Below are 64,735 nucleotides of genomic sequence, written 5' to 3' on the forward strand. Positions count from 1 at the left end.
GTTCTTAGTTGAAAAATGGAACTCATCATGCCTGTTATTGAGAATAAAAATATTTTTTTGTTTCTCTTTTCTTTTTCAACCCATGACTCCTCAGCTTAGATGTCTACCCACTCACTGAGAAACCAGTGCCCCAATCCAACACAGCTTGCATTGTTTAACTAAACTCACAGCTTCTAGTTCCTAAAGGGAGAACGCTCAGGCAATCACACAAAAAAGAAGGTTAATGACAGACTAACGCTATCCCAAGTCAGAATGGGATAAACTCAGCTAAGGCAGGCAAAATGCTATGGGATAGGGAAAATGGAAAGTTATTGTTTAATGGGTACAGAGTTTCAGTTTGGGTTAATGAAGAAACTCTAAAGATGGTGTTAGGACTCAGGGTGGGCCACCACAAAACATGCCACAGTGGCATATTGATTATCTTGAATTGAAGTTGCTTGAAAAGCAGCCAATTCAAGAAGGAAACTCTGACCCTCCTCTGTCCAGCTAAAAAAAGCAGGAAATAAATCTCTCATATGAAGGGTGTATCCTCTACATCTGGAGGTAGGAGGATACCCGTATCACCAAAGATAGGGAATTTGGAGCCAAGAAACCTGTGTTAATAACAAACCTTTTTACTTACTTTAATTTACTACCTCAAGCCCAAACTCTATTTAGATTCTTCACTAATTAAGCACCCAAAACCTAAGTTTCTTTGTCCTGTCAAGTCCTCACAAATTAAAAAAAAAATTTTCTAAAAAGTATAAAAGCTGCCTACTTTGGCCACTTCTTAAGTCCATTTCTATGGGACTTCCATGTGCATAAATTAAAATTTGTTTCTTTTTCTCCTGCTAATCTACCTTTTGTTAATTTTATTATTAGTCCAACCACAAGAACTCAAGAGAGGTAGAGGGGGAAATTTCCCCCTCGCCGACAATGGGTAGATGATTGCACAACAATGTGAATGTACTTAATGCCATTGAACCGTACACTTACAAACGGTTAAGATGGTAATTTTTATGTTATGTCTATTTTCCCACAATAAAAAAAATGCTTTAGGATGCCTATACAAACTGTATATTTTCTGAATCTTTTGAGATTATAATATGGATTACAAATATACCATTTTGGGTTTTCTAAGCTTTATCAGAGAGAGCTGTTTTATGAGCTGATCGGCAGCCTATGACATGACTCAGCACAAAAAGATGAAATGGGACTCTCTCCTTCCCTCCCCCCTCTCTCTCCCTCTCCCTCTCCCCTCCCATCTCATTGGGAAATAGTGAAATAGGTTTTGAGGACAGCAGAAGTAGATGTTGAAAGGAAGCACACGGAGCAGCCGTGATGTAGTTAACTGTCAGGGCGACAAGGGAGGAAACAAGAGTAGAGAGGCCTTGAGGAGTCAGAACAAGCCCCAGCTATTATCATAAAATGGAAACTGTGAGCAGGCAGGTGCTATAAGGTAGAGGAGAGGTAAACAAGGGCCAAAAATAGGCTAGTTTCAAAAACAGCTAGATCCCAAGAGGAGCAGACAAGTGAGGAAGGGCAGAGTGAGGGGAGCAGGAAGCCTTGTAGAGCAGGACCCTGAAAGTCTGCTGCTCTCTCTGTGGTCTTCATGCAACCCAGAAACTCAGGTTTTCTGTGTCCACATAGTTAGGGTTAGTCCATGCACAAACATCCCTGCAGAAACAAACCCACCATACCAGGCATTACTCAGACCTCTTTTATGTTACTTATTCCATTTGTGAGGGGTTCTTCAGTTTGAGGTGTAGAAATGAAACACAAGATAAAGAAATGCAGTAAAAATGAACATTGATTGTGAATGGTAATCTATTGGGAACTTTGCTAGGAATAGGATAATTTAATTTGAAGAAAATATAGCTGAGATGATGTTAGTAAATAAGACCTATAACAATCATCACTGCTACCACATTAATAGCTACTCAATAACAGGTCTAAAGAGGAGTGCTGGAAGGTTGTTGCTAGCAGTAGAGCCTGAGACAAAGGCTTGTGTACCGTTAGCTGATGTAGAAATGTGATACCTAGGAGCACGGAGTGAGGGATGAGAGTAAAAAAGGCAAGAAGAGAAAACTAATACAGGAATGCATTATCCCTATGGGTTGGTTACTCCTAAGGGTGACCAGTTATTTTGAGAATCTTTTGAGAGTCATGAAGCGTGCCTCAAAACTATTCACTTGGGACTTCCCTGGTGGTCCAGTGGTAGAGAATCTGCCTTCCAATGCAGGGCACGTGGGTTTGCTGCCTGGTCGGGGAACTAAGATCCCACATGCTGTGGGGCAACTAAGCCCTCGCACCACAACTACTGAGTTCGAGAGCCTCAATGAGAGAGCCCGCGTGCTGCAAACTACAGAGCCCACGTGCCCTGGAGCTCGCGTGCCACAACTAGAGAGAGAAAACCCGCATGCCGTAACTAGAGAGAAGCCCGCACGCCACAAGGAAGAGCCTGCGCTGCAGCGAAAGATTCTGCATGCCTCAACGAAGATCCCGCAACTAAGACCCGGTGCAGCCAAAAAAATTAATTAAATAAATAAATTTTTTAAAAAGTTAAAAAAAAAAAAACCCTATTCACTCAGGGGAGGGAGAGGGAAGCATTTATCCGTAGGTTCTTGGCCTCTTCTGAACAAAGGTTGCCACTTGGAGAGTTAACAGCCCTTCATGGAACAAGTCCCCAGGGGTATCAGCGTCAGGGAAGCCCTGACAAAGCTGATTTAAGCTTGCAAGGCTTTGATCATGGCAGCACGGCTGTTTATATAAGACGTGTCTGATACAGCGTATCTGCTCCCCTTAGTCCAGGCAGGCCCCCTTGACCACAGTAAACCCAGAGAGATGGGTTTTTCTAAAGGAAGTTAGGGAGAGAGACCTCACGAAGGCAGATACCAAAGGCCTCCAACCCCAGCTATCCAAAACTTTCTTCTGACTTCAATTCAAATTCAATACAAATACCCTATCCATAGTTTAAACTCATTTCCTAAAGAATATTATAGTAAATGAGAAAGCAAAAAAGTCACAAGGATGGCACATTGCACATACACATTTGTATGAAAGACATTTATTGTGTCATTATCATGGATAGGAAAGAAAAACTTGCCCCCCCAAAATGTCTCTTTGGCATGCAGACTTTTTCGAGCTGAAGACAATCAGAAAATAGAAGACTCAGGAAGTCTTTCTTAGTCTTCCTTTTTGCCTCCCCCTTAGCTGCCCAAGGAATTTAAATAAAGGGCTTGTTTTCGGAATAGAGCTATCACCAGAGATATCTGCAAAGAATATGGGCTAAGTGTGTGTGGGGAAACTAGGCAGGACCTAGAGATCAAAGTCCCGCGCTGTGTCCCAGAGTCTCCACATGGCCCAGCAAACATTTATTTACCAAACATTTGCTTTTCCATCTCCATATGAATTGCTTTCCTCCCCTATGAATCCCCAAACCCCTACCCCCAACATCCTCTTTTGTCTTTAACTGAAGATGGTATTTAAGGTGAGAGTTTAGGCTATTTTGGCAAGTTACTCAGTTTTCCTGGGTCTCTCTCTTGTATACATGTTATTAAACTTTTATGTGATTTTCTTCTGTTAATTTGTATTATGTCAATTTAATTCTTAGACTAGCCAGAAGAACCTAAAAGGGTAGAGGAAAATTTCTTCCCAACACATGGAAAGGAAGGAAATCTACCCCTCTGAAAGATGTTCACATCTTTAGGATTATACCTTTTTCAGTGTAAGTGATAATATACTTATGTGGAAGTAGGAGAAGTAGTCTGGGGAAAGTTATATATAACATATGACAATGATACTTCTTTTATTAGTTTTTGATTGTTTAAATTATAAATTTAGAAACTCATTTTTAAGAGCCCTTACTAAGAAACTTGGGGCTGACTCCATTTCAAGATAATATAATAGAGACTTCCCTGGTGGCACAGTGGTTAAGAATCTACCTGCCAATGCAGGGGACATGGGTTTGAACCCTGGTCTGGGAAGATCCCACATGCTGCAGAGCAACTAAGCCTGTGCATCACAACTACTGAGCCTGTGCTCTAGAGTTGCGAGCCACAACTACTGAGCCCGCGTGCTGCAACTACTGAGCCCGCGTGCTGCAACTACTGAAGCCAACGTGCCTAGAGCCCATGCTCCACAACAAGAGAAGCCACTGCTATGAGAAGCCCGTGCACCGCAAAAAAGAGTAGCCCCCGCTCGCCACAACTAGAGGAAGCCCGTGCACAGCAACAAAGACCCAACACAGCCAAAAAAAAGAAAAAAAGATAATATAATAAATGACATGGCAGAACTTGGAGATTTCTATTATAAGAGATTCATTTCAGAGATTTCAGTCAGAAAATAGCAATATTGAGAGGTGTCTGGGAAGTGATGATTTATCCAGTGAAGTAAGCACTTGCCCTTGCCCTTTCAGTGCTTGTCCTTCCCAAGTACCTGGCATAGTCATATCAGCTTATCACTCAATAGAACAAAGTTCATGTCCTTATTTTAACTAAGTCTCTCTTCACAGTCTGTGTATTAAAACAAACACATGCACAAATGTCAGAGCTACAAAATATGTGAAGCAAAAACTGAAAGACCGGCAAAAATAAATAGATAAGTTCACAATTACAGTTGGAGATTTCAACACCCATCTCTCAACAACTGATTGAACAAGTAGACAGGAAACTAGGAAGGATACAGAAGAACTCAAGAAGACCATTAACCAGCAAGATCAAACAGACATTTACAAAACACTCCACTTAACAACAGAACACATATTCTTTTCAAATATGTATGGAACATATACCAAGATATATGCTACCTAGAGTGGTAAAGATACTACTACACACCTATTAGAATGGCCCAAATCCAAAAATCTGACAACACCAAATGCTGCTGAGCATGTGGAGTCAAGGGAATTCCTCAGGAAGTTATGCACCTGGGCCTGGAGGCGGGTAGCCTGGATTGAAATCTGGCTCTGCCGCTTAAAGAATGTGTGACCTTGACCAAATCATCAACTCTCAGAAACTCAGACCCCCCATCTGTGAATGGAAATAGTAACTATTTTCTCTTTAAGCTGTTGCAGTTTTTAAGCTACACTGAAGTTTCACAAACTTAACACACCCATGTAACCAGCACCTTGACATGAAACGGAACATTTCCCTGACTCCAGACATACTCCTGTGTTCTCTTCCTGTCATTATGTCCCAAAGTACCGACCTTTCTAATGCCTAATGGCACAGATTAGCTTTGCATGCCTTGTACCTCGTGTAAATGGAGTCATGTAACACGTACTATTTTGTATTTGGCATCTTTCCTTAACACTATGTTCAGAGATTCTTCCATTGTGTGTAATTATAAATTCTTCACGCACATTATTGTATAGTATTCCATTGTGTGACTATTCCACAGTGTATTTAAAATTCAGTTCTTGATGGGCGTTTAAGATCATAGAGATGTTTTGGGGATTAAGTGGTGTGTACTGAACTTTCACACACTGAACACACCCAAGTAACCAGAAGTCAAGTAACAGAAGTCTTCTTCCTCTTCCCTTCCAGTCACCATGCCCCAAAGGTAACTGCTATTTTTATTTCAAATACTACATAATTTTTTAAAGTAGTGCCTGACTATTATTGTTGTTGTTGAGGTCAGAAGAGATCTGATGTTATTTTTTCTCTTTAGCAACAACTGTGCCAGAAAATCACTTGTAATCAATGAAAGTAGGCTCCCACTCTAAGAGAGGGTATTAGTGCCTTGAAATCACTTATGCAAGGATGACGCTGGGGCTTTGCTGGAGAGTCCATCACTTTAGACCACTGAGCATGACTTCCTGATTCTGGGAACAGGGCCCATGGGCCTCTAAATGTAGCCAGCTGAAGAGGATTAACCTTTATTTCTGTTGTCCAAGGAAATGGGCATAACCAGATCCTCTGTGACTTTCAGGTTTAAATAGAAAAGCTGGCCAAACAGGGAGATCAGCTCGGTGCTTTGTGACCACCTAGAGGCGTGGGATAGGGAGGGTGGGAGGAGATATGGGGATATATGTATATGTATAGCTGATTCACTTTGTTATAAAGCAGAAACTAACACACCATAGTAAAGCAATTATACTCCAATAAAGATGTTGAAAAAAAAAAGAAAAGCTGGACAAAGTTTAGATCAATGTTTTTCAAACTATAGGTGTTGAACCATTAAGGGATCACAATCAGTGTTTTTTAATAGAATGATAGAGTAGAGTAAGAATGTATCAGTATGGATCATTTATACTAAGGGTAACTTTTGTGAGACTTCTGTTTCAAATTCATCTATATAAGCGTGTGTGAGTGTGTGCTTGTGTGCTCGCATGTATTGGGTTGAGTAAATGTATTTCTCACTGTGGGTTGAGACACCCAATTTATTTTATTTACTTATTTTTCTTTTTTAAAAAATTAGTTATCTATTTTATACATATTACTCTATATATGTCAATCCCAATCTCCCAATTCATCCCACCCCCCACCTCCACTTCCCCCCCTTGGTGTCCATACGTTTGTTCTCTACATCTGTGTCTCTATTTCTGCCTTGCACACTCGTTCATCTGTATCATTTTTCTAGATTCCACATATATGCATTAATACACGATATTTGTTTTTCTCTTTCTGACTTACTTCACTCTGTATGACAGTCTCAAGGTCCATCTACATCTCTACAAATGACCCAACTTCATTCCTTTTTATGGCTGAGTAATATTCCACTGTATATATGTACCACATCTTCTTTATCCATTTGTCTGTCAGTGGGCATTTGGGTAGATTACATGACCTGGCTATTGTAAATAGTGCTGCAATGAACTTCGGGGTTCATGTGTCTTTTTGAATTATGGTTTTCTCAGGGTATATGCCCAGGAGTGGGATTGCTGGGTTATGTGGTAATTCTGTTTTTAGTTTTTTAAGGAACCTCCTTACTGTTCTCCACAGTGGCTGTATCAATTTACATTCCCACCAACAGGGCAAGAGGGTTCCCTTTTCTCCATACCCTTTCCAGCATTTGTTGTTTGTGGATTTTCTGATGATGCCCATTCTAACGGGTGTGAGGTGATACCTCATTGTACTTTTGATTTACATTTCTCTAATAATTAGTGATGTTGAGCAGCTTTTCATGTGCCTCTTGGCCATCTGTATGTCTTCTTTGGAGAAATGTCTATTTAGGTCTTTGGCCACTTTTTGATTGGGTTGTTTGTTTTTTTTTTTATTGAGCTGCATGAGCTGTTTATATATTTTGGAGATTAATCTTTTGTCCATTGATTCGTTTGCAAATATTTTCTCCCATTCTGAGGGTTGTCTTTTCATCTTGTTTATGGTTTCCTTTGCTGTGCAAAAACTTTGAAGTTTCATTAGGTCCCATTTGTTTATTTTTGATTTTATTTCCATTACTGAAGGAGGTGGGTCAGAAAAGATCTTGCTTTGGTTTATGTCAAAGTGTGTTCTTCCTATATTTTCCTCTAAGAGTTTTATAGTGTCCAGTCCTACATTTAGGTCTTTAATCCATTTTGAGTTTATTTTTGTGTATGGTGTTAGGGAGTGTTCTAATTTCATTCTTTTACATGTAGCTCTCCAGTTTTCCCAGAACCACTCATTGAAGAGACTGTCTTTTCTCCATTGTATATCCTTGCCTCCTTTGTCAAAGATTAGTTAACCATAGGTGCATGGGTTTATCTCTGAGCTTTCTATCCTGTTCCATTGATCTATATTTCTGTTGTTGTGCCAGTACCATATTGTCTTGATTACTGTAGTTTTGTAGTATAGTCTGAAGTCAGGGAGTCTGATTCCTCCAGCTCTGTTTTTTTCCCCTCAATATTGCTTTGGCTGTTTGGGGTCTTTTGTGTCTCCATACAAATTTTAAGATTTTTTGTTCTAGTTCTGTAAAAAATGCCATTGGTAATTTGATAGGGATTGCATTGAACCTGTAGATTGCTTTGTGCAGTGTAGTCATTTTCACAATGTTGATCCTTCCAATCCAAGAACATGGTATATCTCTTCATCTGTTTGTGTCATCTTTAATTTCTTTCATCAGTGTCTTATACTTTTCTGAGTACAGGTCTTTTACTTCCTTAGGTAGGTTGATTCTTAGGTATTTTATTCTTTTTGTTGCAATAGTGAATGGGATTGTTTCCTTAATTTCTCTTTCTGATCTTTCATTGTTAGTGTATAGGAATGCAAGAGATTTCTGTGTGTTAATTTTGTGTCCTGCAACTTTACCAAATTCGTTGATTAGCTCTAGTAGTTTTCTGGTGACATCTTTAGGATTCTCTATGTATAGTATCATGTCATCTGCAAACAGTGACAGTTTTACTTCTTCTTTTCCAATTTGTATTCCTTTTATTTCTTTTTCTTCTCTGATTGCTGTGGCTAGGACTTCCAAAACTATGTTGAATAAAAGTGGTGAAAGTGGACATCCTTGTCTTGTTCCTGATCTTAGAGGAAATGCTTTCAGTTTTTCACCATTGAGAATGATGTTTGCTGTGGGTTTGTCATATATGGCCTTTATTATGTTAAGGTAGGTTCCCTATATGCCCACTTTCTGGAGAGTTTGTATCATAAATGGGTGTTGAATTTTCTCAGAAGCTTTTTCTGCGTCTGTTGAGATGATCATATGGTTTTTCTTCTTCAATTTGTTAATATGGTGTATCACGTTGATTTGCATTTATTGAAGAATTGTTTCATCCCTGGGAAATCCCACTTGATCATGGTGTATGATCCTCTTAATGTGTTGTTGAATTCTGTTTGCTAGTATTTTGTTGAGGATTTCTGCATCTATGTTCACCAGTCTGTAATTTTCTTTTTTTGTACTATCTTTGTCTGGGGTTGGTATCAGGGTGATGGTAGCCTTGTAGAATGAGTTTGGGAGTGCTCCTCCCTCTGCTATATTTTGGAAGAGTTTGAGAAGGATGCATGTTAGCTCTCCTCTAAGTGTTTGATAGAATTCACCTGTGAAGCCATCTGGTCCTGGACTTTTGTTTGTTGGAAGATTTTTAATCACAGTTTCAATTCCATTACTTGTGATGGGTCTGTTAATATTTTCTATTTCTTCCTGGTTCAGCCTTGGAAGGTTATACCTTTCTGAGAATTTGTCCATTTCTTCCAGGTTGTCCATATTATTGGCATAGAGTTGCTTGTAGTAGTCTCTTAGGATGCTTTGTATTTCTGTGGTGTCTATTGTAACTTCTCCTTTTTCATTTCTAATTTTATTGATTTGAGTCCTGTCCCTCTTTTTCTTGATGAGTCTGGCTCAAAGTTTATCAATCTTGTTTATCTTCTCAAAGAACTAGCTTTTTAGTTTTATTGATCTTTGCTATTGTTTTCTTTGTTTCTATTTCATTTATTTCTACTCTGATATTTATGGTTTCTTTCCTTCTACTAACTTTGTGTTTTGTTTGTTCTTCTTTCTCTATTTCCTTTAGGTGTAAGGTTAGATTGTTTATTTGAGATTTTTCTTGTTTCTTGAGGCAGGGTTGTATTGCTATAAACTTCCCTCTTAGAACTGCTTTTGCTGCATCCCATAGGTTTTGGATCATTGTGTTTTCATTGTCATTTGTCTCTAGGTATTTTTTGATTTCCTCTATGATTTCTTCAGTGATCTCTTGGTTATTTAGTAATGTATTGTTTAGCCTCAATGTATTTGTGTGTTTAACGTTTTTTTTCCCCTGTAATTGATTTCTAATCTCATAGCATTGTGGTCGGAAAAGATGCTTGATATGATTTCAATGTTCTTAAATTTACTGAGGCTTGATTTGTGACCCAAGATGTGAATTTTCCTGGAGAATGTTAGTGTGCACTTGAGAAGAATGTGTAATCTGCTGTTTTCGGATGGAATGTCCTATAAATATCAATTACATCTATCTGGTCTATTGTGTCATTTAAAGCTTGTGTTTCCTTATTAATTTTCTGTCTGGGTGATCTCTCCATTGGTGTAAGTGAGGTGTTAATATCCCCCACTATCATTGTGTTACTGTTGATTTCCTCTTTTATAGCTGTTAGTATTTGTCTAATGTATTGAGGTGCTCCTATGTTGGGTGCATATATATTTATAATTGTTATATCTTCTTCTTGGATTGATGCCTTGATCATTATGGAGTGTGTTTTTTGTCTCTTGTAACATTCTTTGTTTTAAAGTCTATTTTATTTGATAAGAGTGTTGCTACTCCAGCTTTCTTTTGATTTCCATTTGCATGGAATATCTTTTTCCATCTCCTCACTTTCAGTCTGTATGTGTCCCTAGGTCTAAAGTGGGTCTCTTGTAGACAGCATATTTATGGGTCTTGTTTTTGTATCCATTCAGTGATCCTGTGTCTTTTGGTTGGAGCATTTAATCCATTCACATTTAAGGTAATTATCAATATGTATGTTCCTATTACCATTTTCTTAATTGTTTTGGGTTTGTTTTTGTAGGTCCTTTTCTTCTCTTGTGTTTCCCACTTAGAGAAGTTCCTGTAGCATATGTTGTAGAGCTGGTTTGGTGGTGCTGAATTCTCTTAGCTTTTGCTTGTCTGTAATGCTTTTGATTTCTCCGTTGAATCTGAATGAGATCCTTGCTAGGTTGAGGAATCTTGGTTGTAGGTTCTTTCCTTTCTTCACTTTTAATATATTGTGCCACTCCCTTCTGGCTTGTAATGTTTCTGCTGAGAAATCAGCTGTTAACCTTATGGGAGTTCCCTTGTATGTTATTTGTCATTTTTCCCTTGTTACTTTTAATAACTTTTCTTTGTCTTTAATTTTTTTCAATTTGATTACTATGTGTCTCGGTATGTTTCTCCTTGGGTTTATCCTGTATGGGACTCACTGCATTTCCTGGACTTGGGTGGCTATTTTCTTTCCCATGTTAAGTAAGTTTTCCACTATAATCGCTTCAAGTATTTTCTTGGGTCCTTTTTCTCTCTCTTCTCCTTCTGGGACCCCTATAACGTGAATGTTCGTGCGTTTAATGTTGTCGCAGTGGTCTATTAGGCTGTCTTCATTTCTTTTCATTCTTTTTTTCTTTATTCTGTTCCTCAGCAGTGATTTCCACCATTCTGTTTTCCAGGTCACTTATCCGTTCTTCTGCCTCAGTTATTCTGCTGTTGATTCCTTCTAGGGTATTTTTCATTTCAGTTATTGTATTGTTCATCTCTGTTTGTTCGTTCTTTCATTCTTCTAGTTGTTTGTTCTTTTATTCTTCTAGGTCTTTGTTAAACATTTCTTGCATCTTCTTGATCTTTGCCTCCATTCTTTTTCCAAGGTCCTGGATCATCTTCACTATCATTATTCTGAATTCTTTTTCTGGAAGGTTGCCTATCTCCACTTCATTTAGTTGTTTTTCTGGTGTTTTATCTTGTTCCTTCATCTGCTACATAGTCCTCTGCCATTTCATTTTGTCTGTCTTTCTGTGAATGTGGTTTTCATGCCACAGGCTGCAGGATTGTAGTTCTTTTTGCTTCTGCTGTCTACCCTTTGGCGGATGAGGCTATCCTGAGACAACCATTTTAGATGGACCCAGAGGAAAACAAGAGATTCAGGGCTCAGACCTGACACAGCTCTTTTAGGGCTAGCTGGGACCCAGAATGTGGCTGTCCACGTAATCTGAATATGTGCTCGCTCTATGTATCTATCATCTATCATCTTCTATCTATCTATCTATCTATCTATCTATCTATCTATTATCTATCTATCTATCTATCTATCTATCTATCTATCTTTCTACTTTTCTGCCTGCTGTCTGCCTACTTACTTAACAAAATATAACAGTGAATTGTAAATACTGGCATTATAAGCAAATTTCACTTGTCTATAAAAACAGATGCTCAACACATATTTGTTGGATGAATAAATGAATGACTTTTCTTCTGTGTACTTTCCATTCAATTCTAAACTCCATGAGAACAGAGACCATGTCCGTTTTTGTTTGGTATTGCATTCCTAATGCACAAATGTAGTAGGATCTTAGAAATATTTTTGTTTTCAATGAAGTGTTTTTTTATTCTCTACATTAAACATATGTTGCTTTGTAAAATTGAAATATAGTTGACATACAATATTATATTAGTTTCAGGCGTACTACATATTGATTTGACATTTTCATATATTATGAAATGAACACCTGTAACCATCTGTCCCCACACAAAACTATTACAATAGTATTGATCATATTTCTTATGCTGTAAATTACATCCTCATGGCTTATTTTATAACTGGAGGTTTGTACCTCTTAATTGCCTTCACCTATTTCACCCCTCCACCATGGCCCTCCCCTCTGGCAACCACCCGTTTGTTCTCTGTACCTATGAGTCTCTTTTCATTTTGTTAGTTAGTTTGTTTTTTTAGATTCCGCATGTAAGTGAGATTATATGGTATTTGTCTTTCTCTGTGTGACTTATTTTACTTAGCATAATACCCTCTAGAGCCATCCATGTTGTTACAAATGGCAAGCTTTCTCTTTTGTGTGGCTGAGTAATATTCCACTGTACATATACCACATCATCTTTATCCATTCATCTATCAGTGGAGTCTTTGGCTGCTTCTATGTCTTGGCTATTGTAAATAATGTTGCTATGAACATTAGAGTGTGTATATCTTCTCAAATTAGTGTCTTTGTTTTCTTTGGGTAAATACCCAGAAGTGAAATTGTTCAATCATATGGTAATTGTATTTCTAATTTTTTGAGGAGCTTCTATACTGCTTTCCACAGTGGCTGCTATGGAATTTACAATCTCACTGACAGTGCATGAGGGTTCCCTTTTCTCCACATCCTCACCAACATTTGTTATTTGTTGTCTTTTTGCAGGTAGTCGTTCTGACAGGTGAGTGGTGGCATCTCACTGTGGTTTTAATTTGCATTTCCCTGGTGATTAGTGATGTTGACATCTTTTCATGTGTCTGTTGTCTGTCTGTATATATTCTTCAGAAAAATGTCTATTCAGGTCCTCGGCTCATATTTTAATCAGGCTGTTTGTTTTTGATGTTGAGTTGACTGAGTTTTTGGTTTATGTTGGAAATTAACCTCTTATTGGATATATCATTTGTAAATATCTTCAGTAGGCTGCCTTTTCATTTTGTTGACAGTTTCCTTTGTGCAAAAGCTTTTTAGTTTGATGTAGTTTCATTTGTTTATTTTTGCCTGAGGGCAGTCAGTACAAGCTGCCCCATTTGTCCACACTGTCAGCTGGGTGGCATTTGCCTATCAGAGGAAATGGCTTAGTTAAGAAACCGGGGGTAGGGAAAATATCTGGAGACGTTAACAGATTTTTTTGCGAAAGATACAGGAGCTGGGGATATCCTCTGTTGTTTCTGATTGACTTCTCAGTAAGGTTAGAGGAAATGGTGGTCAAATCATGGTCAGAGGCATCTGGCAGAGGATGACAGATCCAGCAGTCAGTAAAATCTAACTCACATGTAGTGGTTTGGGAGAAACTTACCAGGAGGTTTTCCTTCATGAAGAAGTCTCCAGGGGTGATTCTGAAAAACAAAGATCATTCAAATCCATCTCTGCTCTGTGTCTCTTGGGGTCTAAAGTGCTCCCAATCCCAAGTGCTGCTGTTGTCAGCCCTCCATTGCTTCAAAATTAGTGTGTCCAATTGCAGTACTGATAATTTCACCTTTTTTGCAGTTATCCCCTAATCACACCCAGACCTTCCATTCAGAAAAAAAAGGTGCAAGACTTGGACATTTTAATAAAAGTTACAAACCCATATGGCCCTCGCATTGGCCTGTGTGGACCACTGCAGGGGGATTTGGTGATAGTGTGATCAGCCAAGTGGCAATTATCCTTATGATCTAGGACAAAGTCCATCCAACTACAGAATCCAGGTGGCTGAATCAGAATTAAGTTTGAATCTCCTGGGCTCCATTTTGGCTGAGCTGCCATCTGGAGGGTGTACCAACCAGGCTGGCCTGGGATTGCTATTAGGGGAGAGAAAGACATATCATGCCCAGTAGTGGTCAGGAGAAAATCTCAGTTTTTCAAAGTGAGTCTATATCAACTCCCACCCCTTTTGTCCTGATCATTACCCAGAAAGCAGCCAAGAGGAAGTGACCCCTTTCTGAGGATAGCAGCATTCGGTGACCAAAGTGCCTTACTAAAGTGCATGGACCAGGAGAATGTGAAGGAAGTAGAATTAGAAATTTTTTGAGTCAATTTTTGAGGAGGTCATTCCAGAGCTAGTTGTCTGTGGATGGTAGGGAGCATGGAAGGTCCATCAAATATCTGTATTCTGTATGTCTTCTTTGGTGTAAAGCAATTATACTCCAATACAGATATTAAAAAATAATTTAATACCACACACACAAAAAATCTGTACTATCAGCAGCCGAGGTGAGGGTAGAGAGGGAAGAGAGGAGGAGGGGTACAGAGGGAAGGAGCCTTCTAGGCCAGTAAGGCCTTTATTTTTAGTTTCAAACAGGGTGGGGACTGTTCATGGCTCCATCAAATGAACTTGCAATGCTTTGGGCTGGTTCAACAATTTAAAGTGGGTAAAGACCCTCATGGTTGATACTGCCTACTTTGGCTTTGGGAGCTCTTTGGCTCAGCAGCCATGGTCACATTCTTTTCTGGCTGGTGTCACTGGATTTGCTTTCTTCTGCTGACTTGGGCTTGGCTCATACAGTGGCAATTTTTTTTTTTTTTTTTTAAAGAGACTACTTCAACCTGAGGTATTTGCTGCCCCATTTAAAAAAAATATCCCTTTGGCTTCATCTTCACCATTCCAATGTAAATTTTCCAGGGCTGAGAATTGACGGTAAGAATATATGTAGAATTCTTTGTGTCAGTTTCTCATTCTCCAATAGGTCACCTGCATCAGCATTAGAAACCCAATCCCAGGCAGGAAGAACTCAAATGTTAGTTAATGCCTCATCTGTGGATTCCCAAGGGAGTTTCCCCCCAAAGAGCCACAGCTCCATTATAGCAGCCAGGACCAACTGCAAAACACCCTGGGACATTTTGCTCTTATCTGAATGGGTCTAAGGTTGGCATGAGAGACTGTAGGAGTGACTGAGCCATAAAACAGTCCAGCTGTTGCCATCCAGGGTGAATATTAGTACTAATTATCACAGTGGGGGCAGACCTGAAACTGACCACCAGATTGATGAGAAAATCTCCTGCACAGAGGAGAGTTAGCAACATCCCAGGCACTGTTTCACACAGTTGACCTTCAACTTACTTCCTAGTACTCAGCCTGCAACACTTCAATTCCTCCTTATAATTGGCAAAACAAAAACAAAAACAAAAACAAAAACATTGGAGAACTATTTAATGCCTGATTGATCATAAAATTTGGTCAACATGTTCACTCCTAATTCCCAGGGACTTCCTCAAAATCAGGTGACCTATGAGGTTCTCATCCTTCCTCATTCACATCTCTCTCTACATCCCCTTTGGTCACCAAGACTGTCAAGAACTGTGAAGAGTCTGAGATTTTACCATCCTTATAATCTAAGCCAGCCTGCCACAATTTCATGGATGCTGGGAGAACACACAAGACTGGATCATAGACAAAGCATTTTGCTACTCACAGCACTAGCAGTAACCAGATCTTAGCACTTGTACCAGTTTTGCAAGCCCCAGCTCCTATGGGCAATTCAAAGAAGGCCAGGTGACACCTATACATGTGGCAGATTGTGTTACAAGAGAGAAACCCTGAGTTTACAGCACTCAGACCACTTATAATGGACAAAAGCAAACATGCACTGTCTCTATCTTCCAAAATTGTTTGTTATACAAACATCCTTAAAAAGATAATCCATAACAACAATAATCAGTCCTTGTGCTTGCAAGATGTACAGAAACATGAAAGATCCATGGAGAATTGCTTCCCAAAAATGAGCTTTAGCAAGTACTTCTCTGAGTCACAGCATTCCCCCTAAATCTCTTGTGAGACATAGTCTATTTTCCAACACTGTTTATCACAGATTGGTGATGGGATAATAGTAGATGGCATGGAGCCCACAATGGTGATGACTGGGGGAGACATTAATAGATGGAGGCAACAGGCAACACAAGATTTATTAGTTTAAAGGTTTTGGGGTTGCAAATGGCAGAAATCTACTTTGGTTAATGTAAGTAAAACGGAAATTTATTACAAAATTATGTAAAAGCTCAGAGAAATAAAGAAAAAAGTTGAATAATTGGGTCTTTGGGAGGTCAGAAAGCAGGGCAAATATAGGGATTTAGATCTAGGAACTAATGGACAGTCTCTCCAGGGTGTTTCTGTTAGGATGACCCAGCTCCAACATTTAAATTCTTGTGTCACACAGCTCAAGATTCAAATTTTCCTGTGAGAGAGTCTGACTGACCTCTATTGGATCATATACCCATGCCTTGGGCAGGTGAGAGTAGGGATTTTTTTGTTTTTTTTTTAAAGAATGTAAATATCTCAAACTTTTTTTTTTTTTTTTTTAATTTTATTTATTTATTTATTTATGGCTGTGTTGGGTCTTCGTTTCTGTGCGAGAGCTTTCTCTAGTTGTGGCAAGCGGGGGCCACTCTTCATCGCGGTGCGCGGGCCTTTCACTATCACGGCCTCTCTTGCTGCGGAGCACAGGCTCCAGACGCGCAGGCTCAGCAATTGTGGCTCACGGGCCTAGTTGCTCCGTGGCATGTGGGATCTTCCCAGACCAGGGCTCGAACCCGTGTCCCCTGCATGGGCAGGCAGATTCTCAACCACTGCGCCACCAGGGAAGCCCGAGAGTAGGGATCTTAACAGATAATTGAACCAAGACTGCATTCATCGTGAAGGGAGAGTGCCCAAAGAAAAATCAAGACATTTCCCTGCTTATAAGATTCATTTTCTCAATGTTCTCCATACTGTGGGGGACACGGTTGCTAGGAATTCTGGGATCACATCTAACATCTCCATTATGAGTGAGGGAAGAGAAAGAATCACAGGGAACAGCTCTGAATGGCCAGGCTGGGTCACTGCTCTGCATGTGGGGCTTGGGTGTGGGATAGGGCATTAGGACTGGTCCTTATACCAGAACCATACAGAGAAATAAGGAGGGAACAGTTCCCTAAAGAATGGAAGTGTCACTACCAAAAGACGGGAGCAAGAGCGATACTAGGCTGAGGAAAACAACAGATTTCCGTCATGGTCACCAACCCTGCACTATCCTTCCTTCCAGCCTCGAATTTTGTGAGTCCTGATTTGAGCATATCTGTAGGAGAAAGAAAACTAAAGATGTTGCTGGTGACTTTTCACAGGAGGAGCAGCCCAGGCCAGGGTGGATGGGTTCTCCCTTTGGCCAGCATAGGACCATAGCAGGAGGCTGTGGGATCTTGGACATTTCATCACTGGGTGCTTAAGGCCTTTCTGGGGCCACTGGAAGATGGAGTTCAAGCCTGAGGAGTCTTCCATTAAATGCCACAAGCTTCTCAACAGAGAGCTGAAGAAAATCTATGAGGTGGACAGGGTCAGGGAGCCAGGTTTGCCATTTGGCGCCTGGGGCCGAAGGCCAGAACAGGCAAGGAGCTTACTGGACTTCCTCTCATCCCAGGCCACTCTGCAAAAAAAAGTTCAGTCTAAAATGTCTAGTTCATAGGACAAGCTGGAGGTGGGAACTAGGGTGAGGTGTCACAGCAAAACTCTAAAACCAGATCCCAGCCAAGGACCCCTAAAGGCCAGGTACCTGCAGGTAGAGTCTGAAGACATTTCTTGAGACACCAAAGCCAGGGGAGGGAGTCATTTATGGAGTCTGTGAGTGGGAAGGAATAGAAAAAAAAAAAAGTAATTTTGAACAAATGATGATAACTTTGTGAACATATAATGAAATTTTTTCTTATGTAAGAATAAGAGCATGAGGTATGTAGGTAAGTGATATAATTCTATATCACATTATATAAAACAAAATTTATTATGTCACATATAATATGGTGTAAAACTTTTATTGGCACACTTCTCCTTGGATCTCCACGCAATTACTAGGGAAGTAATGTAGAAAGTCCCAACAGGAGAATGTCTTTGCTGCTACACAGTGTTCTTAGAGCCTGTCAACATAGACCCCCCCAGCCGCAGAGCTACCCACGTGGAGCATGGCTCATAGAATAAAATCTGGGAACTAGGGAACTGGAAAATCTGAGATTTGACAATCATCTGCAGGCCATGGTTCAAGATGTTAAGTTGTCATAAGAAATGCAAAGGATTTGTCTATGGACCTTGATTCATAATGACATGTAGTCAGCATTTGCATCTCATCCTTGTGTGATTGTGAAACCTCTTTCCTCAGGAGCTTAGCATTTAATCCATGCTGGCATTTAAAACAACTCAACAAACAATCCAAATATTCGTCCACTGGGAAATGGATAAACAAAGTGTGGAACATGCATACAATGAAATACCACTTGGCGATAAAAAGAAACAAACTCGTGATTCACACAGCAATATGGATGGATTTCAGAAGCATTATGTTAAATGAAAGAAGCAAGACATAAAAGAACTACATACTTTATGATTACATTTACAGGAAATTTTAGAAAAGGCAAACTTAGAGTGACAAAGAGTAGACGGTGTTTGCCATGTGGGAGGGGGATTTACTCCTAAGGGGCACAAGGAAACTTTTGGGGGTGATGAATATTTTCTATTTTTTGATTAAGATGGTGGTTAAATGACCGTATACCTTTGTCAAAACTCATCAAATTGTATACTTAAAATTGGTGACTTTTTTTTTACTGCGGTAAAATATACAGCATAAAACTTACCATTTTAACCATTAAATGTACAGTTCAGTGACATTATTTATCTTCACAGTGTTGCACAACCATCACAAAAAGTTTTTCTTTACTCCGAAAAGACACTGTCCCCATTAAGCAATAACTCCCCATTCCCTCTTCCCCCAGGGTGACTTTTATTGTACATAAATTATACTTCAATAAAGCTGATTTTAAAAATTAACTGCCTCCATCTAGTCCCCCTGCCTACTCCCTAGCTGAGGTAATTTTTGTAGCCTCATACTGTACACACCCCTGTGATTTCTCTCTGTGCTCCGGCCCTGCGTGCCCAGGCCATGGAGATGATCTTCCTCTCCAGAGTATCCACAAAGCACACAAGTGCATGGCTTCCCCAGGTTATCTGAGGACTTTACTCTTTGGCCCTCATCTTGACAGCAAGACATCTCTTCCCTCTCTCCACCTCTCCACGAATCTTTTTGCTCAGCCCAGCCTACCAGGGTCTAGCTTTGAGCAACACACACACACACACACACACACACACACACCCCAACAGCTTCTCCCTTCAATAGTGTGACACAACCTGTTAGTATGTCTCCCCCACCCGCAGGTCCCTGACCCCCTTTCCCTTAGCAATTTTTTCCTCCTTGATAGTCAGCTAAGTCCAACTTGGACTTCACACTTATATCTTAAATAGTATAGAGCTGATGTAAAGGCCACGGGAAGAGAAAGACTTCGTGTTTTCTCCTAAAAAGACAGGAATCTTTTCTATGTCATCCTTCTATAATGACCTCTGTCTAAGCTCACCCTCCCGAGGAGAGGGAGCTTACTGCCCGAAGTGTCCTGTTCTACTGTTGGAGCAAAAACTATTAGACTCTGACTGTTGGTCTTTCTATCCTTTAAAGGGACAGAGTAGAACGTTCCTCTCCCTATCCACTCGCCTTCCCCCTCTTCTCCCTAAGCCTTCCTCTCTCCTTTTCCCCAAGCTAAGGGCCAGGGTGGGCTTGGTTAAAAAACGAAATCCCATCTTTTCACAAGAGGTGCTATCAAAGCAGCTGTGGAGTGTCTGCCTAAGGGAGTAGCCATTTAGAGCCCATTTCCTATTCGTGAAGCCCGAGGGGACACAATCTGGTAACGCGAGACTAAGGAAAGAAATGAACACATTCAATCATGGGAAAATGAAGATGGGTGTGCCGCATATTCCAGGTTGGACCACCTCAAAGGAGGCTGGGCTTGGCTGCCCACCCAGACTCCTGGGTGGGGTTGGAGTATTGAACCCCGCCCCCTACAGCTCTGGGGAACTTGCAAAGGCAACAGATCACTCCCGTGGTGTATGCTGCTAGGGCCACGCTCTCCCTTCGATGTGCTGAACAAGATTTGCCGGTGGAGGTAGGGAAAGAATTCTGGGGCAAGACTGACCCTGTGGACAGGTAGCAGGGTTTCTTTGAGAAACGAGGAGAGGAATACATGGAAAAGAGGTTAGAAGAAGATTAGAAGAAAGATGCAAAGATAGGGAGTGATGTTAGAGACCAAGCATGCCCATGAGGCACTCTTTATGAATAACTTAACTTCCTAAGTGGACTCTTGGAAAAATCACCTTTAGCCCCCAGTTTTAATCCCCTTTCTCCACCACCTTGTATTATAACTCCCTTCACCTTAATGGAAATCCACCCCCCCCCCCTTCTCCTCTCTTGCCCACAAAGCACACACAGTCTGATCATCTGTACTGGCTTGTGTGATGGTATTTTAGAAAATAAAGGGAGTGTATAATAAAGTGTGGCCCGCCTCACACTCACACCTCCACCGGTGCAAGTGGAGGGACCCACTGAGGGGAGGGACTATGACTAGGAATTCCAGGCAGGGAGCAGCTGTGAGATTTCCTGAGGTCCCCAGCAGAGCTGGGAGCAGAGGGAAGCACGTGACCTTGAAGAACAAACAGCTCCTGATAGACAATTCAGGCGGAGCACAAGATAAAACCTTTCCAAATACTTGCGAAAGGAAGTAACTTTTTAAGGAGGGGAAGATGATATTTGGGCCACAGGTGGATCAGGTTGTAGACATTTTACTTTGCCCCAACTTGGGGAAGCAAGTTGCAATGGATTTGTCAAGGTCAAGGCCACATTTTCTAGAGTGGAGCTTTGGGTAAGGATATAAAACTTACAGAAAAACTATATTAAGGAAAACTTAGAAGCAACAAGCTGGGATAGATCTTCCACACCAAGTGATAAGCAAAGTGTTATGATCTCAATATAGAGAAAGTACCTCCAATTCAGTGAGAAAAGACAACATAACAAAGAACTGAAAATGATAGCATGCACAAAACAGGATAAAGTGAGGAGTGTTCATTTGTAAGGGACTACTTGTAAAGTTAGGAACAACCAGTGCAGTTATCAGATAACCCTTTCTGTGTGAAAAGTCAGAGGGAAATGTTACAGGAACCCAGACTGAGAGAGGATCAGGTTAGAAGAGCAATGAACTCTGTTTTGAAGACACAACCTGTCAGAGGCAACCTCCCAGTAGAGGGCCAAGGGAGTAAACACTTTGACTTTATTCCCTTCCCACCTCCAATCTCCTGCCAGCCTCTCCACTGGCTGAACCCAGCAGGGAGCCAAAGGGCACCAGGGCCATGTTGATGAAACCCATGGAGGTCAAATTTCTAGGGTGAGAGCAGAATGGAGAAGGGGAAGAGTGGCAAACAGAAGATATTCATCTCTGAAGGAAAGAATATGAAAATGAAATATACAGAGAAAAATATTAAGGGCCTATTGGCCACATGATGTAGGCTCAATCTCACCAGTCATTAAAAGCTCAGATACTGAAGTCAGACTTCCTGAGACTACCTGGTCTACTACTTTATTATGGAATCTTGATCAGGTCTTGTTTTCATCATTGGGGTAATAAATGGAGTAATAATAGCACCTATATCATTGAGTTACTGTAGGGATGAAATGGAAAAAGGTATGTAAAGCTCTGGGCAGGGGGTCAGCATGGGGGAAGCAATCAATACATGATATTGTTTTCCCTTTCAAATTGGTAAATGGTAAAGATCTATTAGACTTGGTATTGGCAAGGTTATGGGGCAAAGGACACACTCAGACGCATTTTATTGGGAGTATGAATTGGTGTACAACATTTTGGGGGGATAATTTGACAGTATTGTACTTCAAAATAGGAGTAAACAATTCCATGTCTAATGATTTATCCTACACAGTTACTTTCAGGAATTCATAAGACTATATATACAAAGATATTCAATGCCATATTGCAAGTGGGAAAAGTTGGAAATAACCTGAATTTATATAAGGGAATTTTATGTACCCATTTGTGCTGGTTATCTATTGCTGTGTAACAAATTATCTTCTGAAACATCAGAAATTTAGCAGCTTAAAAGCAGCAAAAATTTATCTTCTCACAGTTTGTGCAGGGCAGGAATCCCTGCATGGCTTAGCTGGGTACCCCTGGCTTAAGGTCCCTCATGAGGTTGCAGTTGTACTATTGATCAAGGCTGTGATCCATCTGAAGGCTCAAAAAGGGAAAGGGGGAGGATAAGACACAGATCAAGATAAGCCTTTTTTATTCCTGCATTGGGCTCCCCATCTGGCTTGGACGGGCATGAGTATCCTCTCTTCCTGTTGGAGTAATAAGACTCACAACAAGGGTTTGGGCTTTAGAGTGGAAGGAACCAGAGGAGGCCTTCTGTCCTGTCTTGATCTTAGCCTCTCCAGGCCAGGCTACTTTAGGTAAGAGCTCTTCTCTTTTGAGAGAAAACACCGGTGGTCTAGAGTTGAAGTCCAAGCTAACTGCAAGATTTTGTTTTTCCTTGCTTTGTTCTCAGTGACTATATTTTCTCTTGGTGTCTTAGAAGAAGGGATTGGCATCTGAAAGAGAATTAAGATATCTTGTATTCCAGCAGGTCTGAGCTAAATCCACGTCTCAATGTGTCACCCCCTTCAAATACATTCGACTACACATGTTATGAAGACATCCATCATGGTCCTTCTAAGTCTTCTCATCTTGAGGCTAACCACTCCCCATTTCTTACCATTTTCCCTCAAATGAGATAGGTTTTATATCCTTTATCATTAAGTCACTCTCTAAAGTAGTTGTACTCCATAATACTTGATGGGTGAATTCATTCATTTGGTAATAAATATTCTAATTTATCAATGTCCTTCTCAAAACATCATCATGGCATGTTAGTGTTTTAAGGACAGTGTATTAGTTAAGATGCTTTAGATTACACAAAAAAGAAAAATTGACCTCGAGCTGAGTTAAACAATAATGGAATTCATTAGTTCACAAAACAAAGAGTCCAGAAATTGTAAAGATCTGACAGGATTGGAAGGAGAGGTTTACATTGTGGTAGGGGCTCTGGCTCTGCTTGTCTATCATGCTCTCGGCTCAGCTTCAGACCTGGTCCTCAGGCAGGGGGTTCTCCTGTTAACAAAGTACCCGCAGCCATTCCACTCTTATCAAGGCAAGTCATGCCCACGCAGAGAACGGAGAGCTTCCCATTCCTTAAGCACAAAGCCGAAGGGGCTTTGGCTGGATCAGACCAACTTGGGCCACCTTCCCAGACCTGACCCAACCACTGTCTGCCCTGTTTGCTTTGTGGAGGTGCCCACTTCTGAGCCAATGACTTGTGGAGGTGCCCACTTCTGAGCCAATGACTGCTGCCAAGAGGAGGGGGCTTCCAAGCCAGTCAAATCCTCCCTTTCCTCAGCACCTAGAGGTGGGAAAATCTCACTCATATCCCATAGCTGGGACATATAGAGCGTGCTAGGGAGAGAGGAAAGGGAACTTGACTCTTCTATCAGGTATTCAGCTTGTGTTTATTCATTCAAGACTGTGTGCCAGATCTTCTTTTAGGCCCTGGCAATACTGCCAAGGACAAAATGGATAAAGTCCCTGCTGTCAGGGAGGGGAGATAGAAAATAAAGAAACACATAAATAAGTAGGTAGGGTAAGAACTCTGGAAAATGATGGGGGACTGCTATTCTATAGAGGGTAGTTGGGGAGACCTCTCAGGAAAGGTGACATTGTGGGATGGGGGCCGTGCACTGAGGTGGCTGAGCCAAAGAGGAACCCCTGCTGCCCTGTGCACACGCCGGGCCCCTCCCGCGGGCCAGCTCCTGCTGCTGTCAGCTCTCTGAGGGGCTGGTCCACCTCAACCATTCTTGAGATATCCCTCCTGTCCCACTGTTTGAAATGACACCTTTTCTTATTCTAAATTCTAAAATATCTCTGGCCTTGGGACTTTCCTGGTGGCGCAGTGGTTAAGAGTCCTCCTGCCAATGCAGGGGACACGGGTTCGAGCCCTGGTCTGGGAACATCCCACATACCGCAGGGCAACTAAGCCCATGCGCCACAACTACTGAGCCTGCGCTCTAGAGCCCGCGAGCCACAACTATTGAGCCTGTGTGCCACAACTACTGAGCCCATGTGCCATAACTACCGAAGCCCGCGAGCCTAGAGCCTGTGCTCCACAGCGAGAAGCCACTGCAATGAGAAGCCTGCGCACCACAATGTAGAGTAGCCCCTGCTCACCGCAGCTAGAGAAAGCCCCTGCGCAGCAACGGAGACCCAACACAGTCAAAAATAAATAAATAAGTAAATAAATAAATAACTTACTTTAAAAAGATTGCAGCCTTTTTTTTAAAAAATAAATAAAATAAATAAAATATCTCTGGCCTCATTTCTGTCCCTTTCTGCCCTCCTCTGTCCATCTATCCATTCAGGAGCCAAGGGCCAGGCAAGAATGCACCTGCTGAAGGCAGCCAACTGGGTGGTGGGCTGGGGAGAAGTGGAGACTGTGGCAAAGGCATCGGCCTGACAGGCGGCCTCACCCGGGCTTCAGCTGGCCGCTGCTGAGAGGCCCCAGGGCTCTGGAGGGTAGAGCCACTCGTTTCCCATCTAGAAATTTGGAATCACGTGTGAAATCTAATTTCTAATCATCAGAGGAGGCCGATTCGATTGGCGTTTTGTTTCTTTCAGTGATCACGTTGTCAGTGGGTGATATGGCCTCCAGTTTGCTTCCTCTGGAGACACAGTGATTCCGAGTTTCTGGAGGGGGGCCCAGACGCTATGCTGGGAGCCACAAAGCAGCATGTGGACTCTCCTCTCCTGGCAGCTGAGGAGTGACCCCAAGGCCTAGCCGCACTCCCGAAGCCCACCCTCAATGAAGGGACCGTCCAAAGGGGGAGCTCCCAGCCCACCCACCCGATTCACTATAGGCGTGCTTCCTTTCTTTGAGACTTATCCAAATTTCTGGAACATTCTACAGTCTGTTAGCCCCAATAACCAATAACCCTCCCATCCTGCCTGCCACCCCATCAGGCCCTCTTGCCCTCCCCCCAGCAAGGCTCCCGTGTTCCCTGCACCCGAGCTTTCCAGCCACCAGTTGCCCATTTGAGAAGTGATTTAGAAGAAATAAGGGAGGGAGCACTAAGTAAGCACAGAAAGCCTGAGGTGGGAGAGTGCTTGTCACATCCAAGGAAGCACAAGGAGTGAGGGCCAAACATGTGGGGCCTGGTGGACCACGGCAAAGACTGAGAGTGGGAAGTAGGGAGGAAATGAACCATGTCTTCAAGGCCAGGGGCCTGATTTTTTTTTTAATATTTATTTATGTAATTTATTTATTTTCCTTATTTTTTTTGCCTGCGTCAGGTCTTAGTTGCAGCACACGGGATCTTTGTTGAGGCATGTGGGATCTTTTTGTTACGGCACGGTCTGCTCAGGTTTCTCTCTAGTTGAGGCGTGTGGGCTTCTCTCTAGTTGTGGCATGTGGGGTTTATTTTTCTCTCTAGTTGTGGCATGCGGGGTTTGTTTTTCTCTCTCTAGTTGTGGCACGTGGGCTCCAGGGCACCTGGACTCTGTAGTTTGAGGCACGCAGGCTCTCTTTGAGGCGCGCAGGCTTAGTTGCCCCACGGCATGTGGGATCTTGGTTCCCCGACCAGGGATCGAACCTGTGTCCCCTGTGTTGGAAGGTGGATTTCTTTACCACTGGACCACCAGGGAAGTCCCAGGGCCTGATTTTTAAGCTATGGTTGCCAGACTGTTGGTTGCTATGTCACTGCCATCTCCACTTGTTCCTCGCTGCAGAGCTCATCTGCCATTAATGTCTGCAAATACTAGACACTTGTTTTCCCCGCCTGCCCTGAAGCTGGGACGTGAGCAAGTGATCCAAAATCTAAACTGCTTCCCTAAGTTGTAGTTTAGGATTAGGTAGATTGGAAAAGGGAGAGACTACAAGCCAAGGGCCAGTCAGGAGGCTTTTGCCCAATTCTAGGACAGAGGTAAGTTGTGTCTGAATATCAATAATGGTCATAGGACAAGAGATGAGGGGTGGACAAGACAGAGATGGAAATGACATGTTCTGGCAATGGGATGTGAACAGAAAGGGAGAGAGAAGTGGGGTGAGAAAGCAGTGGGGGGAAAGTGGCAGAGCCGGGAGCAAGAATAGTAGTGTGGCTAGAGAAACTGACTTCAGTGATGTGGTGGCAGTCCTTCTGACATGGAGTGCATCCACACGTAGGGGAAGGGAAAAGCCTCCCATCTTTGGGGAGGAGTATCTAGAAAGCAAAAATAGAAACTATTCAGACTCATTCACAGATCCGGTCTCTGTGTATGTTATTCATTCTGCCTGGGGGGCTCTTTGCCTAGCAAACTCCTATTCATCCCTCTATACCCAGATTAATTGCTACCTTCTCCAAGAAATCTTCTTGGACTACCTTAAGGCAGAATTATTTCTTTTTCTAGGTTTCTGGAGCCCTTCACTGACACCTGTATCCTATCACTTGCTACATACAATGCATTGTCATTTTTCTGTTTCCTCTTTAGTACTAGATGGCAGGTGGGCTCCTTAAGGGGCAGCTTAATAATTTTGTATCCCTGGCATTTAACACTGTGCCTGAAATATAATCATCAAATGAGTGATGAATGGTTGAATAAAATATCGATGATGGAAAAAAAGGTAGAGGCTAAAAGTGGTAGCAGAAAGGGGTGAAATGTTGAAATATTAAAGTTAGGATATTGAGACATTCATAGAGAATGGTGGAACAGATGAGGTTATCCTTGGAAGCTCTTAGAAGATTCTATATGTGGAAGGAGGAGAGCTAAATCTTTGAGCTAATACCAAAACAGAGAAGAATTACGATCATTACCTGAGAATAGCTCAAGAAGAAATGTGCAGAGAAAAACAGACGACATATTAGATTAAGTTGAAAGGTAGAGCCCAAAGAGAATCTGAAGGTCAGGAAATCATGAGAGTGTCTTCTTCAGAATTTCTGGAAACATAACAGTGACATTTTATGAGGCAGTCACACAATGCAATCATGAAAGTCTTACATACTCAAGATTGATATTTCCACAGCATGCAATGTAAGGGGGTTGGTGCATTCTCAGTCTACAGATGGTATAAACATGATAGATTTGTGGCATTTTTCTGGGGGCCGATCTTGAAGCTGGGCCAGTGGCATTTTTTTCATTGTTTCCATTCTTCTTCCCCTGCCTCAGGACCATTTGGGAAAATTAAAGTTATACCAGCTCTAATGGTGCTTTTATTTTCTCCATTTTGTATCAGCGTTTTCAGAGTGTACTCTATCTCAGTGGTTCTCAGCTCAGGAAGATTTGAGCCTTTCTGCTGCTCTCCTCCCAAAATGGAGACATTTTGACTGTTGCAACTGGTATCTATTGGGTAGAGACCAGGGATGCTGTTAAATATCTTAATGCACAGGAAAGCCCTCAACCACAAAGAATGATCAGGCCCCAAATGTCAACAGGGCTGAAGTTGGGAAGTCCTGTAGAGTCTGTCCTATATTAACAACACAGATATTATGCCAGTTCCTTGGCGGGCCAGCTTTAAAATTTTGTGGTTCTTAATAAATGCAGAAAATGTGGAGCAAGTTCCTTTATTTCCATTTCTGAGGTTAAAACGACACTTTATCAATATAGCTTATACAGCACTTCAAATTTTATCAATCTAAAGTCCATTTCAAAAGGGGAATTCCTCAGGTACTTTTTGGGCTAACACTAACATGTGTTTAGTTTAACAAGTACTTAGGTGACATTGCTAAAGGGCTATAAAAACAGTGAAGATTAAAACAGGATGACAGTAGTCACTGAAATCATGCCCAGAGTCTTAGTAGAGTTAGGGGTAGTAGGAAGTAGGAGTGAGTGGGGGCCGGCACATGCCTGTGTCTCACGTCCCAGGCCTGGCACTTACCAGTCATTGGCCTTTGGCAAAAACAATTAGAAAGCACTCAATAAGGTTACCAGAACGGTGGGCACTTCTATTTACTGGTCAGAGTGGTGCCAGCGCATGACAATGGCATGAAGATAGTTTACATTTACTTTGGCAGGCCAGCTTTAAAATTTTGTGCTTCTTAACAAATGTCAAAATGTTGGCGTGATTCCCATTATTTCCATTTTTGAAGTTAAAGCGGGACTTTGTTGGTATATCTCGTATTGCAGCTCAAATTGACACAAATTAAAAAGTGTGGCTACACTGTGTTTCTTCAGGGAATCACTGACAGTTATGACAGGAGAGCAAATATCTGCACAATTCCTGGGACAAGAGGCATTATCCCAAAGCTGTTGTTTTCCCAGTTGTGTGATGCGCCACAAGAGGGTGCCAGAGACTTCTTCTGAAAACTTAAGCGGGTTGTTTGGGTTTTGTTTATATTGTAGCCAAAATAGTCACTGGATGGTGCCCAAAGACTTCTTTTGAAAACCTACATGGCCAGTTATTCGTTTGGTGTTTAAATCATGGTAAAAATAATATACGGTTATCATATTTAATTGGACCAATACAATACATGAGGTCAAGGGCAAACATCTCAATTCAACATAGACCAAATCTGTTTTCTCAATTTTAGATCCTGGTCATAGGAAAAGTCCTGGAGAAAAATTTTCTTTTTCTATTAATCTATTAAAGTTTTAGTGAAAAAAAATTTTTAAATCACACTCCACTGGTGGTGATTTAGCAGCCCCATCGCCTAGAAAGGATGGGGTTCTTAGGATCTGCTATACGAAGCCCATTTCCCAGCTTTGCTGGATTACTGTGAAGAAAGAGCTGCGTTGGTGACTCCGGTTTCTTTTCCATTGTAAGTTTATACCTGAGCAAAGAAGCACTCTAGGAGCACAGTAGCAGGGCTTTTTGGAGTCCTGGGCTTTATTCAAAGTAAACCTCAAAATATGGTTTTAGACAGACATGCAGGGCCTTGGGTTAACAAAACCTCACATCCCCGTCCCTGTCTCCTGCCTTGGGGCCAATCCTCTGAGCCTGGGCAGGGTCTGAGGAGCTGCACCTGCAGTAGGAAGTCCCACAGGCTGGTTGGGCCCCAGGAAGTGGGGAAGAGGGACACATTCAAAATAGCACGTGTGCATAACAGCCACAGAGAAAAGGAACTCGAGGTCTTTCAGATGTCCCAATAGGACTATTCGAATAGTGATAGTTCCTTAGAGATTGCTTTCTCAACTTACTTCACTTTCTCCCTTTCATACTTATGTAAAGACTAGGCTTAAGAACAATAATGAAGTAAGAGAGAGCCCTGAAACCTGGAACCAAAGAACCTCAATTTTGTCCCATCAAAAAGGCTGAGAGGGTAGAGTAGAAGAGGGAGGAGGAGCAGCTAATGACTGATGGCCACTCTCTGCTGGCACAGTCTTAGCGCCCACCCAAGGCTGACTCACTGAATCCTCAAAAGAATTCTACCCATTTGACAGATAGGCAAACTGAGACTTTGAGAAGTTACTTTTTCAAGGCCACACAACTGGTAAGAGGTGGAACCAGGAAACAAACCAGAAAGTTAAGAAATGCCAAGTATGCGAAATTTTAATATAGGTGGACAACTAACTCTCCATAACCTTTAGTATTCACTCTGTGGTGGTTGTTCTCAGAGGAGCATATGGAAAGTGGGTTCTTTGCTATCTTTCTTTGACTGAAGGAGCAATGACCACAGAAGATATGGTTGTGACTTAGGCACTGCCCAGGGGAAGGGATTCAGTCCTCTCTAAGGAGGTCCCAGGATGCCGGGTGGTCTCCGGTTCAGAGTAGAATGAGCCACCTCGATGGGCCATGGCCTACCTAAAACTTCCCGGCTTTCTCCAAGGTGGTAGTTTCCCTCTACTGTTTATCAATATGCTATAAAAAGAAAAGTGCTTGTAAACAACTTGAGTGCATGAACAATCTAATTAAAATAATTAAAGTAATAGCTTGTGAAAAAAGTAGTAAAACTAATTATTATAGAGTAGCAGTGTGGGAAGGCGAAAACTGCTGACAGTCTGTTGGTCTAAGCTGCTTCATTTGGCACAGAAAAACACAGACAGTTAACCAGGTCCCTTCTGAGGATATGGTTCCTCCCTCCCAACCTAGATTTAAACTCTATTGCTTCTCATTTCAATGTTTGATTTTCTTCTTGGCAGCAGCCATATGCAAGTGACCTTCCAATGGTTCTAACTCCTGATTAAGGAAATTGTTCCTTAGGGTCAAATGTCTGACTTTTTTCTTTTACACTCAGAGAATCATGAAAGTTTAGAATCTGAGACCCTATGAACTGAAGGAACATATAGACTCCTAGTAAATGATCCATGGATGCATGACTCCCTTTGCCAACGTTTCCATGTGATGGCTAGCCACTCTTTCTTTGCTCGAGTACCTTGCAGAGGCAAGGAAATGCAGCTGTGGCTGATCGGACTGCTGTCAAATACCCTTTTGTTTCTGTTTTAAGCTATCCTCTATCCCTTTAATGTCCCACTACTCCTTGTTCTATCCCTCAGGGCCATAGAGAATAAGAAAAATGCTACTCCCAGGTATTTGAAGGCAGGACTATGTCAGCTCATGCCTTCCCAGTATTTAGTTCCAGCACCAAACCTGCTAGGTGTTCTACCTCCACGAGATAGAACCTGGTTGAAAGGTCCCACAGTTTACCTATGAGGGGTATTTACCTGAAACGGCCAAATACAGTCCTACAGAGGTGAGGACCATAGTCTTTGCTGGGAAGAGTAATAGTTGTATCTGAGGGGAAATGGAACACCAAGTCAGAAGGTAGAACAGGGGACAGAAGAAAGATATCAAACAGCAAATTTGTTCCCTCAGAGGGTCAGGAGTAGAGGAGAAGCAGTAAGAAGTACAGGTACAGAAAGACAATTCAGAACTAAGACCATGGAATAGTAAATTTTTACAGCAACTCCCCTTTCATTACATAGAGATTCATACGTAGCCTATGGTCATGCAGGGCCAGATTCCCTCAGTTTAACACTGGTAGTTCTTCAATTATTCATCATACGACTGCTATTGAAACACCTTTATAATCCATGCTAGAATCTTGTTGAACAGCTCATTAAATAACTGATCATTAGTTGGTAGAATCCACCTGACACTTTTGGGTAATAGTGTGTCTCAGAGACATTTAAAATGTATACCAGAGCATGGAGCAGAGTTTCTTTGCTCAGGAAAAGTCACTATAGTGGACCCTCTTAGTTATGTAAACATAGCTTGATTAAGTACATGGAAAGCACTTAGCGTAACCAATAATATCAGCACACATCACCTCCCCCCTTTAGACTAAGTGAGTCTCAGGGTTCTTGGACATTGGAGGTAAGTGAGGCAGAGGTGGCCTTCAGGAGAGAGATACAGACCATATTGCAGAATCAAGCAATTTCATTAAAATGTAAAAGTGATTACATGCACACCAATGTTCATTGCAGCACTATTTACAATAGTCAGGTCATGGAAGCAACCTAAATGCCCATCAACAGAGGAATGGATAAAGAAGATGTGGTACACATATACAATGGAATATTACTCCATCATAAAAAGGAACGAAATTGGGTCATTTGTAGAGTCGTGGCTGGACCTAGAGACTGTCATACAGAGTGAAGTAAGTCAGAAAGAGAAAAACAAATATCATATATTAACACATGTATGTGGAACCTAGAAAAATGGTACAGATGAACCGGTGTGCAAGGCAGAAATAGAGACACAGATGTAGAGAACAAACATATGGATGCCAAGGGGGGAAAGCGGGGGTGAGGGTGGGGGTGGGATGAACTGGGAGATTGGGATTGATGTATATACACTAACATGTATAAAATAGATAACTAATAAGAACCTGCTGTATAAAAAATAAAATTCCAAAAAAAAAAAAAGTAAGAGTAATAAAAGTAAAGTAATACTGTGGCAGGAAAGAACAGAGTGGTTGGGGCTAGGAGATTCCCAGGGACCACTGGATGCCTTGCCCAGGAACCTGGGGGGATAGGGAAGGGCCAAGTTCAGTATCCACATCTGTGTCTGCAGGCAGCATCTCGTCACTGGGTGCCAGAAGGGAGAGAGAGCCTGGGAGTTGGCAAGAGGTGATTGTAAATATTTCAGCTCCACATTATTTAATAGAAAGTGTGTAGAAGTGTGAGTGTGAAATAAACTCCTTTGAAATGAACTCCCTTTGGGAAAAAAATATACTTTGAGTTAACAAAGCAGGTCATCCTGGTTTCATGTGGAATACCCCACTGACAGTGTTCAATTCCCAGTTCATAGCCCCTTCCTTCTTCTAAATTTCTTAATGGTCACTAACTGGGATTTGGTGACATCATTCACAAGTTCATTGGGTAGCTGATGTAATTCATCCGGATTAGGACATGTGTGCTCCCTTAGAGCAGCAGGTTTCGTTCATTCAGCAAGTCTCACCAGCTTCTTCTTTGCAGAGCCCTGAGGTAGGTGCTGCAGGAACAGTGACAAACTCTCGGACCACCCTCCACTCCCTTTGGGCTGCAGGTCTCCCTTTACAAAGTGCATTGTGAGCTTCTGGCTTTGCACCTGCTCACTCACAGCAAGACGCCCAGTTATCCTGGAAAGTCTTCCAACTGCTGGGGCTACCTTATCCTCTAAGGTAAAAATGAAATGGGAAACCCAGCATCTCTCTCCAAATCTCTAGATAGTCCCAGAAGGTTATTCTTCTTCTAGTCGCTTCCAGGCTCCAGCTTCCTGCTTCTGCTAAATTCTCCATCCCCACTCAGCCCCTCACCTCCTGTCTGCACTGTTCCTTTTATACATCATGTTACCCCACCATGGAAACAGCTCCAATTTTTCCACTCCCCAGGCCCCATTCCCAAGGAAAACATCCCACTGTGCCAGTTCAGGTCCTCTGAGATTCAGTCACCAAGACAGAATTAGAAATGCAAGAGATTTCTTGAGGAAAATGCTTCTGAAGGATGAAGAGGAAAGAAAGAGAGAGAGAGAGAGGGCAGGAGTAGGTAGGGGAAACCTCAGACATGATCCAGGTCTGACACCTGTGAAGAGAGAAAGGGAAGGAAGGAAGACGATTGGTTGGAAGAGCCTGAGGACACAGCACAGCTCGAGAAAGTCCTGAGCAGGCAGATGGGGAGACTTAGAGCAAAGATCACCATCGGAGGAGTCCCGCAGTGGGCAGGAATAGCCCAGTCATAGCCTCTGCTCTGTTCAGTCACTGGCTGGGGCAGCCCAGGGAGGCGGTGGCCTTGGCGTGAACACTGTTGTGTGTCCCAAAGGTGCAGCAGCTGGAGGCTGATTCTCCGGAAGAGAGACCTTAGCGGCATACTCCGCCACTGCCACACCCATTGACTTAGGGCACCACATAGCAGACTTTTATTGAGCTTCTAAAATAAAGGAGAGAACGATAGGACTTACATAAAATCACAGCACAGCACAGCCAATGATGTAAAACCAAATATTGGACACCTTTGGGTTTAAAACTCACTCAGTCATTCTTAACTACTTGCCGGCTCTCTTTGTGGAGGGCCCTGACAATATTACACCCTCACTTCCCTTCCCTTAGCTCTTCTTTCTCTTCCTCTCTTTTCCTTTTTGGCTGCCGGTCTTCAATTCTTGATACTTTTCATATACAAGGCAATTCATCCTTGGGGATTTCTTCTTTCATATCCAAGGTCATTTGCTAAACAAGGGATAGTCTTCTCTCTGAACAATTCTACTTCCATCTTCAAAATTAATGTTCTTAGGCTCATTACATAATTTTTCTCCACATTTCTGTAGAATTTTAGAATTTTAATTGTAAAATTTAACTGAATTTAATTTTAATTGACAACTGAGTGCATTTGCATTTTTGCCAAAGAATTAGATATGTCTTCTAAGATCCTTGCCGTAACTGTCAATCACTTCATGAATGATTTCAACTCAGTATAATTCAGCAATATTTATGCCGTTCCACTCAGTCCTAGAAACTACACTAAACTGCTTTGGGAGATTGCAAAGAGAATTGGAATTAGCTTCTGCCCCTAAGAAATAAGCTAGCTTCTAATTTCTTGAGAGAAAAGTGGGCATATGTATACTGCCATAATGACTCAGTGGCTGATTAGATGTCTAGCCGAGCAGGCTGAAGATGACTTCTAAGATCCTCATTCAGGTGTAGTGATCAAGATGTCATTTATCCAGAGAAATGACAGGACAAAATGAAGATGGAGGTGGGGATGAAGACAGGTAATTAGATGGTTATAGACATGTTTCAGAGGCACTCAATAAATATTTGTTGAGTGGACAAATAAATGAATGAAAAGGTAATGACATGAGATTTTCAAAAGGCAATTGGAATTTCCAACTTCAGGAGAGTAGTGAAGGAATGACCTGCAAAAAAAGGTCATGGGCTTGAGTGAGGCTGCCCAGAGGAAGTATAGTATGAGAAACTGAACAAGCTAAGTCTAGAATCCTTGGAGATAATGTGCATGAACAGTTTGAGTAAAGAAAAGAAGACTGAGAAGGAACAATGAGAAAAGAGAGAAAATGCCTATGTCAGTGTAGACAATAATATGAGCACATATCACCTTCCTGGTGTAGACTGAGTGAGTCTACTTCTGAGAAGGTAAACTCAGAACCACAAGAAGCTAGAATAGAACAGGATGGAGAAAAACCTGTTAGATTCTTCTCTGGTGGCCATGAAACCAGCTGTTTAGCAGAGTAAGGGGACAAAACACAGAGGGGAATTTAGCTTCTGCAGGGAAGGAGGGCAGTGGGCGGTGCCACTCTGTACATTGGCAGAAAAGATGTACAAAGCCAGAAAAAACTTGAGTGTGGCTAGAGGCTGAGGGGAAGGAGCTGATGGAGGAGTTACTGCAGCTGGGACAGAGAAATGGGCTTATTGATGAAATGTCATCCTGCAAGAGTCCTGAGGAAATTATTGAATCCCTAGTGTAAGAGAGAGGTTAGCTTTGGAAAGGAGTGGGGTCTGTGTCCTCGAAAACAGGAGAGGAGATCAGCTGCAGAAGAAATGGACTATGTTTTGAGTGGAACCACCATTTCTTAGAGCAAGAGAGCCAAGTGGGACTGTGGTCCTTGGAGAGTGTGAAAGATTTGAAAAGGCAATAGAAAGTTAGCCAGAGATGATACGAAGGAAGTTATGCATTCTCATCCTCAGACTGACTACAATTCATTCACAGCAACAGCTATTGCTGGAGTTCTTATTTTTCACATATGACCTCACTTAGCTCTTAGAACAATCCTTAAGGTAGGTTCTATTAAAATCCCATTTTTGAGATGAGCAAACCAAAGCACATATGGGTTTACAACTATGGAGCTGGACTTCAAACCCAACTTGTCTAGAGCCCATGCTCAAAGCTGCCTTCTCTTCTAGAATACCTAATCTTGCCCATCACTCCTTACCACACTATGCTCTTACCAAGCCCTGCTCAGGATTCCTCAGGCTGATTTCCTACTCTTGACTCTGGGCCTTCTCAGAGGTTCTTTCTGTATCAGAAATACCCTGTCTGCCAAGCAAACCATTTGTTCCATCACCTCTCATCAAGGGTTTCCTCATGTACACCTTTTCTGTGATGTCTTCTCTTTTTAGATGAATCTGATATTGAGATTCCCTTGCCCACGCGTGTGCTGTACAACGCACGTGCTTTCCTATCGTTGGATGCCCAAGCTTGTGGGAAGCTTTGTGTCTCCATTGATGTCAGCTCCTTAAGAGTGTTAGAATCTCCGAGTGGGGAGGGCTTTCTTAATTTGCTCTTAATACCTTCTTACCAGTCTCTGTTCTATGATGTTAGTTAACAAATAACATTTGCAGAATATGATGGTGATGTCAATAAATGTTCATTTTACCAGCCTTCTCTCTAGACATGTCTCCAAAAACCCCTATAAGAATTTTAATTTAGGTAATTTTTCTTGAAACAACATTGTTTTATTTTCTGAACTCATATAAATCTAGGCATTTTGTAATTTCACCCTGATGCTTCATCTACACTTTACATTTTTCAGTTGCTCTTGAGTTGTGAGGGAAACGCTAGCAGTTTTCTGCTCCCTCCCCTGGTCCATTTCTAGAAATGTGCTAGATATTCTTGGCTCTGATTTCCCCGAGTACTCTATCTTTCCAAGGAGCCATCCAAGCACTGCGTTAAGGCAGCATTAATCTCTGCAGCTTTTCCTTCCCACTCAGGGGTTGCCTCTGCTTGAATCAGCTTAATTTATTGCAGGGAATTCCTAATTGCCCTTAATTTATCACTCTTCTGACACCTTTTCCATTTCTGATACATTTTACTGGCCTCAGGAAGGCAAGACAGAAAGCTAGACTAAAATAAAACTTAGTTCAATTTTTCCAAGGTCCTGAATGTTCCCCCTCACCTACGACCACTTTAAGGTATTTAAAGACTCTTTTATTGTTGTGGCTTTTTCTAAGGCCATCCTTCCATTACCCTCCACTTTAGATTTTCTCAGTTCACATTTACATCTTCTTAGTATTGTTTCGAAGCATCTCTCCCTGTTTTTGTTTTTTGGTTTTTTAAAATCTTTTTTAAGTGTGCTCGTTTTATAAAGCAAGAGCCTTCTGTTTTTTCCATGGTAACTTTTGGTCATTCTCATGTGATCCTTCTTTATTTATTAGTTTGTCTGAGCAGCTAATTCATTTCCTGAACACAGAGGATTTTTAAGAATCCTTAATTTGCCTTATTATCCACTTTGCCCCCTCAATCAGCCCTTTGTAATAGTATCTGGTTCTTCTAATCCTATTTAGCATCCTCATCTACTTTATAATAAACTCTCCTCCTTCTTTTCAATGACTCTAGCTGCTGTGGTTCATCTTTCTACTTGCCTTTCTCCCATGATTTTAACATCTTGGCTGATTAAAGTCGAGCTTTCTCTTAGCTTTCTGCCAGTCAACTTTTAGGAATGATTCAAAAACAATTTTATTTTGGCCTCACAGTAAGTCTTTTCTTCTTGTGCCAATAATCATGTGTGGTAAACACCCTGATTTAAAGCATAAGCAAATTCTTGTTTTTAGAAAGCAACTGTATCTTTTTCCTATCACTTCCTACTAGTTATAGAACATTTCATCACATTGGGTTATTTTGGTACTGATAGATATTACTTTTAAACACTTTTACATGTTTTCTTTTAAAAAAAGGATTTCGTGTAACTGATTCACTTTGCTGTACACCTGAAAATAACACAACATTGTAAATCATCTATACTCCAATAAATATTAAAAAAAAAAAAGCAGTAATGGTATATGGGGAAAAAAAGGATCTCATTAATGAATACTTTTTTCTTGGTCTTAAACCATCTACACTTGCTAATACTTGTGCTATAGATATTTCTTATGCTTTCTGATGGAAATATTTTGCTTACCAATCCAAGCTTAAACTTTTGCCCTTTTCTGGGTGGGGGACAGATTTCTCTAAATTAATCATGAAGTCATTCTTATCTGGAATTCATAATATTCATGAAGCAATCTCAAATCGCTGCATGAATAAAGAGAGCTGCCTTTGAGTTTGACACTTCGAGGTACAAAGGGGTTAAGTTATGAGCCAAAGGAACCAAACAATAAGGCCCTGACAGAACCCAAAAGGGAGCCAGCATTCCTAAGTCGTTTCTCCCGGCTCCTCTCAGGCCCCCACCCGGCCAGGCCTCTTTTGTTGCTGGCTCGTTTCCTCTGATTGTAATTCATTCTGTATTCCTTCCTCATCCTCTGTCTTGGCTAATTGTTCTTTTCCCACACTACAGGGTTTTAATTTCCTCTAGTTATCGCCTTATCACCAGTGTCTACACTTCCTCCACTCTTTCTGACCCGTCTCCAGCTCACCACTGACTTTCAGTGACCCTGGCACGACTGCTTAACTGCACCTTAGTTTGCCCATCGCTGAAATGGGATTGTTATCTCTCCCTTTCCTTCCAAGGCAGCTGCATCAAAATCCAGTCATTGGTAGGACAGGTTGTCCTACCAACCTGTAGGTAGACCAATCTGTCTTACCAATAAGACACTAGGGACAGGTTGAGTTCTGGGGTTATTTTAATGAACCTTCCAATTACTGTCACTAGCAAAGCTGGATGCTGCAAGGATATGTCTTTTTTTTTTTTTTTTTTTTTTTTTTTTTTTTTTTTGGTGCTGTTTGTCCTTATTTTTAACTTTGCCAAGGAATCCACCAATACAGATTTTAATTGTCTGGCACAGTCACTGACCAGAGCAATTTTCTCTGGGCTCAAAAAATCTGGGTGACATTTGAGCGAATGTACTATCTCTCTTCTTTCAGGGGAAAAATTATTCTTTCTACCCGTCATGACATGGTGTTGTCCTAGGAACTCCATCAATGCACAGACTCAGTAACCAAGTTTCTCCACGTAGGAAATGTTCATTTTTGAAAACTACAACCCATGTTTTCTTAAAATCTATTGCCATTATTCCGTAGGAGGAGTGGGGAATCCAATGTTACATGGAGATCATTGATCCCAGGGTGTGCAGACAGGGAGATAGCACTCAGGCTTGCTATTGTTGTTTGGCTTGGAGTTTTTTTTTCTTGCAGATCTGATTCTTCTTTTTCCTCTTGGTGCCCAGGGTTGGGGTCGGGGAGGGAGGGGGAAGTGAGCAGTCCTCTGACTGAGGGAGGAGATGGAGCGGAGGCCTTTGTTTTAAGACCACGGTTCTGATTACACCTGACAGGACTGAAACTTGATTCCCACAGAGCTTGCTCACACCTTATCTTCTTCCACCAGTGACTATTACGGCAGGAATGCAGCAGGAGTTGTCACTTTGATTCAGTTTGTATACTGCTGATTATGATAACCAAAATAAAAGTTCATTTATTTTCTTGAAATTTGCTCCAGGGGGAGTTCTCCCTTCCATCTTTTTTTTTAAGTTGGTCAACATAGTGAGTTCTCATCTAAAGGCTAAATCTCCTGGCTGAGATTCTCCAAGCTCGAGAATAATCACATTTAATAAAAAGTCTGCCTGAGAAAAAGACCCATATAACCTGAGCTGTGGCCATGATTTTGTGGTATTTGGATTCATGTCTGTAAAAATATTTGGACACCAGATGGTGGGTTGTTAGGCGCATTCATCCCAAACCAAAAGTTAAAAAAAATTCACACACACAAAACATGGGGGGGGAGGGAAAAGTCACCACTAGTTTTTTTTCCAGGCATGTTGTATGAGTAATGGTAAAAGCAACAGCTAAAACAATAAGATTACTGTGTTGAATTCTTAGTGCGTTGTCAGGAATAAAGATTTCAAGTAGTGCTAAACGTATTTTCTCCCGCTGAATAACGCATACCTTAAGCACAACTCACTTTGACAGCTTCCCAAGTGTACATATTTTCTAAAAAACAAAATCATCCTGCTGGTGGAGGAAGCTATATGGGGTGACCTATCTCCTGCACAGGACTGGTTTGGGAAGGAGCCAAATTAAACACTAAGCCAACAGCCTAGGGCCACAGTCATTAATCCAAAATGACTTTCTCTGTAGGTTGATTTTGTTTCTAACTGTTGCTTCTCACCTATCTACTCTAATGGGTGGGGAGGCATAGGATAAATAAACCAAAACAGGGTAATAGAAAACTAAACTGTGGAACATATGATATATTTGTGGGAGGGTTGCTATTTATGTCACATGGTGGCCATGCTCCACGGGGATTTGGCTGTCCGTTTGTTGTTGTGGCAGAACAAACGTGCACTGTGTCCTGCAGGAAATCTGGCCCTGGCCCATGGGTACGCCTTAGTTGGCCTCTTTACAGAGGTAGGTCTATGCAGGCACCTGGCCTGGGTAGGAGCCTTTGTTTTCATTAAGTAGATGCCATGCTCTTAGTTATATACCTGCATCTAGTGAGCAATACAGAGTTTTGACACATTAGGTCCTTGCCAGACAATTTATCCTTGACTCCCCTATTGCTTGATTCTTTTTGAAGCTTGATTGGAGAAAATAACACGTATGGGAGGATGCAGTCCTTTGTTTCTTTTAGATATTTTAAACTTTATCTCTGGATCAAATCAGATAATTAAAGAACTTTATATTTGAACTACATCACTTTGTTCTCTTAGAGAACTGAGTTTTTGGGGACTTCACTTTGCTGTTAGGGACCTTAAGTTAAGGCTCCTTGAGTGACACTATAAGAAACAGCTATTGGAAACTCACTTTAAATATTATTTATGACATCAAGTGTCCCTTTGCAAGATGCCTGGGAGAAACTTCACGTCTCCAGTCTCTGAGCCCCTGGTATCCATCTTACAAAACATCTTGAATCCTATGACTGGTTTGGTTCCTTCGTTGCCCAGAGCCAAATTTGTGGTCCCTCTGTAGTAACTGCTTGAATCCCTATGGTTGGAATTTCTGTGCCGTGGCTTTATTTCTTGCTTCATTTTACTGTCTTTTTCTCTTTGCTCTGACTTATCTCTTTTATTTCAATTATATTGCATGATTTTTATGTCACCTAAGATACATTTCAAAATGAGGCAGGGGTTAAATGGATACCTTTATCATTCTTATGGCATTTCCTGAGCAAACATCAATAAGAAAATACCACTGGAGATACTCCCCAGAGTATGAATGATTACGGGAGAAAATTTTTAAATGTCTTAATTACCTCTGATAATTGAGAATTGGAGATATGACAGCTATTTTTAATCAATTTGACTGAGGCACAGAGGAAATTGAAGGACATGTTGATCTCAGACTCGATGAAGAGGAAGCAAAAATGCTCCGTCAGCTAGGACTCTCCTGCTGAGAAAACTAGGACTCACAAGAAGCGAGGAGGATACCATCTGGCCCTCACTGGATAGAAAATGGTCCTGAAAGGGCCCATCTGGAGGCCTACTTCATCTGGAGGGAAGGGTTACTCTGCTGAAAGAGCGAAGGAGGGAGAAAATTCATTCTCCATAACACAGTTTAATGCTTCATACCCCCTTTTTTCATACTGTTTATACATTATGATGATGATGCCTAAAGCTGAGCAAACCATAACTTGATCCCTGTGTCAGCCCTTAGTAATGAAGCTTATTTATGCAGATAAAGTCTATCAGATACATTCAACAATGTGCCTGGCACTGAGGATAAATGAACACGTCAGAGTCCTTGTCCTCAACGAGCTCAGCCTTTTTAGCCCTTTTTGTTTGTTCATTTATTCAAACAGTATTAATTGAGAAACTGAAAAGAAGGCTGTAAGAAAAATTATGATAGGGCACCTAACATTGGGGGACCAAGAAAGCCTACCTGAGGAGGTGGCATTTGGATGAGACCTGAAGGACAAGGAACTGGTCCAGGAGCCAGGGATGGGAAGGGAGAACGTTGAGCTGGCGGAACAGCGTGTGCAAAGCCCTGGGGTGGGAAAGGGACGGCTGGGGTGGCTGGAGAGCAGACAGGGAGGGCCAGTGTGCATGAGAGGAGGTGATAAGGTACCCAGTGAGGTCATGCTGTAGGAAGGCATCTCTTCTTCTCCCAGACAGCCTCATGGCCCACGCCATTCACCTCCTTCAAGTCTTTGCTCCAGCCAGCTTCGCAGTTAGGCCTGCCCTGACCATCTCACCTAAATCATAACAGCCCCCTTATTCCAATTAGTTTCCTTTGCACTTATCATCTTCTAATATAGTATAGTACATTATTTATTTATTCTGTTCTTTGTATGTTCCCCCCTTACCCTCTTCTGTAAGCTTCAGGAACGCAGGAATTTTTATCTGTTTTGTTTACTGATATATTCCCAACATTCAGAACAGGGCCTCGCAGATACTCAACCAATAGCTGTTGAATGGAACTAAACTGAAAGGCAATGAATGTTTTAAGCATGGATATGACCTTACCTCATTTATATTTTTCAAAGATAACTCCAGATTCTGAGTGAAAAGAATATTTTAAATCTGAAAGACATTTTTCTGCATTGCTTTACATCAACACCATAATCTAAAACCAAGACTCAGCCAGGAGGTTGTTGAACTTCTTTCCTTTTTAAATCACCCAGGTAGAGAAAGAGACAACATGGGTTTTATGGAGGCTTCAGGCACATGGGCGAGAGCCACAGAAGGAAGCCCTATGAAGTGAGGTCAAGTTAGAAGCACACCCTGCATGAGTGCCTACCAACAAAGCCCAAAATAACTGGGGTCGTTAAAGGACAGGTTACAAAATGTGTGTTTGTACCTTGATTCTCTTTGTTGGGGCTTGCTACTGCCTTGAGGAAGAAAATGTTTACTTTTCATATCAGATTTTTTTTTTTTTTAATTTTCAGGTTTCACTCAAAAGCAAAGCAATTTGTACTGGTTAACTCTTTTTAAAGAAGTCTGTTAAAAGAAATTGCCTCGGGATGGGGCGCTCACACTCCATTAACAGGAGATTTATTGGTTACACAGGCTTAGAAAGCCTACTCTAGGCTGATTCATTCATTCAGCAAATATTTATAGAATCTTTTCTATGTGCATGGCCTTGCTGGGGAGTTAAAGGTGCAGTTCTTATACAGGCTTCTTATAAAGCTTACCTTCCAGTTGAGGAAATGACATATGTGCACAAGAAGTTAAATAGAGTCAACAATGCAACATGTGCCCCAAGGCAGCTTGTGAGTAAGAGCTAAACCCGTGGTGGAGAAGCCAGTCTAGTTATTTTCACTACCTCAGATGGTCACACAATAAAGAGAAATGCAGTCAATTTTCCTAAAGCTGAGTGTACTACATTGAAAGAACTGACTTTTACTCTGAGAATATGTCTTTTGTGCTTTTTGAGGGATAAAATGTCTTTTCTTTAGTAAGATAATTGTGGTGGTGGTGTTTGTTTTAAGTCTTTATTTTGGCAAAATAAAAAATTGACAGTCCTGAATTGGACTTTATTATTATTTTGAAAAGCCTCACTGGCCTGTTAAATCCCCCAAACTAGAAAGTGCTGCATTGGGGGGAAGCAGGATGGATAGGAGGGGTTCATTGACCACATGGGATAACTGGGTGGGATTCTGATGGTCAGACCGGATGCACATGGACATCCTATCCTGCCTCGCCACATCTTTGTTGAGTTGAATTCGACCATACTCCAGGTGGAGGGGATGCGAACAAAGTCGAGAGGTGACAATGGGGACCGCCAGCTTGGAGTCTCCCTCCGTGAGGAGTGTGTATAGGTGATTCTTGGGAAGTAAGTTTGAAGAGTAAAATTGGGGTAGATTATGGAGAACCTTGAATGTCTAAGTAGAGATAGACTTTAGAGAAATGGGTAGCATTTTAATAGGCAGTTTTAAAGCAGAAAAGTGACATGAAGGAGTATTACCTTTAAAAGATTAATCTTAATGTAAACTACGGACTTTGGATGATAATGATGTGTCACCGTAGGTTCATCAGTGGTAACAAATGTACCACTCTGGTGTGGGATATCTACAGTGGGGGAAGTAATGCCTGTGTAGGGGCAGGGGAAATCTCTGTTCAATTTTTCTGTGAACCTAAATTGCTCTAAAAATTAAAGTCTATTAAAAAAAAAAGGTTCATCTGACATCGGAGTGCAAAGTTAATGGGGATGAGGAAGATCCTGTTTTGAGAGACCGAAAGCTTATGTGGTTTGGGGAGTCTTCTTTAAGAAAAGGAGCATAAATTCACAAATACAAAACTAGGTACAAGCACTTGAAAGGGGTTTGTCTATGCAAGGAAGGCATCCTGGAGTTTAGGATTTATTAGCTAAATGATAAATCCACTTCTAGAAGGGAGTGACTCTAAAAGCAGGGGATCCAGTCAGAAAGCAATTGTAATATCCCAGACCCAAGAACAGAAGGACAGAGAACAAAGTATCAGCAGAAAAAATGGAAAATGGAGAATGAGTTTGGGCATTAACAGGGGAGGAAACCCCATAGTGATTAGTGGGATATGAGGGGAGGGAGGAATCAGCAGAAGTGACTCTAAGGTTTGTACTGCAGTCAGAAAAAGGGAAATCAGGGCAGGAAACTGGGGGTGGGTGGTGTTGCCTTTAGGTTGATGGCAGCACCTCTCTGGAGAGGTGCGAGTCCATGGGCAAGCTTTCCTAAGTGCCGGGCACAGCGCTAGGCCCAGTATCTTGATGGAAGCTGCGCATGGGAGAGATTTCTAAGCCAGAGAACCTGTCTCTGAAGAGAGGCAGCATCCTCGGTGGGAGGAAATTTTTAATCCTGTGACATTTCGATTCCGTTTTCCCGTTGGCCCCAAGAAATCTTAGAGGAATAGAAAATTGTATTACTTGCTCCAAGAATCAGAATAAAGACAGGAAGCAGTGGTTGCTGGTTACCTTTTCCGGGAGTGGCCCAGAGGATGTTTACAGGAAAGATTCCTTTCTGACCTTTGACTTGTAGATCTTTTAGACTAGAAATAGGGCCTCCAGAATAGAAATCCTAGGGGGACAGAGCAAATACAAATAATAGATAAAACAGAAGAGGAATTTTCCAAGTCACAAAGCACCCTTGCACGTCCCTCAAAAAGAAAGGAAAACAGCTGGGGAGAGGGTGGAGAGAATCTTCCTTGATACAAGATTACATCTCCGTTCCTGTCGCTCCCCTCTTCAGTCTCGCTCTTTTCACCCTCCTCCCTCATTTCCTAAATTCCCTTCCATTGACTAAACAAGAATATTAAATGGAGGTAGGGGCAGGAAAAGCCTATATATAAGTGGTTTCCCCAAATCATAGGTTATTTTAGAAGACGAGCCATCCTTGCTGTCAGTACAGTTACATCAGGTAAGGTCACAGTATTTACCAAGTACACAACTAATTCAACTAGGACTGCAGTCAGGTTTGGCCTCTCCTAGTGATCAGTGGAGTTGTCAAGTTGTTCTCAAATATCAGGGTACAAATCATTGCATATCACTCCCTAGTGGGGTAACTGTGGTCAGGTTATCCTGTTTCCTTATCTGAGAAGTGGAGATAACAAGAGGTGACCATGGAAAGTAATTAGCAGAGTCCTTAGACAGGCAGGAAGTACAAAGGCAGGTCCAGATTTTATGGGGCCTGAAGATTACATAACTTTGGGGGCCCTCTTAAACAAAAAGAAGCTAAATCTTACTTTTGCAAGTTTTATATGAATACATTGCTAAGGCCCCTCCCAGGGTCTGGGAAAGACTTGTTAAAGTGGGAGGACCTGAAGCTTCAGCTTCATCAGATTCAAGGTAAACCCACCTCTGAATAAAGATTCAAAATCGATGTTAGCTTCTGCTGTTCTGTATTTATTTTAAAAATGTTTATAGAGCACTTGCTATGTGCCAGGCTGTGAGGTCCTGCTAGGTGTTAGGGGTGCTACACATCTGGAAATTCTATGCCCTAGGTAAAAGGAAGGTCATTAAATATGAAAGCAAACCAAACTCCTTATCTAAAGAATGTGGTTTGATTTGACAAAACATCCTTAGCTAATAAATGACTGCAAAGCCCTTTGCAGACCTCCTTAACAGAAATACAGCACCAGTGTAATAGATGAGCTTTTTGTAATCAGTATTTAAATTTTTTTTCATTAAAAAAAATTGTGGTAAAATACATATAACATAAAATTTGCTATCTTAACCATTTTTAAGTACACAGTTCAATGGTATTAAGTACATGCACATTGTTGTGCAACTCTCACCACCATCCATCTCCAGAACAATTTTTATCTTGCAAAACTGACCCATTAAGCCCTAACTCTCTATTTCCCCTTCCCCAGAGCCCCTGGCAACCACCATTCTATTTTCTGTCTGTATGATTTTGACTACTTAGAGTAGTCAAATACTCTAAGAGTATTTGTATCTTAGATCTGTAAGAATCCACTTATAGAGTACTTCATGTAAGTGGAATCAGACAGTATTTATCTTTTTGTGACTGGCTTATTTCACTTAACATAATGTCCTCAAGGTTCATCAATGCAGTAGCATGTGTTAGAATTTCCTTCTTTTTTTGAGGCTGAGTAATATTCCATTGTATGTATATACCACATTTTGCTCATTCATTCATCCATCGATGGACACTTGGGTTGATTCCATGTTTTAGCTATTGTGAATAATGCTGCTGTAAACATGGGTGTACAAGTGGTGATCATTTTTACTTTGCTTTAGAAATTTTGCATCTCCACGATCACTGGTTAGAATGTACTTGGATTATTGCTTTCCTTTGTCACATGTGAATTATATAAAGCAGTCAAATGCCCGAGAGCCAGTAATCAAACTTAAGTTCTTCCTCATAGTCGACCCCTATATTACTGCCAGGACAAGGACAGTGGGTCAGTGGGGCCCCGATCTAGGACTTAAGAGATCTGGGTCCTGGTGTCAGCAATGCAGTGAGTGTTAGTTACTTATGTGATATTAGGGAAAATTCTTTCATTTTGCTGGACCTCAGTTTCCTCATCTGTCTTGTGAGTCATTTGGACTAGGAATTCCTTTCCAGGCTGATCAGCTCAGTCTGCGTCTTGGGAAATTCCTCATTCCCAGGCAAACTAGGATGGTTGGTCACCCTCCCTTCGTCAAGTACTCAAATATGACACCAGATTTTTTAAAAACGTGCTGGATTAAACAGAGTAAGGCTGTTTACCACCCTCCCCCAGGAAATATCAAAAGGGAATGCAGCAGCTGAGTCAGGTTAGGACAAAATTCCAAATGTGTAATTTTTTAACAGGCTTTTTGGGAAAGGGTTGATTTCAGATCCTGTGAAGTAGTCATCCCTCACAAATGTTCTGGTTAGGGAGGTTTGTATGTTAACGATTAGACAAGAGCTGTTAAAATCTCAGCTGAGCAGCTTAAAATATTTTCTACTATTAATAAATAGCTTGGCTTCTCAGAACCAACTGTAAAGCAGGTAGGATGTTTTTTTCCCTCCAGGTGCACACTTCTATGTCATGGAGGAAAAATAAAACAAACACTAATAGCAAATGAACAAAATTAAACTAAGATGTGCTCCTTGTCTGATCTGCAACTAAAAGGAAAGCTGAGCCTGGAATATGTTGTAATTCCCCCTCCCTTATATAGGAATGTGCTGATGTGCCTGCCTCAAATCCCACATGAGCCCCCTTTACTGGGAGGATAATTCAGCCAGATTCCAGCTACCATAAGCAAACAGGCAGGGCTGGTGTGAATGAAGTCAATGAAGATTTTGAGGACTGTTAACTTCTAGGAGTGAAATGAATTCCTGGTTGACTTGGGCAAAAGAAGCATTTCAGCTCAATCTGTTGGTTGCATATTTTTAGATTATTTGTGGTTTCAATACTAGGTCCATGGGCAGTTATAGTGCGTTACTGATTAGATCGGGTCTTGACATGGGGCCTAAATGGCAACCTTGGGCCCATACAACCTTCTCCCTACAAGTATACAGAGAAATAAAGAGACAATTCCCCACATCAATTATTATTCCCTGTAGAAAATAGTTCAATGACCCTTTTTTCCCAGTCTGTCATGATAGAATCTGTATTTATAGATCAAGTTATATTTTATAAAACATTATGTTTTATAAAACAAATACATCATTCAAATTTCATACATTGAGGTAATATGTGTAAGGTAAGACATTATTATCCCCATTTTGTAAATGCAGAAATGGAAGCCCAGAGAAGTTAGGAGTTTTTCCCCCAGATACAAAACTGGTAAGTGACAGAGCTGGTCTCAAACCTAGGTCTTCTCAACCAAAATCAGGACTTATTACAATGCAAAGCAAAATGTGTTTTGCTTTTTTAAAATATTCCTTCTAGCCATTTTGCTAATCTTTCTCATGCATTGATACCATCTAAAGATAATGATTAACAGGAGTTTAGAGAGAGTTTTAAAAGAGAAGAGGGTCAAAAGCAATGTTGGGTAACACCTCCATTTAAAGGACCAACAGGAGGAAGAGGAGACAGCAAAGAGGTCGGTGGGGTGCTCTGAGAAGGGGCAGGGGACCCAGCCAGCTTAGTGCTGCCTCCAAAGCCGAGGGAGGGGAGAGGAAACCTGGTCTATAAGGGTAATAATTGACAATGACCTGGGGTTTGGTGTTCAGGGACGTACTGATGACCTCAGGGGGCACAATTTCATGTAGCCAGAGTCTTGGGTTCAGTAAACCCAAATATTCACCCTCAGCCCGACAAACCCTCAGATGCTGGCTGTGTGCCCATTCCACTCCAGTGACACTGATGAGCAGCTCTCCAAGCAGCCACTGCACTTTTGAATAACTTTCACTCCTTAGGAGTTCATTCTTAAGCAGAGTGCCTGCTGCGCTCTGGGCACTCTTAACTGCTAGGGTTGAGAGCTGTAAACAAAATGTTCAAACGCTCTGCACTCATAAACTTACCTTCTAGTGGTGAGAAATGCCTTAAACAAAACGAAGTGTGCTGTCAGGTGGGAAGAAGTGCTATGAAGAAAAATCAAGCATGAGGTGATTGTGGGGAGGAAGAGGGGCTTATATCATGCATTAGATAGTCAGGGAAGTTCTCTCTGATATAATTCTGTTTGGGGAAAGGCCCCAGTGAAATGAAGAAGCAAGCCATGTGGATGGATAACTAGGGAGAAGAGCATCTCAGGCAGAAAATACAAAGGCCCTGGGGTAAGGAACAGCAGGAGGAGGAGGATAGGAGGTGAGATCAGGGAGGGATGGGATGAGGGGGAATATGGCGCACCATGCAAGGCCTTGAGATCCACGGCCAGCTCTGTGTCACCAAGGTTTTTGCCCAGAGCAGCTAAAAATGAAGTTGACAAGTACTGAGATGGGAAAGTCTGGGGGAGGTGCAGGCTTAGTGGTAAAGATCAGGAGCTCAGATTTTGAAATATTAGGTTTTACCTGCTCATTAGACATCTAGGAGGATATGTTGACAGGGTGAAGTCTTCAGGGCAGAGGCCCAGGCTATCAGCAAACAGACGGTGTATAAAGCCACAGACCAAACGGGGTGTAGATGGAGCAAGGATGAGGTCTCCCATTTACAGTTCAGGAAGCTGTGGCATCCAGCAAAGGTTGAGAAGGAGTAACCAGTGAGGCTGAAGCACTTGGAGAGAATGATGCCTTAGAAACTAATGAAGCAAGTGTTTGAAGAAGGAGGGCGGGATCAGATTTGTACAATGCTAATAGGTCAAGCAAAATGGGGATCAAGAACAGGCCACTGGATATGGCAACATGGAGCTCATTGGTTATCTTGAGATCTGTGTGAGGGGGAAGTGGAGTAATGGGGAGAAAAACCTGACTGGAGTACGTTCAAGAGAAAATGAGGGAAGAGGAGGTGGAGACAGCAAGTATGACAACTTTTTCAAGGAATTTCGTCATAATGACAATCAGAGAAATGAGGCAGTAGCTGGAAGGAGATATGGGGTGAGGGGAAAGTGTTTGGTTGCTTGTTTAAGATGGGAGATATTGCAGAATATTTGCATATTTATCCAAATAAGCCAGTAGAGAGAGGGAAATTGATGATGCAGGAGAGGAGACAATGGCAAGAGCAAGGTACTTGCATGGAGAATGCGGAAGAGAGCCAGGGCCCAGGTGAGTGTTGGCCTTGGAGAGGAACACAGTTACAGAAGGAGCCTTGCAACGGGAGGCACACAGAATGCAAGGACGCAGATGCAGACATTTGATAGATTTAGTGGTACGTCTGTGGAAGCTCTCTTATTATGCTTTTATTTTCTAAGTAAAATAAGAAGCAAGCCCAACAGTTGAAAGTGAGAAGGCTTGAGGAGAGAGAGAATCAGCGAAAACCTGTCTTTGGAGAATGGGAGAGTCAGTTGACTGAGGAAATCGGTGAGGATTGCCAGGCAACAAAGGTCTGAGGTCACTTAAGATGATGGTATTGTTGGGTCACTGAGATTAAACCACCAGACTCCAGGCCTCCCTCTGCTCCCACTCCTCACACGTGCTCTCCATTAAAACATATAGCATCTATTATTTTATTTGATCTACAAACATTTGTGTCACACTTAACCAAGTCCCAGGTATTCGTAGCTGCAGTCAGGGCTCGTTCTCTCCAGGGTCAGGCTCAGAGGTGGGTAGGGAGGAGAGAGGCAGGAGGGGGAGGTTGACTCCAGTAGGGTCATTAGCTCTCATGCCCTATGAACAGAGGGAATCAATATTCTTTGAAGGTGGCAAACTCCCTTCAGGAGGGAGGAAAGAAGCAGTTGGAAAACGTGGCTTTGATTTGAGAACTAAATGAACTTCGATATACTGAACCCCAGAATTATGCAGGCCTACCCACCCAGGCTTAAGCTTCGATGGACCTTCACAGACCTTCCCAAGGGGCCCTGTGTGAAATTTACAGCATGGAAGAGAAAAGGCAGAAAACAAGTGACCCACTGTAGGCAACTAACTGCCAAGAAGAGAGAGGCAAGGAAGCTGTGTTTGCACCTGGCACAGGTCCAATTTCTCTTTCCAAAGTCACCAGTGAGGTACATCATGCTATCTGGTGGGGATAGAGTGGGAGAGGGCTAGTTGGAGAGAAGGAGACCAGGAGTGTGACACTAATTCATGTCCCCCACATGAAAGAAAACAGCAGGTATGGGGAAGGAGGTTTCCCTCCTAACAGTCATGAATTGAAAGAAAGGTCTTGGACCATGAGAAGCTGTCCAGTGCCATGCCTGGGCCTTGAGCCTCCCTTCAGCCCTGAAGCGAGCACTGGATAGGTGAGAGGGAGTGAGAAATTTGAGGGTATAAACAAGGAAGTGATTACTATGTTGGCCTATGTAATCTGAGCTAGCCAACAAGGGAAGTGAGATAGTGAAAAGGTGGTAGGGCCAATCAATTGGAGGCCCAAGTGAGTCAAAGAATGCTTGGCTTCGAGGTTTCAGAGGGAATGTGCTGGAAAGGTCGCAGCCTTTCACATACTGAAAAAGCACTACTATGATCCTCTTGAGTCTTTTTGCTGGAATTAAACACACCCAGTTCCTTCACTGGTCCTCATGTAAGAATGTTTCAAGTATATTTATAAACAGACTGGTTGTTTTCCCCTGCACATGTACCAGCTTGTTCCTTTGAAAGCGTGGCACCTGGAGACCACTACAAGACTCCACCCAGCGAAAGTAGGCAGGAGCCCATCTCCCCTGGCCGTAGACACCCTCCCTCAACAGGTACGGGAAGCCAGGATTTCCTTCCTCTTTCAGTGTTTCCATCCCCCTGCTAACTCACCTTGAGCTGTCTGGCTACTGCAACTCCCATGTTTTTTGGTTCAAGTACTGCTGCCAGGTAAGGGCTTTACCACCCCATACCTAGCCAGCTGGAATTTTTGGACCTTGTGTGTATATTTACCCATATTAAATAGCAAAGGTTGGAGGAGTGACTTATTTGTGGGTTATTTCAACTCACTAAAACTTCTTGCTTCATGACTTTTCTTTTAATCCATTTCTTGATGATTTAGTATTAGTCTCAGAAATTTTTGGTGGTGAAGGGAAGTATATAATTTATTTACATCTATTTATTCAGCAGCCACAAATCTTTATCAAGAACCTTCTAAAAGGTCAGTATTGGGATACAGCAGTAGACAAATCAGACATAGCCCCTGCCTTCGTGAAGTATGCAGTGTAGGATCAGAAGAAGGGCCTTTCCTTTTGGTTTGTATTTTTAATAAGGCAGATCTCAACTTACCTAGTGACCTGAACTTATCTATTGGAATTTCTTCTTTTCTCCTCTAGTTATAACAGAAGAATTGACCCTATCCCTCCAAAAACCAGTCTCTTTACTTCTACTATTGGATTCATCCCTTCTTACCTATTTCCTCTCTCTCCTGCATCATCCAGCTCTTTCTCTCTACCAGGTGATTCCATTCAGCACAGGCATCTGCTCAAATATTTCTCACCTTCAAAAACCCTTTCCTTGACCCACATTCCCCTCTCCAGCTACTGCTCTATTCCTTTGTGTTCCTTCATAACAAAACTTCTTGAAAAAAAAAAAATCCTCTACGCATGATGTATCTGAGGCTGGAAACAACATGGATGTATTTGGAACAGCTGTGAGTGTCATGGCAGAGAGCTGATAAGCGAGAAACAGCACTTTCCAGAGTGGTAGGCACTGAGAGCAAAGCCCTCTGCAAATATTTTGATGGTAGGTGGCTGTGTCATAGCAAAGCAGGAACTGACCTCCCCTCGGCAGACCTATGCTGAATCCCGGTTCTACCATTCTGTAGCTGATGTGACCCTAATCAAGTTACTTAACGTCTTTGAGCCTCAGTTTCCTCATCTACCAAATAGAAGTAGAGATATTGTTCTCATAAGTTTGTTGTGACAATGAAATAGAATACCTGAAAGTGTGAAGCAAATGTTAGGGTGTATTAGCATACAGTAATATTTAAAAGAAGGAGGTTCACCCCAGTTGGCGCCTGGGTTCATACCAAACCAGAGCCTGAGCCAAAGGCTTGCATGCACGGCACCCCTGTTGTACATTTGGAAATGTGATTCTGGGGAGCAGGACTGGGAAGAGGAGGAATGAAAGAGAGAAGGAGGGAGGGAAGGCCAGTACAAGTATGTGTTGGTCAGGGCTGCGGGTGACAGGTGCTCAGTGTCACACAACCTTCTGAGGAGCCTTATGAAATGCATCTCTGAACAGTCCCCTGAGGAACTAAAAGGGGGAGCACTTATGCAGAGATTTGTACCTCTGTTGGTTAAGGGTGGCCCGCTAGGCATTGACTCCCCATCTCTTCAGGGCTGCACACATGTGAGTGCCAAGTGGACCCCAGGGGAGGAAGTGAAAGCAAAAGGTGCAGGATGAGGAAAGGCCATATCAGGTTGTACCTTTGACAATTACTCAAAACGGGTACCTGCAGCAGCAGCTGGAGTAAGGGAAGGGATCAGGAGGGTTTGAAATGGGGCAGAAGATACAATCCCAGCTGACAGAAATGAAAACAAAGAAGATGATGACATGCCTTGGCTTTAGTATTGATAGCAGTTATTATATACCATCTCTCTGCAGAAAAAGAGGGTAGATCTTAGACATTATTTTTCCGTCCTATTTTCTGAGGAACTATGTATTTCTGTAGAATTAAGAAATGCAATCCCCAAATGCCCCACCTGGCTTTTTGTAGCAAATTATAATTAGAAATGTCATGACCTAATTGAAAGAGACCCAGACCAAGACCTTAGATAAACTGCTTAATTTCTCTGGTGAAGTAGGGGAAGAGGGTGTGGGGTAAATTGTTGCTGCCACTACTACTATGAGGGTCTTTTCCCCTATATTCTAGTGGGGTTTTTTGCGGGGGAGGGAAGGGAAATTCCTCAAATAATCTATGTAAAAATATTTTGTAAACTAGGAAGGATTATTATCATTTGGTCATTATTAAGCATTAATTACTAAAAATTATTTTTCTAAGATATTTTATCATAATCAAAATAATTCAAATTCAATCAAATCCACAGACCTAGAGCATAAACTTTGTGCCAGGCCTCGTGTAATCCACTATGGATTCAAAGACGCATAGAGAGGAATGACAAAGAGTTACGTTCACTCTTGAGGACTACACATGGGTACTACTATCAGAGCAAGAAAAAGTAAAAGCATCAATGCTTTGCCAGATGGAAATGTTCAGAAACAAATGTCTTAAATGTTGAAAATGTGTATATGTTGTCCAGTAGTCAAAACAATAGAAATAATTAGACAACTTATTGTGTCATTCTCTAATTTGCCAAATCTAGCATTTGTTTAATAGGGGGTAAAGGCTGGCAATGTGCTCTTGCCTAAGAAAATTATTTAAAATTACACTCCTAAATTCAGGAGCACTTTTCCTTTCAAAATTACTTTAAAACAATTAAATACAAACATACAAGATTCATGGCAGCAAGAATGACTGAATATGATCAGGAGTCAGGAGACCCTTGGTCATTTATTCCTTCAGTCAATGATTATTCATTAGCACCAACTGTATGCCAGGTACTGTGTTGAGTGCTGGGTGGGTGTAGAGTGGGGAACAACACAGATGGTTAGTGTTCACATGAGAATGGTTGAGATTGCCTAGGGAGGGAGTAGAGAGTGAGGAGGGAAGAGGGCACAGGACCAGCCCCAAAGGACGCTAGCATTTCAGGGTCAGGTGGCCCACAAATGAGAAGCCACCCAAGGAGAAGAAGTAGGCAAAGAGGCAGAAGGAAAAGCAGGAGAGAGTGCATTCTCATAGAAGCTAAAAGAGAATGTATGAAGAAGGAACGAGTAGCCTATCCTTAGTGTAGACTACTGCTGAGACATCAAAGAAGGTGAAGGGCTGTGAAAGATCTCTCCACAGGAAGGTTATTGATGGCAGAACCAGAGCAGGTGTGTTGAGAAGTGACTGGGATGTGCATCTTCAAATGCAGACCACTCATTCACAAACCTTTGTCAACAAGACAAGAGCTGGATGGATGTGTGAAGATCAGGGGAAATTTTCAGAGATGGAAGATAGTAGATTATGTTTGGAAGCCGATGAAGAGAATTCATGAGAGTAATGTTACCTAAATCGTTTTTTAAGATGCAACTTCCAGTAAGAAATATATCTTACACACTGGGACTCAGTATGTGCTCTACACACATACAATTGAGACAAATGTTTCAGAAAACAATAGTTTAATGAAATAATGTTTGTCTTTATTATGTGCAATGGTTCTGATAATTTCTATTCTATTCGTTTTAAATTAAGTTTTAAAAGTATAATTGATTATATGCTCTATGTAATAAATTCAAACAAAACAAAAGTAGTACAGTAAAACTAAAATTTCTCCTTCATACCTGTCATCCTTCCAAATCCCATTTCCCAGCTCAGAGGAGGATTGGGAATTAACAATTTGAATTTGAAGTGTATCCTTTGAAAGCATTTTCTGTGCATTTAAATAAGTATGCACACACACACACACACAAAGTTGTTTTGTTTTGGTTTTGGTTTTTACGAATGTGATCATACATACTCGTGTTCTGAAACTTGATTTTTTTTTTCTCTCTCTCTCTCTGTTGAAGGGATTTTTATGTCAATACATTATTATCCACCTCATTCTTTAGAAAGGCTTGTAGCTTTCCATATGAATGTACTGTGATTTATTTAAAGCATCCCTCTATTGCAGGACAGTGAAATTGATTCTAATTTTTTAGTTTCACACAGTGCTACAACGAACATCTGTCTACAGATGTGAATAATTTTAAGGAAGAGAATCTTGGAAATAAATAAATAAGTAAATGAATAGGAACATTTTGATAGATATTACCAGATAGGCTTCTTTAATTTTAAGGAAGAGAATCTTGGAAATAAATAAATAAGTAAATGAATAGGAACATTTTGATAGATATTACCAGATAGGCTTCTTTAAAGGCCAAGGTCAGTGTACACAATGACATATGATAACCAATGATAGTCTATTGTCAGTGATAGTCTATAATCAATTTGTCCATTTTTTTGGGTCTATTTCTTGATTTTGTCTTGCTTTGTAAGGACTTTCCCATTATGAAAATCATAAACACTCTCCCATATTTCTGTTTATTAATTTTATAGTTTTATTTTGTATTTAACCTACAGCTTTTTAAATGTATCCAATTTTTTAAATTGGTGAGAAGGGGAGATAAAACTATTTTTTTCCCACGTGGACAGCCAATTTTTCCAACACTATTTTGTTAAACATTATAACCCTTCCAATGTTGTAAAATCTACCTTTATCCTATCTGTATTCTAATATGTGGCCTCTGGTCTGTGCCATTGATGTATTATCTATTGCAGCAACAATTCCACATGATTTAATGATAGTAGTTTTATGGTTTATTTGATAACTGGGAGGGCAATATTGCCCCTGTTGCTTTTGTTTTTCTCATTTTCTTGGTTATTCTCATGTACTTACTTTTAAGGACAACCTTTACAGTCACTTTATGTTCCATTATAAAATCCCTTTAGGGTGTTGGCCGTGATTTGCCTATATTTTCTGTATGAAATGTTATCCAAAGTCATCCATTTACAGTAAGGCATGGAGGATCAAATGTTTGAGGACAGTGAGGGTTTGAGATCATTGTAATAGAAAGTAAAAGAGGGGCTTCCCTGCTGGTGCAATGGTTAAGAATTCGCCTGGAAATGCAGAGGACACAGGTTCGAGCCCTGGTGCGGGAAGATCCCACATGCCACGGAACAACTAAACCTGTGTGCCACAGCTACTGAGCCTGCGCTCTAGAGCCTGCGAGCCGCAGCTACTGAGCCCGCGTGCCTAGAGCCCGTGCTCTGCAACAATAGAAGCCCTCGCCCACATGCAGCAACGAAGACCCAATGCAGCCATAAATAAATTAATTAATTAATTAATTTTTTAAAAAAGTAGAAGAGCTGGCTTAACAGAGTGTCCTACAGAGGAGGAAGCAGCCAAGAATTTATAAGAGTGTCTATCTGCAGTTTGGGTGATTTTTTCACCCACGCTCAGCTGCTCATGAGCAGGCATGAAGAAGGATTTTAGTTGGGTTCATGCTGGGATTGGGTGTGGCTAAGACCAGCATAATAGAGGGAGAGAAGAACAAAAGAAATGAAGATATTTTTATCTCTTTGTCTTCCTTTTGGTAAAGATAGAACACAAATAATTTTGTTTTCTATTCATCAAATGGGAATATGTGTGAACAAATGAAGAGAGGTACAATTTTTTTGTTTTGTTGTTGCTTTAAACATGTTAGTAAAATAAAAATGTTAACTTGTGAGCAAGAAAGCTAAATTACAACTGATCTTAATATTGTATAAATAATTTATCATACGTATATAATCATGTTATACTTGAGATACTTCCCTTGTAACAGGAGAGCACTTTTGGTGTGAACTCCTATTTTTTGAGTGTGTATATATTTCCCTAACATTTTCTTTGGTACTAAGCATTCTCAAATGTGTTCCCAGGGGTATCTGGAAATGTTGGTACATAGCCATTTGGCAGTTTAGGGATTTGTTAGAGTGTGGGAAAATTCCGAGGTTATTTTCAGGTTACAACATCTGCATACTTCTTTGCAGGTCCAAAGAATAACTTAGTTTTAAAACTGCAAGGATACCTTAGTCTTGGTCCTCACTGAGAGGAGAAATTACTTCTATCTTTGAAAAAATATCATTCAAAAGAAAATCCTGAGTTAGAAAATTGTAGACCTAAATCCAGATGAAATAAAAAAATCTACTAATATTTCAAATTGCTTAGTGGTTTATTATATTTTCCTTTACTTAGACAAGCAAAGTTAAAGTACTACTAAAGAAGGTAGTCATAAGGGATATGGCCATGGATATGATGGATTCACCATGGATGTGATGGATATCACCATGGATATAAAAAAACCAACATTTTTACATTTTTCCTCTCTGTGAACCCAAGCTTCAGCAGGGTGATTTTCTGTTCCATCCTGGGGAAATAACTCAGAGTCACTCCTTTGGGGCTTTCCAAACTCTTGAGATGCTCTCCATTCTCATCATAGCTCTTCCAGCCTGACTGCCTTGTAGGTAGGGAAGATCCAAAAAAGCTGTAGCAATCCCACTGATACCCAGGCTCAGCTACTGCAAAGAAGAGGACATGATGTCCTATAAGTTGGTTAGGAAATGGCCTCATCTGAAGGCATCTGGCTGCTGTGTCCATAGTTTCCATCAGCCTTCAGAATATTCTCCGTATCTCCTTCAGTCATGGCAAGCCTGGACTCATACAAATTTAAATGAGTTGTTGTTCTAGTCTAGACTCTCACTGAACCAAAATGTGGTCAGATGGGGTGACCGCATTTTTCAAGAGTTGCCAGAAACTTCACATTCAACTGCCCTACTCACGTATCCTATGCATGATCAACCACAATTTATTCCCTGAACTTTGAGGGAAGGCAGTGAAAATAAACATGAAACTTCAGTGTATTCTTGGCATGTTCCACCAATTAGAAAATTCGCATTTCAGATTCTGACTCCTTTAGACACTATCTCCATCCAATTATAAACCCAGTGGATTTTAACTCAAAATATATCTCTTACATCATCCCCTCCTATCCATTGGCACTGCCAAGCCCTTGGTTCAAGTCTTCATCATTGCTCATCTGATCCACTCTAAAGCCAGTCTCTCTCATCTTTTGAAAAGGTACATCTGCTCATAGTACTCTCCTAACAATTCTCTGTGGCTTATATGCCCAAATGGTTGATCTGAATTCTTTCAAGTTCTGGTCCTTACCTATATGTTTCCTGCCTCATCTTCTGTCATTCTCTCATTGATGTTCTGTGCTCCTACCACATAGAACAGCCTGCACTTCCAGTGCTGTTCCCCTTGCCCAGGGATGAAATTAAAAATACTTAAAGAACACGAACAAGTCAATCAGAACAAACCACATGACCACTGAGAGATACTCATTAGGGCATTCTGCTGAACATCAGCTCAGACTGCTGTTTCTAGCACCTTGACCATGATTCTCTGGGGAACTTCTGCAGATCCTTTACATGGTCCACAGAAGACTGGCCATTAAGCAGTGGCTGGAGGTAAAAGACAACATCATTTAGATGGTTTATGGACATGAAGACACCATGATTAACATTTCCAGCACCTAGGTAGAGACCGAAGTATTTGCACGGTAAGCACTATTTGCAGAACCTGAAATGACCTTTTCTATTTTTTGAGATGTGCTCAAAAAAACCACTGCCTCGTCTCTGGTTGCCTTGTAGATAGTTTTGCCTGCTTATGTTTTTCAGAATTTAATCAGCCAGAGACATCTACCTCTCACACAGGCCCACCAGCAGATCAGTTTGTTTTTTTTTTTTTAAGCAGGCTTAATCTTTTTATTTCCATGCTGACTAGGAAACATTATGTCCTGAACTGACCTAAAAGTACAAGGAAAAGTTCCAGGATCTTCTCTAACAAGAAAGAAAATAATACACGTTTTTCTTCAATCCAAATAATCGTTGTGCTAAGTAGTTGTCATTAATCATATTTCCTATATCAGCATTGTTAAAAAATTACTGTGTCTTCAAGTCACTGCTCAATACAAAACACTAAACTAACATTGAGAGGAATTTAAAGAAGCAACCCGCACAGTCCACGCTCTCTGTGAGCTGACAGTCCGCTGTGGAGATAAGAAATGAACAACTGAAGTCACCATTTTTATGGAGCAGTACATGGTGTGTTGCTCTCAAATAATAAACACTATGTCAGTTAAGGGGAAGAACTGACTATGCCTCTTTTTCAGTTAGGTGAGGCTTCCTGGAGGAGTTGGGTCTTGAGCTGAGCACTGAAAGGTGGGTAGAGTTTCAATACTGTCCCAGCGGGAGAACCAGTATGTGCTATGGACACAGATAACATGGGGCAGGGTAAAACAGGGCCTAGACCTTGAGATGAGGCTAGAAAAGTCAGTGGGGTCAGACTGCAAAGAAAATCGTGCCAGGAGGAGGCATTTGGGGTTTAGACCAGGAGTAAACCTCTTAAAGTTTTGTTAAACAGGAACTTGACATAAAGCAGCATTTAAAATACTAATCAGGTGATAGTAGTTAGCAAGCAGTGTGCTGGGAAGAAGCATGGAATAGTAGAAAACAGCAGGGGCTCTGGGGTCAAGTATTGGGTTTGAGTCTGGCTTGGACACCCTCTAACTAGGTGGGCTTGGACCAGTTACTTAACCTCTAAGTCTCCATATAACCAGTGATAAAAATAGAGATTATACCTCATTCTAAGGATTATTATGAGAAGAATAATATTTCACATTTATGCCTGTTGTCTCATTTAATCCTTACATCACTGTTCTATTATGGTAAAATACAGATAACACGAAATTTACCATTTTAACCTATTTTAAGTGTACAGTTCAATACCGTTAAGTACATTCACATTGTTGTGCAACCCTCACCACCAACCATCGCCAGAACTTTTGTCAGCTTCCCAAAGTGAAACTCCATATCCATTAAAATATAACTCCCCGTTCCCAGCTTCCAGGCCCTGACAACCACTCTTCTACTTTTTGCCTCTGTGAATTTGACTACTCTAGGTGCTTCATGTAAGAGGAATCACACAGTGTTTATACTTTTGTGTCTGGCTTCTTTCACTTAGTACAATGCCTTCAAGGCTCATCCATGTTGCATCATGTGCCAGAATTTTCTTCCCTTTTAAGGCTGAATACTATTCTATTGAGTGTCTTACATCACTGTTTTATCACAAGAAAATGGGACTTAGAGAGATTAACTAGTCCAAAATAGCATAGCTAGTGAAAAATAGAGGTAGGATTTGGACTGAAGCAATCTGATTCCATAGCAAATCTTCATTTCCCCTGTATATCCTGCCTCGTGTAGGTGAAGGACCTACCACTACACCTGGCACAGGGTGTATTGCAAGAAGATATTTAGTTGTTCTTGATTATCTGTCACTGCTTCCTCAGCTCATCCTGGTGACACAATTCCTATTTTCCTTGAGGAGCTCTTTCTGTGATTGTATCACCCTCCACACAAGGTCTACAAGGTTGAGCACGTTACCCAGGCCAGGCCAATCAGAGTCTTGCCCCTATCCCCCAACAGGGACCTATTCAGGAGTGGTCTCAAGGGTGCAATCAGAGTTCTCTCTGCTGCTATGAGGAGGTTGTGAGCCAGGGGTTGTGGCGGTCATCAATTTCCCAGATACATGATCCAATATATTCCTGGTTTTTGCTTTTAAGCTAATTAGAACTGAATTTCTGTAACTTGCAATAGAAAGGAAGCTGACTAATACACTGGATCAAACGGCCCTCATGGGCATGGAAAGGAAGAAACTAGCAAGAAGCATTGTGAAGGTGTGTGGTGTGAGGAAAAGAGTCCTTCTGAGGTTTGGATTCCTGGTGACCAAGAATAATTTATTACTGAAGAAGTGGGAAAAGTTGCTATTTTGGGTATGGAAGAGAAAATTACTGGTACTCCCAGGAGTCTTGAGTGCTATCTAGCTTCCAAAGGTAAAATGCACATTACTTATGATTACTAACCACTTCATCCCCTTCTAGGATCTCAAACTCATGAAGTGTTCAAGGTCTGATTGGGGTAGGGCTTTTGGACTCTCACCTTTATCCTCCATCCCCACTTAGTAACCTAATATAAATTCTCCTTCCAAATATAATCCATTCACTAATGTGCTCATTCATTCATGTAACACATACTTGCTGAGTGCTTGCTATATGTCAGGTACTGTGCTAGGTGCTGAGAATATAGTGATGAGAAAATAAACATGGTCCCCTCTCTTTCAGGAGTGTGTAATCTAGTGGAGAAAGCAGGCATAGAATGGATTATCACACAAATGGATAGAACTAGAAATTGTGTTAAGTGCGATGAAGAAAATGGAGTTTCATAAGAGGTATGTTGGAAAGATCTAATTGAGATGGAGGAGAGTGAGGGCATTAAGGGATAGCTGCTCTGGGGAAATAACGTTTAAGCTAAGGCCAGGCCAGGGTGAGAGGTCAACACTGAAATGAAAAGTACAGGTGGGAACCAGAGGTGTTAGTCTCACCTACCCAGAAGAAACAAGTGATTCACCCACCAGGAATGTGAGGCAGGAAGGCCTGAAACTGGTTTCTTTGAAGTGGAGCTATACAGGGCCTTAGAGAGGGGGTGGCAAATAAATTAGCTATTGTAGGAACCCCACTGCCTGTTGCCCAGTCCCCTCTCAGTGACTCCGCTCATTCATTTGTTCATTTATTTACTCATTCAAGAAATATTTATGGAATACCCACAGGTGGGGGGTATTTTGCTAAATGATGAGGATTCAGGAGAAGGAAGACAATCTCTAGTCTAGTTCTCAGCAGGAAGGCAGACGCACTGGAGGGCCCTCCCTCAAAAGGCTCCAAGAGACACCCAGATCTTTCCCTTAGGGAACCGTTAGACACAGACTTATGTGCACGTTTGCTAAGACTTCTTTCTCTAGGCACCCACCCCTAGCAGACTTGTACATTTTGTTTTTCCTCAGAGATTTATATCTAGTCCTTCCAGCAGAAGCAAAGCTCCTTTACCTACATAAAGCAAAGAAAGAGATCATGTCGGGCAACATGGCAGAAAGACACCAACCGGCGGGGCTGCACGGTCCCTCCAGATAAACATAAGAAAAGGTCATCCAAACACAGGAAAACAGCCGTCCCCTTCCCTTTTCCTTTACCCCCTCCCCTTCCTCCCTCTGGCTCCCTTATCCCCAGAGGGTGGACCCAACCTTTCCCAAAGTTTATTCTGAGAGCTCCAGGCTCCCACAGTGGAACGTGCTGTGGACATGGGAATACAACAGCCCAGCCAACAGGGAAAACCAAAAATATAAACGGAGAGATTTAATAGATTCCTTTCTCTCTCTCCCTCAAAGTTAGAGCAGAAATGCCTGCTATTACTGCTTTTACTATTCTTGATATATCAGTCCTTTCAGGGAGGAGGCCTTCTGACGTTTATTGCAGTTGTCAGCAAACACTTTGCCCAGAAAAAAGTTAAGGTCTTTTTAGGATCTTAGTGCCACTGACTTGGTCCATTAAACAAATGCAATAAACTGTTAGGAAGCAAAGTCCCAAAAGCCTTGCATCTCAAACGCTGACAATGAGTTTATGAATAACACTAAAACTGCAGGAAAAAATTTATAAGGCTAAATTTCCTTTAAACCCACTATTGGAATTTTATAAATAGGAACCCCGAGCCCATAAATAGGAAGTCATTTTGTCTTTAACGGACATATTCTGATCAAAACAGTGGTGAGAATATAAGCTTTGGTTTTTATTCTCCACTTAGGAGTAAAATGGTTAATACTACAGAATTGTGTACCTCAATGTTATAAACCAGCATTTGTGAAGAAATGTTCAGTACCAATTTCAAAACAAACACAGTGTTTGAAAGCAAAGCATAATGGTGACCTTTCTCATTAGCTGTTGCTCAAACAAAGATATGTTCCAGCAATATCCGATGCTTCCTTCCTGCCAAGGCCTCCACCCTGTGCAATTTAAAACACTTGTGTTACATTCAAACCAGAGCTGAGGATGTGGTGGAGCTGAGTTTCAGCAGCATTGTGTTTATGGTTTATTATTACTTTCTAAGTTTTTTAATGCTTTGTTTTCATAAGTTTATTGTCATGAGTTGGATTTGCAAGATTAAGTCTGTGAAACCATACAAATGAACTCATTATTTACTTATTCACTCTTCTTCTTCATCTCTCTATTTTTTTGTGGCACATAGCATCATAGGTTCTTTTTTTTAAAAATAAATTTATTTATTTATTTTTGGCTGTGTTGGGTCTTCATTACTGCACGCAGGCTTTCTCTAACTGCTGCAAGCAGGGGCTACTCCTCATTGTGGTACGCGGGCTTCTCATTGCAGTGGCTTCTCTTGTTGCCGAGCACGGGCTCTAGGCACACGGGCTTCAGTAGTTGTGGCGCAAAGGCTCTAGAGCTCAGGCTCAGTAGTTGTGGCGCATGGGCTCAGTTGCTCTGCAGCATGTGGGATCTTCCCAGACCATATATCGAACCCGTGTTCCCTGCATTGGCAGGTGGATTCTTAACCACTGGCCACCAGGGAAGTCCTGCATCATAGATTCTTGACCATAAGGACAGATAATTATATCATTGCTCTCTGGTAAATGTTTTTATGAATACATTGTAGGCAACAAACAAACTAAAACAAAAATAATTTTTAAGGACTATGCTTAGCTTGTCTTGTGTAAAATGCTATAGATCTAAATAAACACAAATCTGAGAATGAAAGAGAGAGAGATTGAGAGACTGCTTTCATACAAGTAATCCTTGTGTTCCTCATGACCAATGCTCCTGAATTAGGTAATATAAGTTGAAAATCATCGAAATCAAGGTGATTTTCCCATGGAACAACAAATAATGAAGAAGTGTTCTTCTGGTCAAAGACTTAATGCTAAATCTTTATAGAAACAACCATAAACACTAGGTCCAACTATAAATGACATAAGCCATTTATATTTTTTACAATGGACATAATTTTATAATAGAAAAAATTGAATACGTTATTCTAAAAGTAATTTTACTTTTTTATACTTACACAGTATAAATTATTCTAAAGTATATGTACATGTGTTAAAAAGAGCTACATACTAATAAATCCCATGAAAGACCAGGGAGGTGAGTATTTCTGCTTAGCTTAAAACAGTCCAGGACTCTCCCTGCATCCGAGAGTGGAAATCTGTCATCCTTTAACAATTTTGCTAACAATGGGGGAGTTCCTGTTTCCCCCACGGAAAATCTGGACATTACTAGGAAAGGGAAAGGGAGAATGGTCAGTGGAGAGGCAACCAATGACCATCCAATTCAGTAGTTCACAGGAATTGTCATGAAAATTAAATAATACTGTGGATATAAGAGAGTTTGCATAGTGCCCGGCGCACGTAAGTGCTCAACGGATGGGCTGAGACCTAAGCAAGGTCAGTCTCATTCCTTCCAGAAAATTTGGTCTATGGACACTGGAAGAGTCTCTCTTCCTAAAGGACCATGAGGTGCTGTCAGGTGAGCTTAGAGCTGCCAGTAACCATATTTCCATAGGGGGCCATATGGAGAAAGTCTGTCTTTTGTAAGAGAGATTAAGAAATAGAAACCTCTAAGAAACCTTAGAAATGAAAAAAGAGAGCCTTGATAGTGTCCTCTAAACCCATGGATCCAGATGTGTCTGAGGCTACCTCTGCCCTTGCCCTTGGACCCAGTTAAGTGAGCCAATAACTTCCTTTTTATTTTAAGCTAGTTTGAGTTCAGTTTCTATTACTTACGACTGAAAGGGCACAGGCCAATGCAACCTTCAAAATCATGAGTTCAAGAATCTTGTTTTTTCTACAACTTGTCATCTTTCCAGCTAGTTTGTTCGATTATGCCTTATTAGAGCACCCAGTGCTCTATCAACTCCTCTATTTTTCCTTATGGATTAGTCCCCTCCTGCCTTTACTTTCCCCCCTTTGCAACTTAGATTTATGGTTCATCATTTCAAAAACTCCCTTGCCTCCATGTGGCAAAAATTCCATCCATGGAGCCTACCTACCTGCTTTCTCTATACTTGAACATGAGCGATTAAACAACACTAGAGAAAATCACACAAAGAGCAGACTGATTCACCTTAAGTTCATGATCATACCTCAAATGACCCTCAGT

At 41.4% G+C, this 64,735-nt stretch overlaps 1 long non-coding RNA gene across 2 annotated transcripts; it reads right to left on the reverse strand.

The window, feature by feature from the left end:
* Positions 1-6,389: 6,389 nt before the first annotated feature.
* On the reverse strand, positions 6,390-54,923 carry LOC309636578. 2 transcript variants are annotated; one of them, XR_014250082.1, is made up of 3 exons: positions 44,098-54,923; positions 17,595-17,660; positions 6,390-13,430 (listed from the first exon to the last, which is right to left on the reverse strand). It is a non-coding gene; the product is annotated as an uncharacterized lncRNA (long non-coding RNA). The 2 variants fall into 2 exon arrangements; XR_014250083.1 differs by lacking the exon at positions 6,390-13,430 and adding an exon at positions 13,445-16,289 and having other exon boundaries at positions 16,645-17,660.
* Positions 54,924-64,735: the final 9,812 nt, after the last annotated feature.

This window comes from Balaenoptera physalus, assembly GCF_965194825.1.
Source record: "Balaenoptera physalus genome assembly, chromosome: 1".
In the NCBI taxonomy this organism is placed as follows: domain Eukaryota; kingdom Metazoa; phylum Chordata; class Mammalia; order Artiodactyla; family Balaenopteridae; genus Balaenoptera; species Balaenoptera physalus.